Source organism: Prinia subflava, chromosome 11 (genome assembly GCF_021018805.1).
Source record: "Prinia subflava isolate CZ2003 ecotype Zambia chromosome 11, Cam_Psub_1.2, whole genome shotgun sequence".
NCBI lineage: Eukaryota > Metazoa > Chordata > Aves > Passeriformes > Cisticolidae > Prinia > Prinia subflava.
In genome coordinates, this window is record NC_086257.1 from 19,715,639 (window position 1) to 19,787,727 (window position 72,089).

Genomic DNA, 72,089 nt, shown 5'->3' on the forward strand with positions numbered 1-72,089 from the left:
ACATTTTGTGCCATGAGCTTTTGATCCACATATCCTTGTTGCTGCAATTGCAAGTGTGTGTTATTAAAGCTGACATCAGAATTTATGAGTTCCTGGTGCCAAGTCATGTGCTTTGAAGAATAAAGCATGCATAAGCAAATTAACCAAACCCATAACCTCTCTGGACATGCAAGAATTGTGGTATTTTGCATTGTAGCAAAGCCAGAAGCCAACAAAGTGACTGGTTTCTCTCCCAGAGCTGTGGTGAATTTGATGGCATTGCACAGACTTGGACATATATTAAACAGAGCCATGTTTACTTGTGCTGCATAAGAATCACAAGGGGAAGCAAAATCAATGTTTTCCAAATGGAATAGAGGGGAGCTGTGAGGAAAAGAAATGGTGTTTTCAAGCTTCTTTGAAAGGTAACACAAACAATGCACAGAGTAAAAAAAACCTTTGAAGAAAAAGCACTTGCCAATGTCTTCTTCATTCTGTGTTTAACTTGTTTTGGAGGATTAAGGGATGGTAGATCCCTAGTATTATTTTAAAAGGTGGGGTGTGTCTGTGTTTGAATAAGACTTGGAAATTGATGTTTAGAATTGGAAGCTGCACAGTGCATCTGTACATCTTGACAGCAAGAGAAGACAGTCAGATTTTAGAGGAGCACTGAGATGACACTGAGAGTGCATGATGCAGTGGTGTAATGAAAGAGAGATCAATGCTAAAATGAATGTAACACCACTGAGGAGTACACACAGATCAATACTCTTGTAAGCCATGGAGTATAATCCTGCTATATAGGTCCTGTTAGATAGTACACTCAATTCTAGGGAGACAGGTTTTTCTGCATTTCTCGACTGTACCTCTGACTTATCTATCCTAAAGATAGTTCTTCTTTTGGAATGTAAAAGCTTGAGTCTTTGTCTTCACACCCATGCATGCTAAGGAAAAGATGCAGTGCTATTTGTAAACTCCCAGTCCTCAAAAATGTGGCATATGAAGATAAGGTGGACAGTCAGCAATGAGCTGTGTTTCATCAATTCTTTGAAATATTGTTTTGTTCCTGTCCCCTCTTACTGCCTCCTTGTTTTCTTTCAGGAAAATATTTTAAGCACAATTACTGAAAATGCAGTCTCAAGAGCAAGGGGGAGGTCAGCCTTGCAGCCTTCACTTATGTTCTGCAACAAACTTGCCTTTTTTTTTCCATCTCCTGATATTGAGAGCTTAAAACCATTGCAAAAAGATGATAGAGTTTCTCTCATTTCTTGATGCCTGGATAGCCTTGGAGTCATTGAACCTTCATGGTTTGTCTCTTAAATTTGACAACCCATGTATCCCTGCCTAGGATGTTTGTTAATGTCTGAATGGTATTTTAAAATAATTTTTCTTAGAAAGGAATAGATTGAGGATTGAATGGGAAGATCTTGCACTCTGACTTCCATCTTTGGATCCTGCAGGGTCATAGGAGGCATCAGAAGCACAGGCTGCCGTGTGTCCTTTGGAAACCTGGTACCTAATATGGAGAGAGCAATGGGAATGGCATCCTTTCCCATTTTTGTTCTATCTTCTTTTAAGGCCAGATTTCCTTGAATAGATACAAGCTCTTAGAATGAACAGATCCTTGATTTCATTTCAGCTGCAGATCTGACTGCCATTCTCTGTAGAAAAGGAAATGTATTTCAGCTTCTAATTTTCATCTGTTTTCTACTTTTCCTTAACGCAGGTGAGGTTTTTTTCCCTGTAAATTCCAAAAGAAGTTATGAATTCTTGAATTCTGCTCCTCTGTTTTTAGAATTCACTAGTTTTTACCCATTTCCTTAATGACTTTGTTTTGAATTTCTTTGCAATGGAAAGTGTGCATATTTCTAAAGAATGGAGAAGCTAAAGCAAATAAAGATAAATTAAAAAATACATAATTACAGTGTTGCTTCAGGGAAAAGTTTTGAGGCATAATGTAATAACAATGGCTGGAGATACTATTAGTATTGTGTGTTGATTCTGGATCCCTTGGGACAGTCAAATAATTAAGCTTGTGTTTTCCAGTCCCTTTTGGCTTTAATAGCTATTATGATCATTAAGTGTAACCTGCCATAGACTCTGGTTTCTAAATGCCTTTGTGAGTCCAAGACCAGCTCTGTGCCCCCTCATGAGGGAACTGATTTGATGAGAAATAAAAGTCCCTCAAGACGGTTCTCACTTTTGTTCCAAAGCTCTTTTCCTTCCAAGTACCCACAGCCAGCAACTTTCCACAGCTCTTGCTGAGCTGCAGTTAATCTTCACTCCTTCTGACACTGTGGCAGCTCTAAAATGCCTCTGCACTTGCCTGCACTTATCCTCCTTTTCCCAAGTGTTTGTGACTGACCCCATCCACTGCAGTCCTGGCTGTGTGGGTGCTGAGCTGGAAGACTCAAACTGAATTGTCACCACTGCAAAGGCTGCTCGTAAGGAGATGCTCTTCATGAGGCAGCTCTGGCTTCAGGAAGTGTAATCGGAAAGCCTTCAGCCCTGGTTTCTTCTAGAATATTGCAATCATTTCTTTTGCTTGCATGGCAAAAAGCAAACACTTGTTGCAGGGGTTGTTCCCTGTCACATTAATTGGCAATGCTGGCAGCCAACGCAGCTCCAAGTGAGGGAATTCACTTTCCCTGATGCAGAAAGAAGCATTGCAAAAGCAATACACAAACAGAGCCAGGCACAGCCTTTTGACTGATCTGTCACTCCTTGCTGAACTTGCCTGAAATTTATTGCCAGTTAGACAGCATTTCCCTCTGTTTACTGATTTGATTGAAAGGATGATTTATCAAGGCTCAGCATCACATTGAGTGCTGCTCTCTGCTCCGAAGGGTAATGAGTTGTAGACACATCTCATTCTCCTTCCCCACGTGGCTGTGAGGGTGCTGGAGGAGGTGAGAGTCTGCTGGCTCTGGTGTGACACACAGACAGCTCTGCTGGCTCCAGGACCTGCTCCCTCCCCCTTCCCACGGGACAGGACGTGCTGTGTTTGGCAGGAGGATTCAGGGACCTGCACAAAGACATACAAGGAGCAGCTGTGGCAGAGAGGGAGTGGGAAATGACAGTGGGAAAGACAAAGACAGTGGTTAGAAAAGGGTTAGAAATACCAGAAAGTGAAATGACAGCTTTCTGTTGTCCCTGCTGTTGTCCCTGCTGTCTCTGGGTGCTGTTGAGCATTGCTCTGGTTCACTGCTGTGGCACAGTCCCATCACACTGGGAACCAACACCTTCTCTCTGAGTGGATATTTGCTTTGGTTATGGGGAGTTTTCCTTAAGCAGCTCTGCTATTTGTTTCAATCACTACAAAACCCATTGTCTCACCTTAATTTACAGAGTCATAACTAGCAGTATTTCTTTTCAGCATAAAGAGTGCATTGGAACAAATACCACTATTTATCAACTGTAATGCAGTTCTTTATAAAGGTCTTACGTGAGCAAAGAATAAAAATGCAATGATAGTCTCACAATAAATACCCTAAATCCTTTATTGCCTATTTATGGTGTAATCTCTCTACAGCTGTACAATATATGACTGTTTAGAAAAAGATCTAGAATACAGTTATATGGTTTATTTACCAGGAGATGGCAATGGTGATCTACTGCAATATTAACTTGTATACAAGGCCCACATAAGTCTTCCACAACATCACAAACTTCAGTATGAATGAAACCAAAGTATTCCAATACTGCTTTTGCCTCCCTTATTTCTTACTTATTTCAGTTGCTGTTATTCATTGTATTTTTTTCCTCTCATTTTTTGATTGAAAGTGATGTCACTACATTTTTTAAAGATTTCTAAATACAATTCCCTTGGTATTCTAGAAAACAGAATATTGTTTAAAAACAGAGCAGCCAATACCATTGAATAAGATATGCCACGCGTCAGAAAAAAATCAAATGATTGATGAAAGTAAAAGCTTAAAAATGCATTTAGCTTTACAGTATCAAAATGGAACTTGAGCAGTTAATGAAAAATAAATTATAGGTTATGCTACTGAAAAGCAGGCTATAATTTTCTATTAAGCTGCTTGAAGTATGATTTTAAAGTATGCAGATGCCAACATTTTTATATAATTTGAAATTAACTGAGGTCTGCAATGTTGTCTGAGTTGTCACCCTAACCTGTAGTAAGGCCCTCATCATTCTTGGGAATTAGTGCAGCACTGATCTTCACGTGAAGATCACTGCCATAAACACTGAAAATAAAAGTTTGGCTTCTTATGGGATTGCTTTATGTTCCTTTATATCATGCTCCACATGATTTCTGCTCTCTACAGAGCTTGCACAAGCTGAACAGTAGGTTTTTGCATGTTTATTGGGTATTTGGCAGATTTCAAACTGAAGTGATTGCAGTTGGGTCTCACTGCTTTCCTCATCTCCATCCCTGTCTGTTTGGAGTGCTCCAGGGACACTGCTGGATATCTAAACCTGCTCTGGAGCAGACCTGGACCAATTATAGCAGTGACCATCTTTCACCAGGGAACTACTCCCGAGGTTGGCTTTTCTTCTGTTATTCTGAAATTCACAGGCCATGCCTTAAACAATCGCTGTGGGGCTCTCTGTTGGGAGAGTTATCCACCCTCAAATTAAACAAGTGCTTTAACTGAGTTTGCTGTTTGCAACATCAAATACCAGCATTATTGCCTTTCCATTGCTCCTATTTTCATGTTGCTACAAAAGCCAGCCAGGACTTTAGATGTGTGAGGCTGTAAGAGGAGCATGGAGTAGGTAAGGAGTACTTATCTGTAACAACAGATGATAAAGAGGGAAAAACTCCCTTCTTTTACTCATGTGAAAGTCTTGATTTTCTACTGGTTTTTACTGTTTCAATTGCACTTAATTTTCTAAAGTTCTTCTTCATTACAGTGTCTACCTTCCTACAATATCTTTCCTTCCTCTGCTCTGCACTAAGTGATACTCAATCAAACCTTATCTCTACAAGGGAGAAAAAGCAAATTTAGAGCTTTAGAAAAAGCAGGTATTTCACTTAAGGCTGCCCTCTCCACACCTTCATATCAGGCAACTTTTGTGTTGGGATCTGCCTGCCCAGCACTCACGATGTAGGGGAAGAGCTGGCTCCACCTTATCAGTAACAGGAGACCCTACGTCCACAAAAGCAATCACACACTTCACACCCTCAATATCTTTCCACTCCACAGACCCTACAGGGTACAACAGGAAGACAGAGGTAAGAAAGACTTTTGTCAGTCTTTTTTCCAATAAGGAAATCAATCTGTGGAGCAAAATGAATTGGCTGAGTGAGAGCAGCAGAAGAAATAGCGAGTAGGGTTTAGAGTCTGTTGGCTGCTGGTGCCTTGCTGTATCAACCAAGGAAATTTTCTGTTTCCCTCTCACATTTTTGTACGTCTTTACAGTCCTCTACACAACAGCACAAAGCCAATCGATACACTCAGTGCTGGAGTCCTCCCTGTGCACCAGGACAGCCACAGGAGTCTGCTTGTGGAGAGGTTCTCCAGCAGCTCTGATCTAGCAGGGCTGGGAATCACCCTGGCAGTGTTCATACCTCTTCAAAGGACAAATTTTGAGAAAGGGCAAAATGATGTTCACACTGACAGCTGCTCACACAAAATCCCTTGTCTCCTCTGCTGGGTCTCTTGCTGTGGATACCCACGTTCATGTCAGCTGTGTGCAGGGAGGAACTATGGGTTTCCCTTCTCCTATCACTTATTTATCTCCCTTGTCTTATGAGCTTAGATCGTGCTTACATTCTAGTACAGACTAGAGATACAAATGTCATCTTGAAAGGAATTAGCTCAGCCATCTCTACTTTGCTAAAATCTGTCCTGTAAACATGCCAGACTGCAGGCTCTTGAGAGTGGGACTGTTTACAGCCTTGTTTTTACACTGTTTAGTACAACAGGGCCAAAGAAGTGATGCTTTGGGTGCCCCTGGAGCTCCGATAATTTTCACAGTGACCCAGAGGGAGAAGAAAGGCCAGAATCGGGGGTGAATGGTTCATAATGGGTCAAGAGAAGTTTAAATTTCTGAATTATAAAGTTGTAAAAATGATTCAAAGGGAACTAAGGGCATACTCAGCCCACTCTTTGATAGTACAATACATAAAAACCAGATTTTGTAGGAGTATAATAAAAGATTGTATAGGAGTATAATAAAACCCAGACACAAGTCTGAAAAATTCATTAGTTTCTGCCATGACTAAAATAAGCACTGTCTAGGAAAACTACTTTGCAATGGTAATGAAAAGCAAGTGGAAAAGCAAGTGTTAGCACCAGTGCTGCAATGTGAAATAATTTCTGTATACTCAGATCTGTCATTGTGAACAATGTTGTTGATTATAAACCACATCAAATTCCCAGTCCCCCTAGACATGTGTTTTATTTTGTAGTTTTTTTAGTAATTATGAAATCAACAGACTACTATCAAGTTTTACCACAATTAAGCTAAATATATACTTAAATGATATAACATAGTTGGTAATTGCAATATCTCTCTGACTTCCTTCCAAGGAACAGTCGGCATCGTTCCTGCAGCATTTTCAGGGGTGGTTGCTAATGATAACGATAATGCTGAGCTCTCTCATAATTTTATACTTTCAAAGGTACTTGAATCCAATTTAGAATCAAGATTTGACCTGTGCAGCCTCAATCCTTGTGAGCTGATAAGACAAGTCTCCTAGACTGAGTGGATTTTATGTCCTCCTCATTGTGTGGGGGTTTGATGGAAGAGAGGGTGACACAGACTTACGGCACCGTGAGCGCTTGGCTGGGAACAGCTCTGGATCCAGTCACTCGTGAGATAGTGCTCACCCATACAGCCATCTCCATGCCATTGTGCTGGAGACCTTTGGGCCCCAGGAAATAAAAATGCTTGTCTGAGGTCCCCAGTGAGGGAACAGCTGTGGGCTAAAATATTTCATGCAATTGCCGAAGGGTCTGGCCGAGTTGTGGTGTCGGTGATGGGGCTGGGAGGCAGGAGGTTTGTTCCAGTACTTTTCTCAAAGTTTGTCAGATGCATAAATAGCTCCAGACACTGCTCAGTATTCTCCACCTTGGGACTCTTGCTACTTTGGCAGTTTTGTCTTCCTGTAGCTGATCATTGCTGCCATTCTGGCCACCAGAACTGAGTGTGTGCTCCAAATTTATGTTTACAGATAATGGAATCCTTTTTGGAAGAAAAGACAAGGCAAGTTTGTTTGTACTTCTACCATTAACTTAACATATATTTGTTCAGAAAGATAAAAACTCAATGAAATTGATGATCTCGGAGGTCTTTTCTGACCTTTTTGATTCTAAAATGATTCTTATTCCTAGTTTTAAATATCCTGTCTCCATCTAACCTTGCTTACTATAAGTTTGTCTGGAAGATAGTTTTCTGTCTAACTGAATAATGCCTTTTTAATAATTTGGTTTAATAATTGACATTTTTTTCAGGTCACTGAAAGGCAAAGGTCAGACAAAGCAAAGACAGATCACATCTACTTCAAATGCTGTTTGCCCAACTCTAATTAGAAATTGTGATTGGTATGGCATAAAGAAACTATTATGACCATATATTAAACCGTGTTTCTTTACTGAATTAGATAGATTAGACAAGTAAATTAGTTTATATAAAAGAATGTAAATTTTTTTAAATTTCTTGGTTTACAAGTGTAATGAGATGAATTTTAGTGAATGTTAATTAATATGCAAGTTGATATGTTTTGGAATGTGTGATAACATGTTCAGATTCCTTCTAGAATATGAAATGGTCATCACAATTTTAAAAGCAGCTCTCATGTGTGCAGAACCATTGGGGAAAAACTTGTTAGAAGTTCACTAAAAGAAAAAGAACTGTTTCATCTACATCTTTTAAACAACAGTAAGGAAAAGCTAAAACATTTAATCTTTCCCCCTTTTTTAATGCCTCCTGAAGCACAGCATCCTCCTATCTATTTCTCAGTTGTTGGATATAGAGAGTACATTTGCCTTTTGCTTTTTCCTGCTAAAATCAGCCAGTGTAGTTAGGTTGTGGGTGTAATCACCTGGAGATGTAGTATGGTAAATATAGCATTTGGAAGCCTTTTGTTTTCTCTTTTCTTTAGAAAACAGTGAGACAGCTGCTCTTAAGGCTGTCTTCATGAAACTGTCCACTGGATGACTATGTCAAAGAAATGAAGAATGAACAGAGAGTAAAGGTAAGTACAAGAAAAAGTGAATTTCTAGCCATATGCAGAGCTACGTCTGTCACAGTGAATGTGTATTTTTCATTACCTACATGAGATAAAGATTTCTCAGCTCAGCTGCATGAAAGGGATTGTTTTATGTGCATTGAAAGATATCTATTTCTATTGGATTTTCTGATTAGCCTGTTATGTTCCCTGGGTGATTAGTTCTGAACACCTTTCCATATTGAGAGCTCATCCTTCACACCCTGTGTAAGTCCCAGAACCTCTCCCCTGATCAGCTCATTTTTTGCCAATTACTGGCAGGCACAGTCCAAGCTGAAGCTCAGAGTTTTTGTGTCTCAACCACTACAAAACTTCAGGGCAAACATAGCCTAGTTTTTAAACCATTTGTAGCAACACTGAGTTCAACAGAGGTTAACTTCCTTGTTTTTTCAGTTCTCTGAATGAGTTTTGCAGCCTGAACTGTGTGATCTGTTCTTCTGAAGACAGACTGCTGCCATTGCCAGGGTGACTGTTCTACAGGAAATCTGGCTGTACCCCTGTTTATATATATATATAGATAGATATATACCCTATACCAGGGACACACTGCTACCCAGGGATGGTCTGTGGGATTGGGAGTGCAAATTCCCATCATTGTGATTGTGAAGATTTAATCAGTTTTGGTGGATGCCTTACATGGGCCTGTCTGAAACTATTTTTGTGCTATACTTCCAGAAAACCTCCACCCAGGTCCAGTTCTTTTTTCTCTCTGCTTATCTCACTTTCCATTGTCATGAAATGACAGCAGTAGCCCAGGCACTATTTCACACAGCTTGATAGACTGGACAGATAATACTGTTGAAGAAAAATCTTAATGTGTTTCATCTGTAGTAGAAATTATTCAGGTAGTCAGGGACTAGGACTTTGAAATCTTTCTCTGTTGGACATAAGTATATATTAACTAATTCTGCTAGTGCAAGAAAATATGTATAGGCCCTCATTTCTTTGTCATAAGACTGTGCTTTGCTTTTTGTGGAGAACCCAACCAGAGTGAGCTGGGACTGCTCGAGGCAAACTAACCAAGTTTGTGCTGTGCTGTCCCTCATGGGAATGTTTCTCTCAAGAACCAAATTCTCTTCTATCCAGTTATTTTACAATAGAGATTACTCTGAGTAAGTAGCAAGTAAACAAAGTGAACCTCTTTCACTATCCTGCATGATAAATAGGTTCCAATATATCTGTAAAGTTAAATGGTATTATCAGGGTAAACAGAAAATGGTTTATATTTTACAGGCACAGAGACAAGCATTTCTGTTGAGTTTATTTTCGACTTCCTTGGGAAGATTAAGCTAGCTGGAGAGTCTTCAGAAGCATTGAGTCACTCACTCAGAGGGGCTTTCTGCCTGTTATCTTCTGTATTAAGATATTGGCTTGGGCTTCAAGAGCCTCCACAGCATTTTCTGCTCTGCCTTCCTCAGAGCAGCAGCTTCCAACCCAAAGAGTCCCCATTCAGTGAGAGCAGAGGCTGGGCTTGTCATAGCCAAAACAAGGGTCTTGATTGTCCCACATGTGTAGTTCCTGTCTTCTTCCCAGGAGTTTTTTAGAAACAGTAAAATAAAAAGCGTTGAAGAAAGAGAATCTCAGTGGGAATGGTCCAGATGCTTCAGTTTTCTGACAGCTTAACCAGCTGTAGCTGCCAATGTGTGGGGTAAGTCAGTAAAAGGCCACCCTTACCTGCTCTTATGGCAGCTGGGAGGAGTCAGGTGCAGCTTTTGAAAAACAAAAAGGACCAAATGGGTCCAAAGCATTTAGCATGGGCATACAACAGTGAAATAAAGGGAATCCCAAAAGGAAACCCTTTTTGTCACACAAACACTGAGCAAACAAATCTGGCAAGGCTGAGGGTCCGGCTCCCCGGGCTGAGCATCACAACACCACACCATGGGTGATGTCCAGAGGCAGCAGTGGGGCTGTCAGACACTGCTACTGTCATCACCCTGTTACTGAAAATACCCGGGAATTTCACTAATTTACAGAAACTGCCATGAATGTCTTCATCCACAGGCACAGAGAACACAACTCTTTTACCATACAATAGTGGAAGCTAATCCCTGCAAGGTCATTACTTTCACCACTTCCCTTGTAATCCCCCTCATACACATACAGGATAAGGCTCTGAAGCCTAATCTTTACAGTGCTGAAAATGAGACTTTTATGCAAACTGATAAAAGTTCTTTGTTTGATTTATCTGTAAACCAAAATAGTCTAGTAGTTTGCCTTGAAGTTAAAAGAAAAAAACATACTCTGTCAAATCCTGTGTATTCCCTTTTATGTATTTTGTCATTTCCCCTCTATTAACTCTGTCCTAAGGTTGAAAAGAAGTGTGCACTCCAGCTTCCATTTACATACTGTACTTTAGCTTTGACTTTTTTTTTTTTTTTCACAACCTGTTAAATTTATTGACTATAAGCCCCTTGAGCTATTGAAGAGTATGCTGCTTACATTAGATATCTTTTGAAAGATGTTACTGGTAGCCTGTTTTAATGTGTTTGCTCTCTCCAGATACAATTTGTCTTACATATTCATTGGTTTTTAGTGCCAAGACCAGTTTCTTCATTGTGGTTCTTGTTTGGAAGTCTTGCACAGATATTAAGGTTTAGTAATTTTTCAGTGCTGCTCAAGGGATCTGAGTGTCAAATGAAATAATGAGAGGGAATTTGGGCATTGAAAACCCTTAAGCAGCTGGCTTTGGAGATCTTGATAAAAAAAAAAAAAAAAGGAAATAACTCAAGAAGGCATGAAAGACACTTTGGGACATCTAGAATGTTTTATATGTAGAAATAGAGCTGGCCAAAAAGTAGTACTTTCCATTCACTGAAAATTATATTTCATTTTAATTTCAAGATTTCATATAGCCTAAAAGTCAGAGAAAATTTCATTTCCAAAATGCTAGCACATGGAGCTGGGAAAACAGAATATGTTCCCCTGCATACTGCAGCTGCTTTTCCTAGGGATGGACCTGACTGGAATACTGATTTCATTAAGCAAGGGCTCTGGGTGGGAAGGATCTCTTTTCAGATTAGTCAGGGCTTTCAGATGCTCAGTTTCACAGGAAAGAGTCCAGAATCCTTGTGAGGGGATCTCAAGGCCCCAGACCTCTCCTGTGAGGCTGGTGTGGAGTTTGGGGAATGTGATGCTGTGTATTCTGTGGTTCTGGTTCTCACTGATAGGAGCCCCATTCCTCCTCCATGCCCTGATGCAGATGTGAGCTTTGGAATATCATTTATTCCACAGAACAGCATTTGCACCTTGGCTGTTCATGCTAAATTGGAGTCTGACCAGGTAGGACACCCACAGCAGCATGGATTTCACAGCACAAAGCAGAGACAGCTGGACTGGGATTTTCAGACTTATGCTAAGTATCCTGCCTAGTCAGCTTAAACATTAGCTGTAACATATTTAAATTGGTAGCCAGCACCCCAAAATCTGTTGTGCCTCTGGGACAGAGCTTGCACTTCCCTTCAGATCACCTGCATCCTGCTCTGTGTGCAATTGCCTGTGTTGGATCCTGAGGCAGATCTCTGCTGTGGTGTGCTTTTATTTCTAGGAAACCATACCAAAAGCCAAGCTCCCTCTCTCTGGGGAAGCCGTGGGAGCAGCCCTGAAGCTCCAGGCACTGACCTGTGCCTCCAGGGATGTACAGGTGAGTTCTCTGTGCACTGCAGTCCCTGTTCCACACTCTCACCAGCTCAGGCCAAGCTTCCAGTTCTTCCATCCTGATGCTCGTACCTTCCAAATCTATTTTTGTGAGGAACATTTATGGCCCCAAGAAGTACGGAAAAGGAAAGGTAATTCAGTGAATGCTTCACATGGAAAACTCTAATTGTATTTTGGCTTTCAGTGAAAAAAGGGGGGGAGGTCATGGTGTCCCCATCCCCAGTTGTTGGTTTAGACCCTCTGTGGCCACATCATTGTGGGGGTGATCTCTCCCTTTCAGGAAAAGCAGGAGAGCCTAAAATATTTCCATGTCATTGTTCCATTGTACCTAAAAGCCTTCACAGGCACAGATATTGCAGCTGTTAATGAAATAAATGTAGTTTAAGTTACATTTACTCTGTAGTGGGAGTATGTGTTGTGGAAGAGGGATATATTTTGGTTTATAGTATACATGTCAAGTAAATGCAATTGTCTATTTCTGAAGCTTTATAGCCCCTATCATCATAATTAACTTAAGTGAAACTGTATTTAGCTTGCATGTGACTTCAATTTGCTGCAAAGTAAATCACCAAATAAATCAATAATTTACAACCTAACGAACAGTGCAGAGTTTTCCAAAATAAAAAATAAACAAACAAACAAGCCATTATGCCTGAGCTTTTCTGAATGCAGCACTGCTCCTTGCCTCTCTTCTCTGAGAGAAATGTGACAATTTCCAACACCAGACATTTTCACTCAAGCAAGCAGGAATCATGTAAAACCAAACAAATAATGACATGAAACAAAGCTTTGATTAGGAGCCTGTGAATAATGATCCTTTTCACATATTCAATGTCTAGGCTGTTCAACATATTTTACATTTAGAATATATCAAGCAAGTTGCCCTGGTTAGAATTTGGTATCAAGAGAAACACATTTTATTAGACAGGGAGCGTGTCAGGGCTTGGTGCCAATGAGTTATGTTACAAACACATCCAACACCCACGTTTGGAGAAGTGCAAGAGTGAACATGTTTCTTATGTTCCTCTTTCCTGCTCTGCTTTCCTACAAAATCATAAGAGGCAATTGGAAGTTATCTCTTGGTTCCTGCATAGAAAAAAAAAAGGTGAAAGAAATTTTCCATGGCATAAAGAAATCACAGGTTTACATTGTTGAAAATTGCTGTTGGGCTTGGATGCTTTTGTACAAGTCATTGCTATGGAGACTGTATTAATTGTCTGCTTTTCTCATGTGGGGAGAGGTAATACTCAGTGAACTCAAAAGGTGGAGGAAAATAATTTTGATATGTGTTAAATTAGTTGGTGTTTTGTGTTGCCAGGAATGTAGCAGGGACCAAAAGCACAACAAAAGTCTGAAACTTGGGGATATTTAGAATAAAGAAAGCATCAATGGGTGAATTATTTAAAATGAGTTTGGGACCAGGGGCTGTTAATCCCAATTTCAGAAAGGAATAAAACTCCCTCATGTTTCGATTCACAGCATGGGCCACATATTTTCCTGATGAATACTGGAAAGGTATTTTAACTGTACTCATCTAATTCCACATTTTTCATGGAGATTTGGCCCCTTGCTCAAGAAGTTCTAGTTTTGGCTAGCAATGGAGAATAGCTATTAGAAGAGATGACCCTCTACCCTGGTGTGTCCCTTCTTTGGAGGAAGGGTTTAATGCAGCTTCTGCATGTTACTGGTTTTTGTGTAATTCTCAACATATTTGCTGCAAAAAACTACTTAGCCTACATCTGTGGTACTATTACATTTATCTTGAGGTCACGTGGTATTATAATGATCTTTTAGGATATAAATATTTTACGGAAGATCAATGCAAAATTACATTGATATGTATGTCCATAAGCAATGAAAAATATCCTTTAGAGTATGGCACCTTTTAATTGTTTTCTGCACTATATGAAGAGCGTGAAGGAAAATTGTGACTGCATTCAACCCCCTGAGGTCAGAAGTAGGAATATAATTATATATCAGAAGCAGAGAATTTTAAAGGTTAAAATTACATTGTATTTCCATAGATAGATATGTTTGTTTTTCATTTACTAAAATGACTTTCTTGTCTCTCAACACATTGGGAAAGAAATTATTTTTTGCATTTGTTTTGGGATGAATGGATATAATCCCAAATCTTTTATTTGCATCAGTGTGCAATGTGCCATTTTCTCAAATGAGGGCTGGGTGTATTTGCAGAGCAGACACAGAAGTGTGTCTGATTACCTCACCATGTCTTTGTACCCAGCATAGATGGAGGCATATTAGAACTCATCAGCAGGAGGGGGTTTTGTTTTCTTCCCAGCCAAAGCATCGAAGAATCCCAGAGCCCAATTTTAGCTATTCAGGCTGAAAATAGACCGATTTTTTTCTTCCCGATTCCAGTAAATACTTGTGTATTACTTATAGTGAGATTCTTTCAGGAGAGATGCTGGGAGCTGTAAACACCCATGCTGAAGATAATGCTCAGTAACCAGTCTCAGGCCTTTGATGCAGCTGAAAGATCTGCTGAGCAGGGCTGTGAGAAAATAGCAGTGTTTGCAAAAGCCCAGGTATGGATACAGGTGTACAGGTAAAAGAGCCTATTTGCCAATAACTTTCTGTTTGGAGACCTACAGTTCATTCCCAGTGTGTGCCAGCACAGCTCCACCTGCAGACAAAACACCTCAAATATGAGCAAGGTGAATGATGGCTAATTAATTAGGCTGGATGTCTCAGAGCATTAAAGTTTGGTGTTCCTTATCCCTCCTGGGGTGCAGGTATCTGATACTGAGAGATTTGCTTCCTGACTCTGCACTTTTAATTCCTGTTGTGTACATGATGCTAAGCCGTGTCCTTGATTGCCCAGAGCAAAGAGTTTGAAGAAAGTCAAAGGAGACAGCTGGAGCCACCTTAGTGCTGGCAGCAGGCAGTGTGCTCTGAAAGCTCCATAAAATGAGATTTGGGTGCTTGTAGTATTTGGTGCTCTGCTGCCATGTACCAGCCCCTCAGTAACCAGGACCTGGGCAGGAGGTTGTGACTGGGTTCTGCTGATGGTTATGAGCAGCTTGATATTCTCAGGATTTTATATCATAAGTCTGTTCCCTGGAGAAATTGTGCATGTGTTTAATTAAAAAGTGATCTCTCAACACTTCCCAAGGCCTTGTTTTCTATTGCAGAGGTATTGTCCATGGTAATAGCTGCTATTATCTGTCACAATTCACTGAAATCCTTGTTTCCAGTGGAAACACACTGGTCCAGACAGCATTTTGGCAGTAAACATTAATTTCCTTTGGCATGTGGTGTGTTAAGGCCAGAGAGAAACAGGGATGGGAAAATAAATGAGACCTCAGTGGCTAAGGTTGCTCTTCTGGAAAGCCAAGATGTGAGTCAAAACTTTGGTTGGGAACAGAGCAGGGATCATTGAATCAGAGAACTGTAGAATCACAGAATGCTTTGGGGTGGAAGGGACCTTTCAAGGTCATCTAGTTCAACTCCCTGCAATGAGCAGGGGCACCTTCCCCTCCATCAGGTGGCTAGAGCCCCATCCAAGCTGCTTTGCATGTTTCCAGCAATGGGGCAACCACCACCTCTCTGGGCAACCTGTTCCAAGGTTTCACCACCCGCATTTTGAGGTGAGGATGTGAGACTCCAGCTCCTGCCCTCTGGTCATCTTCCTTTCCAGTGGAACCTGGCCATGTTAGGGTTGGTACTATGTCATGCTTCTTTTTGTTGGTTGGTTGGCTGATTTTTGAGTTAAATTTTTCTTTTCTTTAGCTGTTGTCAGCTTCTGGATACAGATGAGGAGTATTTTGTATCTTTAATAACTGTTGAAAGCTGAAATTCTGCTGCCTTGCTGAGGCAACCTCACTGACCAGAAACCTGCCTATTTTATGTGTCATTTCTGTAGTGTAATGGGTATTTCTGTATGACACATACAACATTTGTTGCTATGTTCTTGCAGCTGTGTGCAGCTCCTGTTTGACATATGTTTCCACGGAATTAGTTAAACTGTACAGCCACCAGATTCTCTGTTTCTGCTCAGTGTAGCAGGGAAGGTAAAGGTTATCCCCACCATAGGACACGGGGAGGAGTGGTCACTCCTCCAAGCTGCTTCTGGAGCTGCACTGATGGTGTTTGGTGAAGCAAATCTGCTGCAAATTACAGCCTGTGCTTATAGATCAATTTATGCTCCTGCCTGCTGCCAGCAATGTGCTGTGCACCAATGGAGCTAACTTGGTAAACATGCACTCTAGCAACTGAAAATAACCAAGTGTTGTTGAAAGGAATAATTAATTAATGTTTGTAAAGCACTTAGAAACTGAAAAGCACCTTATTAGTGCTAAGAGTTCAGGGGCCTGGCTTTCTCATCAGAAGGTAAAGTCCTCGTCTTTGCTAGTCTTTAACTGAGCAAAACATTAAGGGTATAAAGCCTTTGTGCCTAATGTCCTCAGTCAGGTGTTTTTGTGCCTGGCAGTCATTAGGATGCAGTAAGTAAACAAGAAGAAAGTATAAATGGCCTGAATCAGCTCGTTTCCACTGATGCCAGCAGAATCAAGCTGATTTACATTAGCTGAAGATCAGCAACGGAGAGTCCAAAGCACAGCTCCTCTTCTTGATGTGGGGCTCAGCCAGAGCCAGCCACTGGTTCATGCTCTGCAGCTCCTGCCTTTGTGAGCCCAGCTGCCAGGAAGGAGCACAAAACTATATCAGGGCATGGGGTTCCTTGTGCAGTGAGGTGGAGAAATTGGACGGCTCAGATTTGCTCCCTGGGGCAGGCAGCATGTAAATGAACAGGCTCTTTGTGGAGAGAAGAAATCCTATTTATCAGCTGTGCCATGCAGGGCTGAAAGGGGACACCCATGGCTGACCCTGCTCCAGAGCTCAGGAACGTGGAGAATAAGAATCTGCCTTTACTTCAGAAGTGCCTCTAAACAACCCCAAATCTCCCTGATGCAGAAGTCACTGATGGAAGGGTGGATTTACTCAGAAGGGTGAGAGGGATAAGAGCCACCCAGAACAGAACCATCTGGGGAGATGTGGGTGTTCCTGGGAATTGAGACAGCCCCAGCAGCGCTGAGCTCCTGCTCAGGGCCAACCTTCTCTGCAGCCATCCAAGGGCTGCTCTGCTCCTCCAGGAAGGTGCAGTCCACAGTCAGCATTCCTATCTGCCTGAGAGGGTGCTCATCTGTACTTCACTCTCTGTAAATAGTACCTATTTACAGATCAGAAGCTGTGGGAGCAGGAAAAGGAGAGAGGGGAAAGAATCTTATGGAACACAGGGAAATGCAGGAAAGGGTTTAAGACTAATTGGCCAGAGAGCACAGGGAAAAGCACTCACCTGTCCATCACAGAACATGTATTTAAGATTTTTGTATCCCTTTACCACACAAGTTTCCTTTCTTCAGCCAGAAATTTTCAGGCTAAATTTGATTTTATTGGATATCTGTTCCATATTTATGAATATCCAGGACCTCTGTCACTCACACTGAACTTCCAGGTGAATGAAAAACCCAATAATGTGCCCGTTTATGGTGCAGTATGAGCAGTATGTCCACATATGCATCACAATAGTCACTGGCAGGAGTGCTGGGAGAGGGAATTCAGTCTTTGATCACTTGGGTGTTTCTTCTCACAGGAGACCAGGAGCCCCTTTTATTTCTTCTGGATTAATTGGCAGAGTAAGAAAGGTTACCTGCCAAGAAAATCCAATCATTCAGCCCTTGCTGGTCTTGAATAAAGCTCCATGGTTGCTAAAGGGTTGCTGTTAGAGAGAATCCAAATAAGCCACCAGGACAACAGATATTCTGTTTTTTCAATCTCTGCACCAGCCCAGGGCAGAGTGTTTGGCTCACTTCAGCTGCAGTGCTGGAACACAGTGTGCCAGAATACCCCTCCATGATGTTTTTGGAAGAGCTAAGCATTACTAGATTGCTTAATAGTTATCTTTGTGATTAGCCATCTGTTATAGATCCATTTATTGGATCTGAGAGGGGACAGAACTCTTGCATATCCCGCTCGCTCCTCACTTTGCTTGAGCTCACCCTAGGGAGCTTTGTGCAAAACCCATAAACAACCAGAAAAAAATTGCTTCTTTTAAAGAGGAAAAAATTGTGGTGGCCCTATGAATAGTAAAAGTCATAATAATTTGTCTTCATCAAGAGCACAGGCTTAGGAGCACTGGATAATTTTTTTTCTGGAGGTTGGAACAAGAGGTTGAGAGTTCTCTCAGAGGTCCAAGCAAGATTCTGGAGCTGCTCCCAGTAACCCCCTGCCCCACACATCCGTAGCTAGGGAAGGGAAAATTGGTGTCAAATGCTTTCATACCCTGTGTCTCTTGCCAGCCAAAGTATCCAAGAAGAAATTATCTAAGAAATTTAAGGGAGCCAAAGGCTTTATTTCTGTAGATCTCTGAATCCAGAGATGGAGCGGTTTGGGTGAAACCCCCGAAGACTCCAGCACAGGTAGGATGACCCAACAGAAAGTTCCACAGATGTCAAGGCAGAAGGTGAGTGTGTGATAATTAATTCCTTCTCCTGGATTGTGTGCTGCTAATTGACTTGGCAGCAGCACCATCACTGTGACTCTTTGGCTCATGGGTTTTAGGCCAGAAGCAACAACGATGATGGTTCTGGTCCTACTGTCTGCACTGCAAAGCCCACAGAACCTCACCCAGAGCTTTCTCCACCAGCCCCTAAATTCTGCTTAAATTAACATTTTAATCGAAAAATCAATGCTTATCAAAAAGCTGTGCAATAGAAAATGCATCTGGTGCATGGGTAAGTAGATCTAAAGGTAATTGTTTTTTCAAATTTGCAGCTTGGTTTTGGTATTGTATTTACTTTGATATTTCCACATGATTCTATTTCTTTTTTTGTCTAAATGAACCCCAGAAAAATTAGGAAAACAGACAAAAAAATTATGTTCTTGTTTTTTTCTGGAGTTAGTTATACATAGAGATTACAGTAATCTTCTTACTATACTATATTAGTAATTATTATCATAATTAGTATAGTAACATATTAATTATTAATTACTATATTAGTAATATCTTTAATGGATCATTGAAAATTTTTTCTTTTTTCTATCATCTCTTTTCACTCTTTTCATTACCAAAAGCCCACAAAAACCAAACCAAAACCAAATAGGACAGAAAAAAAACCAAACAAACAAAAAAAAAGGAAGACGTGGCAGACAAAATCCATAATTCATCAGAGGAATTAAAAAATATGCAGGATGTTCCTGAACACATTTAATGAGACAGAAAAAATACTGGCATTCCTACAGTCCTGGAAAAATATATGGGGTTTTTTTGTTTGTTTATGATCCCAACTGTTCCCTCCAATACATCTCTCTCCTCTTCTTGTTCCTAATATTCCCCTGGAGTCTGATTTCTCTGATTTGTAGAGCACGTGAGGATTGTTCAGGTAGCTCACATCAGTGACAACCCAGTGACACAGAGTAGGCAGGGAGTAACTCTGCTTTCCTGCAAGAGCTGAATTTGTCCCCTTTTCCAGACAAATATCAACAAGTCAGCAGAACTCTCCCACACGGAGTATTCTGAGACAAAACACTCTCTGCTCCTCTGGGTATCCTTTTATCCCACAAAATAATTTCATTGATGTAAACAGGAGCTAAAGTACCCAAAAATGAGACAAAATATGTCACACCTTTGGTCATTGAGCAAATATTTTTCCTGTGAAGGAGAAAGTGTCAAAATATCCATTGGCTGTACCTGAATAAACGTCTTGCTGAGGTAAGTGATGCTGTCTATGGAATAGCTACAAGGTACTTGAGATATATTTATGGAACTTGCAAGAAAAACTCCTAAAAACATGAGAATTTTTAAGTTGATCAGAGGTATTGTCATGGGTTGACATTAGACAAAATGCCAATGCACCCATGAGGGTATATTTTACCTAATGAACTGCTGTGAGATGTGGTCAAGAACAGAGCAGAGCAGGCCTACTTCTTGAAACAGACAGACAATTTATTATATTACATAACAATGGACAATAGAAAAGGAAAGAAAAACCCAACCACCCAAAAGCAGAAGAGAAAACCTCCCAAAAACACTGCTTCTCCTCCCCCCAATTCCATTCCATACATGCTCACTCAGTTGACTCTGGCACATTACCTTCATCTACTTGCTTAATCCCTCAACAACCCTGGGTTCCTAATCCAAACCATCATCCTTTAAAATTCAGACAATCCACATTCCATCCAGGACGAGAGGAGTCTCTCTCGCACCACAGACCATCCCCCCACAGGAAACACAGGTCCACCATCCCGTGTTCCCACGTCACCCATGGCACTGCCTGGAAGGGTCTGCCAGGGTGACACCCTCCTTTCCATGTCCGGCACTCTCACTGCCGTCCATGGACCTGCACTGCAACAGGGCTCTTTTTAAGGATGTTTTGGCCAAGTACCAAAAACCAGCCATCTTCTCATTTTGGGACTCAGGTCCCCCCCATTTACCCCTGGGGCCGGGGGCTCCACGAAGCAGGCCAGAACGTCTCTGGGTTTGAGCCAAATACATCCACCCAAACACAGTCTTATTTATAGTCAGGAGGGTCCAGGGTCCGTCTATGGCTATCATTATGCAAGAAAAGTCCAGCTTCATAAGCCACTCCTCTTCATTCCGGCCATCGAAGGGGCTTCTTTTCATCTCACATTACCCTCTCGGTCCCAGGCTGTCCTCTCTCTTCTAAAACCACCAACTATGAGAATACAGCGTCCAGGGATAACTCTCTTCTGCCTTAGAAAGAGTTAAAAGCTTTATCTCCCACCACCAAGGTCAGGCACAGGCGATCGCAGACACTGCAGCTCTCACAAGCAGCTCCAGCTCGGCACCTTCTCTCTGTGGGGGGAGGAGAGAGACGGGACCGGGGGGGGGAAGGGGGGGGGAACGGGATGGGACAGGGAGGGGGACGGAAGGCACCTCCAAAGTTCTCCCTCCACCCCTCCATTCTAGATGGAAGCTGGACCAGCTCCACTCCAGCTCCCTCTGTTCCCCACCCCAAGGCCCACCTTGCTAAGCCAGGCCCACCTTGCTCCCCTCCCCCACCCGGCCTAACCAGGCCCGGACAGGGGAGAGGAGAAGACGCTCCCTCTCCGAAAGCAGAGCAGGAAAGAGAGAGTCCTGCTGGGAAATCCGGCTTTTAACCCCTCGTGTCCTCAGAGGCGTGTCCACCCTCTTAGTGGCCAGCAAAGGTGCCAATAGTCAAATCTAAAGACTGACTGGTTTGACCACTACTTCCAAAAAAAACTCACTTCCCTTCAAACCACGACAGGTATTCTCAGTGCATGAAATGGAACAGTTTAGCTCTCAAGCAGTTATGATACAGGTATCCAGGTGAGCCAGTAGTCACAAGGATGTTATTTACTTGTTATGTCATGATCATATCAGGTGTCTGTCTCATCTATAAACAGAATATTAACCACTGTGCTCTTTCAGAAACTGGGAGAAAACATGGTGAATTCCCAAAGGTGCAAGTGGACTTGTTTGTGTTTATAAATAAGCCATCAAGCTGATGTGATTAAACAGTTACCTCATCAGTGTCTTGGCCCTTCTTTTCTCCATCTGGTAGGCAGGCAGATTAAATATATTCCATGTGTTTTTCCTCTACAAAATGAGCTGCATTAGTATTTCTTGTCACTATGAGGTGGTACCAACCATACCAAATATATTGATTTATGTTAAACAATGAGGACTTACCAGTAACACAATGACATGCCACCCAAAGCACAGTATTTTATTAAAGGAGATGGCAGTAAACCATAATTTTTATTTAAAAAAGCTCAATTACAGACTTTAGAGAAAATTAAATTTGTCATTGAGCCTCAGTGTTTTGAAGCTACCAGTTGATTCCTGGAAGTGACTTTGAAATGAGTTTTGGGAAATCATTTTAGTATTGACTTGGGCCATAATGGTTGGCTGTTGCTTTTTTGTATAAGACTGATTAAATTATCCTGAACAAGCTCCAAGTCCGTGTCCTTCTCTGAGGCCAATTGTGAATACGACCATAATGCACTCTCTAAAACACATTTCAGAAAGTAAATAATCTCTAAACCTGGAAGAACATCACTGCACTCTTCCAAGAATAAGAAAATTTGCTAGATTTCCTCTAGAGACTACAATAGGAGATGATTTTTGACTAGGTCTTAAAGAAAGAACTAGCTAAGAAATAAGTGTATATTATGAGCTTCAGTTTTATTATTGTGTAATAAGAACAGCCAGTTGTTCTACTGATTTCAGCCTTTATCTCCCCTCTGAAATGTAGTTATTCCTTCATACATCAGTAAACTCAAGTGAAATCAGGGCCAGGTTATAGCAGGTTCTATACAAGCACATAGGAATGAATAATCTTAATCTAAAAAAGGTTTGAAAATTAATGCCAAATATGCAAAGATACGACTTATCCACAGCTGCTGAGTGTACCTTGTCTGGAGACAGGAGAGGAATCCAGGCCTTTGAAGACTCAAGACCTGTCCAGTGAGCTCTGCTCCCGAAACATTGGCTGGTCTGAGTTTTTATCACATCTAAGGTATGTACTTCAGAAGTCAAAATTAAATGAGAGTAGGATTCATCACCAAGAAAACCCCAAGAGGTGACTGGAGCGTGGTTGCCCAAAAGCCAGGAATGAGAGACAGCAAGTAACAGCAAAAGAATAGGAGCAAGAGGAAGAAAACAGCAGAAGTTTTGTGAAGAATTTACCCTGTCCAGCTGCACAGAAAGGTTTTGAACGGTAACAGGAGATTTGCAGGCAAGATTCAAGAAAAACAACAGTTTGTGGGGTACAACCTTCCAAAGAACAGCCTGCTGCACCTCCCAAATATTCTGAGTTCCCATCTGAGATGGAGGAGGCTATTTGGGGAACAAAGCTCTTCTAAGGAAATGTGGTTCAATAAGGGTGAGGATTTCTAGGGAGCACAGCCCCAGGGTACTGCTAGGAAGGATTCCTTTTTGCCTGGCTTTAGTTTCCATGCCAGACCTGGGGCTTTAGGTCATAAGGTCTGGGCAAGCCTTGGTTGAGAGGCAGATGAGGTTGGCTTGCAAAGGTTGAGATCTTCTGCTCTTCCTGTTCTTAAGTGTCTGTAACTCCTGCTGACAGGAGTAATCCCAGTCCTCAGAGGTCTTGAGTGAGCAGGAAACCTGCAGGGAGCAGGTCAAGCTGGGGCTGGAAGAGCGAGTAACTGCAGCATTCTGTAATTACTTCCACAAACGCTCTCTTTCCAGGGCTCTGGTTCAAGGCAAAAATATTTGGGTAAAGCTCATGGGGGGGAGTTGTCAAACGTCTCAGGCATTCCCTACTCTTCTTTTGATCTTTGGGTTAGAAAGGAAACTGGTTTGCCCCTTGAAGTCATCAAACACAGGGGATGATTTAGTTTAGTGGATGGGGAAAGAAGAGGCAGCCCCTGTCAGATTTTCTTGTTGATATTTTTTTTATTTATTTGAGTTTCAGTCTTAGGTAGAGAGAAAAATCTTCTAATTTGCTGCCTTGAATTTGAGCTGTATTAGAGGTTTTTCCTTATTTTTTTCCCCCTTTGCTTCTGGTTTCTTTGAGCTTCAGAAAAGACAAGAAGTTTTCTACTGCTAAATGTACTGGCTCATTTTGTATTAATTTGAATACCTTACTGATAAAGTGAATTTACTGCTGCCCCACAAAATAGATATGAATGGTACATCTTGCATTTGCTTTCTTAATGAAATGTTAAATAGAACTTGCTAGAAATGGAATCTCAGCTACAGCAATAATTAATATTTCAGTCTGTTTAAAATAACATTTTAATTATCTTCACTAATTCTAGGAATTGCAGAATATTGCTTCAGGCATTACAGTGTTATTGTAGATGCTTTGCTTAAGTACCTAAATTCACATTATTTGTTAATATTCGTCTTCAGCAGGGTGACATTCAAGCTGTGGGTGATATTTACAAATTTTTTAAACCGCAAAAATGGAGAAAATACAAAATAAAGGAAATAGAAGCAGTCAATTGAACTGTCAGTTTATCTGCCACTATCTCACATCACATGATTTGAATGGCCCTACAGGGAAGATCTAAAAAAGGAGAGCTTTTTTAGCTGATGTCCCAGGGGTTTGGGGTTGAAGCAGGTGGACACACGGGGAGAATCCTGGAGATACAACACTGAAGCTCCAGCTGGCCAAGGGGAAGAAAATAGACATCATGAAAACATTTGGCCAAATAGCACCATAACAGAGGCTTAAATGAAGCCTACACATGGTGCTGGACAGAGCTGAGAACAGAATTTGCTTTAGTCACTGTGTTTTTTCCCATCTTTTCACAGGGCAGGAGCGGGAATGGCAAGCAGGCTGCACCAGGGCCAAGAAGGTGACTTTGGAAAAAGTTCAAAATGAGTGAATATTCATTACAGCAAAAGCAGCTCTTGCTGCTTCAGGTGAGGCATGGGCAGCCCCAGTGGCAGTGCTGAGGGGGGTTTTGTTCCCAAAACAGCCTCGTTTGCTTTGCCTGTGTCCCGTGAGAGGCTGTCACTGTGTGTGTGCCTGGGAGGGCTGGTAACTGTGAGCAGCTCTGACACCCCAGTGCTGCTTTATCTGATTCAACAGCAGATCTCTGATTCAGTACCTGAAAGGTGTGAAAGGAATATTTTTCCCATTCTTCTTGGCCTCACTTTCTCTCTTGCTGAATTAGCCACTTGAACAAGACCAAGTGATGTGTTTTCCATAGGGAAAGCTTTGAAACGAAGCAGGATTGTTGTACCTTGTTCAAAGCTTCCTTTCAGGAGAAACTTCACTAACACAGGGAGGCTTCCAAGACATTTGTTCCCCAAACTGTTTTTGTGAGAGAAGAGTTTATTGTTTCTTTGATTGTTTAACATTTATTGTGTTTTTTTTTTTATTTAAAAAATCTGCTTTCCTTTTTAATATGTGCTTTGCCCACAAATATTGCGATGAAGAAACCCAGTATTATGGTCAGGTCTACCCTACAGGGGTCCAGGGAGGAATGACAGATGCTTCAATGACATTCTTTGTGTGTATTTTTTTGGTTACTAGGAGTCATTTCAATAGAGACACTGTAATGTTCAGCATGCTTTGCTCACAGCCTGTGCCTGCCATGGGAGATCATCCAGCTCTGTTACTGTGGGAGACAACAGAGAAGCAAAAAGAAGTAAGAGAAGGAAAGAGGATAAATGTAGGCAAGGAAAGCTCAGAGGAGGCATTTCTGGTTCTTTAAGGGATTTTTACTCCTTTAAGGGATTTCCAGTCCTCCATCTGCAGAAAATTTTCATCCACATCCAAACTGAGCAGAAATTCCTTTCAGGAAATTCCATCACTACCCCCAGCAGCTGAAATCAAATCAGCAGCATGGGCCAGGCTGTACCAGGGACTGGGATCAGACATTAAATACTGCACAATATTTAATCCCCTTACACTGAGGAGGGACCCACAGAAAGCTGAATATTAGGCTGAATACCTTGTATTTTAATACTTCTGGTGGTGTCCTGGTAATGAAGGTAGTAAATAGCTCAGGCAGGGTAAAATATCAGCATGTGCAGCATAAATACTGCTTGGACCTCTCTCTTGTGGCAAGGGGCATGTAAGTGACAGAAGTTTAATTTCTGGTTAAACTATAGCTTAAAGAAGCAGGAAGTGTCTTTCAAAAGGCAGCTCTGAATGTATCCTGTGTTTTTATTCTCTTTTGCCATGTAGTCATTCAACCTCTTCCCATAACTTCCCATTATTTAATTTCCCTAGGCAAAAATCTGTGATCCTAGCCAGAGTCACTCCCTGGTATTCTCTTTCCTCTTCAGAATTTTTGTATTTTCTGGACAACTGCTTCCCAGTCTTTCCTTTTCCTATCAACAACATGTCACTTGCTTGAAGTTAATGCTCAGCAAAAGCAAGATTGCAAAGAGTCATTCTGTATTTAAATGATGTGTTTGAAAAGGTTAATTCACAAAGAAGTTGGTGTTAGTCAGCCCAAACAGGCATTGTATAAACCACTGAGACACCCAGGAAAGGGTTTTCAAAAATTCCACCAGAAGGCAGGGATATTTCCAGAGAAATAGTGCTTAGGTTGTCAATCCCAGAGCTTTTCATTGAGATCAAAATTCCTAAATGCAATTTCTGTCTTTTGAATACCTTCTGCCTTAGCACTCAGTGGTTATGGCAGCTACTAAAGCAGATGTGTGCTTAATATTTTGCTCCAAAATCCACCTTAAATATCTAATTATGAGAGCCCATAGGAATTACGCATTTTAATTTGCTTAGATCTAAAGATGAATACCATTTACATTTCCACCACTGAGAATACAAGTTTTCCAGTCCTTAGTCAATGCCACTGTTAAATATACAAACCAGACATGTTTGAAAAATGGAAGAAAGCTCCCACTTTAGAATCTTAGCTCAAGCATATTTTTTTTTCAAACCTAGTACTTACTGCTTGTCTTTATTAACTGTGACTGAAAATTCCTTAAAATATATCAGCAGAGATGCTTAGTGCTGTTATCAGCATCTAAAAGCTCTTAACCTAAATTGTGCACCAGAAGTGTGGGAAAGAACAGCTGGAGAGAATTTAGTGGAGCTTGTTGTTTAAGGGTGGATGCAATCTTAATTCTGGTGTCATGCCCTCAGTACGGAGAGAGATTTTGCAGGTTGAGTCATACAAGAGAAAGAACAGCCTTTGTTTTACTTTTGTGGCAAGTGTCAAACCTGGTGAATAATGTAGATAATTTTTTGGACATTTGAAATGGAGAATAATGTATGATTAATGTAATTTCCACTGTTTTCCTTCCTTGTTGCTCTGCACAAGTACTGTGGTGTTTCTCAGAAGTAGAAAACGATACAGAACAATGTCTTGGGCAAGGACTGGGTTACAGTTTTTATCTTGCACTTGTGACTGTTTGGTTTTAAACTGGTTTTATATATCTGCTAAGCAAGATAAACTGATCACAATCTTCAGCCTTGTGGGGTTGGCTTGTCCTCAGCTGCATCTTAAGATATTTAATGGAGTATAGATTAAAAATGTACTCTCACTATCAAAATTGTAATTATTCCCATCTCTCTTCTCTCTCTTTCTTTTAGAAACAAACAAGCAAAAGCTGCAACTTATTCTGTCTTTATGCAGAAATGTTTGTTAAACCTCCTGTTGCTCTTGATGCTTCTCAACCCCTGCCAGTTTACCCACAGCTTTTGTTTAGGTTTTTGGTTTGTTTTGGGTTTTTTTTCAAGATACTTTAGTCCTGAGTGATGTTCTCTGGCTGAGACTTTTATCAGTGCCAAGCACCAAAGAATAATAACCTGCCATGTTTATACATGCCAGTGGTTTTCCCAAACAGGCAGATGAGATTTGCACTCCTGCCACAGACCTGCACTGTTCACAGGCACCTCAGCTCTGCTCTTCTCTTGTGACCCTGAACAGGACATGCCACCTGCCCAATGTCATCTTGTTGAATCTTGACCACCTTTCCAATTTATAAAGATCATTTTGAATCTTAATTCTGGCTTCAAGAATGTTGTTACCCTTGATGGTTTAATGTACACTGTAAATTTTACATGAGCACAGTCTTCCATCATTTAAGTTAATGAAAACACTGACAGCCCTCTGTCTGAAATACCTACTTACCTTTAGATAAAGTATTAAATCTTCCAGGAAAGTGCATTTTCAAACATTTTGGTAGTATTGTGGATTAGTGCTTGTAGATATTTTTTCACCTTGATTTAATCTAAGCTGGGTAGCTTTCTCAAGGTAAATAGAGATGCTCCCTTCTGCATCTATCTCTAAACAGTTATTTGATCAAACAACATATTGAGGTTTTAGTGGATTTTTTTTCCTTCAGGTGCTCAGGAATAAAATATTTTAATGTAATCTCTGATTATTTTTGTTCCACAGTCTCCTGTCTGATTCCTTTGCCATGGTTGCAGCAAATAAGATGGAGGGCTTGAGGGTTTTACTGTTGTGCCGCCTCAGGTGATTGAAGATATGAACAAAAAAATTTCCAAGTGTCTGTATAACCACACACAGAATAGGCTTAATGCATTCATTCAGGCTGGTTTTCTGAGAATTAATTTACATTTTATATATTTGAGAGTCTCACATGGAAAGATATTTTTATGATGATTTTTAATACAGTAATTTGATGAGATCATAAGGATTTACTTCGGAAGGATTTATAATTCATTTCTGCATATAAAGAAGTTGTGTGTAAAGAAGGTAATTTCACAAGTGTGAAATTTACATTTATTTGTTCGCTATAATGTTTCATGAAGGAGACAGAGGAATAGGTGCAATTAAAGAGCCATAGGATATCTTCTGGTCTCTTCTTACCCTGTCTTGTGACTGCTAATAAAAAAATTTCAGTGGAAATTCTGTGAAGAGATTCAGAGTCCATGAGAGAAAGAGAAAGAGTCCATGTCTCTTTAAGAAGCAATAATTTAATTATGAACAAATCCTGGATTCCCTACACTGCGTTAAGCTTCCTCTTGTCCTTTCCATGTTAATTTATATTCTGCCCTGTCCTAGATACAAGATCTTTTCCCCAAACTGCCTTCAATAATACAGAACATTGTTCGAGGGAAGATTTTGCTTCTTTTTTTCCATTGAATGTGTGATGAAAATGTTGAATATCCCTCAAGCAAATGCATTTTAAGGAAAATCTTGTGGGGGTCGGAGGAACAAGCACTGAAACCGCTGCTGAGTCTCTTCCTCCTCGTGTCAGGTGTCCTCAGGAACCCAGAAACTCTTGTTGAAGGTAAACCTGCTTCACTGCTGAACCACATCTGTCTGGGGCATCATCAGAAGAACTCCTGACAAATCTTTGGGGGAAGGACAAGATAATTAAGGAGCTGACTTTGGGATATGAGCTGTTAACTTGTGCACGGAGCTCAGGGGAGCAGGAGACTTGTAAATGTCACCGTCAAACCAGATATTTATTAGTTGGAGCTGGCACACTCCAACTTCCCAGTAAGTGGTGAGAAAATATTCCCCGTCACTTGAGACTTTAAAAACTGCAGCAGATTGAACATGGCCTGAAAAAAATGTTCTCTTGAGCTGCATGTTCTTATAGCAAGGAGGGGAGGGATGAGATGAGCAGTTTTGGTCATTCCCTCCTGATTCTGCCCTACTTTCCTGTCACCCCTTCCAAGAGACTACTGGTTGTTTCTACAACCAAAATTGTTTCCAGGGTGCTATAGAGTAAGTGGGAAACTTGACTTATACAGTAATGAGTACTGGCCAGAGAGCAAAATAATGGGAACATTTAAAAAAAAAAATAATATTGACTTTTCTCTCCTCCTTGCTTACCAGCTGCAGACTGTGCCATGAGAGAAACCAATCACAGACTCATTCCCAAACTGTCCAGATGAAAAAGACCTGGAGGCTACTTTGCTTATTGCCATAACTCTCTGGAATTGCTTCCTGCCATATATCTGAGTACTATATTCAGGCTAATTTGCCATAACTTTCCACTAGAAACCTATTCCATACCCTGATAAATCTCATCTCCAGCTCTTCCCGCAACTCCTATCCAGAAGAACTCAGTTCATGCTTTCATTTGTCCATTTTCATTCTGAATCAGAGATGCTGCCTGAAATATTTAAAGGCTAAGGACCTCAGCAGGCACTGGAGAATGCTGTCGATGCTTTCTCTGTCATTTTCTTTGCTCTGTGGAGGATCTAGCATTGTAATAAAAATTCCAGACAGGCAAGAAAAATGATCCTTATTACTGGACAATCTGCTACCCTTATCTCCTGCAGATCAAGACCTTTTTACCTATAGCTTGGGAAAGTATTATTTAAAAAGTCTGAAAGGAGAAGTGCCTTCTTACATAGTTGGCTCTACCATGCTGAATTAAAGAAATATCTTTAGAAAATATAGAGGACAACTTGACTTTTAAAATAACCTTTCAGCTATGCAGATATTCTCCTGGGCCAAGAGAATGTTGAAATGGTTCAGGCTTCATTCTGCAGTGCAGAACCCAGCACACACTGGGGTACCCCACTTTCTGTGGGGTCATTTCATCACTGAATGTGAATTCATCACTGAATTTCATCACTGAATGGCTGTGGGGTAGTTTGTGTAAGGCTGGTGTGGCTGTGTTTGCACAATCATGACCTCAGAGGAGACAGTCCCAGCTGGAGGGCAGCACACCAAAAATCACAGCACATCCTCACCAAAATCATTCTCCTGGTGCTCAGCATTCCCAGGGGTTCTAGATATCACCATATCATCCCTTTGTGACTCAGAAATGTTCATAGCTGATTCTGTAAATGCTCATTTATCTGTTTCACCTTGTGCATGACACCTCACTTAGCCCACACTGAAACTAATGGAAAGTTTTTCTGTCCTTTAGAGGGGAACTGAATCAAACTTAGCTGGAAGATAAAATGAAGTTCAGATTCAAAGATACTGAGGATAAGAGCATAAAATTCCTTGGTTAGAAGATAGTTTGAAATATCTTCTTCCATTGAAGCAGTAATTTTGTATTGAAATAAAAATATTTTTCCATTCTCATCCAGATCTTTGAGCTCTTCATCAGCTTATTTTCAAATAATGTAGCTTTAACGTAGGTACTGAATCCTGCTTTTACATCTTTTAGCAAGAATCATTGTAAGTGTCACTAAAATATAAAGAAAGCCCTATTTCTCTGAGCTTGTGGTGATGAAGGTGTGCTGTTTTGGAAAAAATAGCACTTTTTTTTCTGTGTATATTATCACTTTTGAGCCCCCTCCTGGTTCTCTCTCTTTGTTTCACACTAGGATGGTATTAGTAGCCTGAAGCAATCTCTTTGTGCCCTTTCAATCAGAAACACTTCTTGATTTGTGTACTTACATAGCACAGGCCGAGCCGAAGTGAGAATTTATTTCCTGAAGAAAACAGATTTAATGTGAAAGGTGATCCTCAGAAGTTTCACAGCTCCAGTTGCCTTGGATAAGCACCAAGAGCAGCAGCTGCTGCTCCAATGAGCCTCCCATGTGTGTGAGAGCTGCAGACCATGGGCAGGGTGGGGAGTGCTCTGTGCACAGACCCCTCTCTTCAAGGACAATGCACTTATTAGAAGTACAAAAAGAGGATTAATGTGAAAAACATTAAACCCAGGCTTTCAGTTCCTCATTCTGCATTGCACTGTGGTTCAGAAATCTGCCCAGCAGAGCCTTCAGATCCTGCCCCTCGCTAATTTATCCTCCCTCTACCCACCTTTAACTTTGCAATCCTCTGGCTCTCTTTCTAAACTTGATTGTGTTTGTAAAAATAAAACGACAAAATAAAAGAAATAAAAAAAACAACATTAGCTAAATATTCACCATCTTTTAGACCACTAAGAGAAACACAGCAATGAGTGGTTATTGGAAATTTAAGACTCTTTATGCATTTGTTCTTAAATTAATGAGTGCAGAAATAGAGGGAGGACAGAGTTAGAAAGTCACGTATTGTTTGGAGTGCTGAGAGCTGCCTGAAAGGATGCTGTACAGAGAATATCCTCCAACATGAAAAAGAGACCCACAGGCAAACATCTATTAGCTGAAGTAATCTCCAGCGAAGAGGACTTATCTGTGAAATAACTTTTGGAGACCTTGGGTAACTCAACACCTCAACCTCTGCTCATCAAGCTACTAGATCAGAGGAGAAATGTTCATAAACCCTTTTCAAGTGCAATAACATATGGAATATGGTGAACAAAGGATGGGTTAGTGTGTGACCTAATGATGAGACGAACAAAGGAGGGGAAAAACATTGCACCACCTTTCTGCAAGTTCCATTTATCCATGAAATAAAAATTGCACTCTTATTTGCATTTCCATTACACAGAATTGCTATCTTCTGGCTTACCAGCACAATGGTACTGTTTTATTTATTTAAACTGGATGGTTTGCTTTCCAGGGTATGACCAGTTGGGAGAAAAATAGGATTCAATAATGTGAACATTTCACAGTAAATAAATTGCATTAATACAACAATATAAAAGCTGTGCTCAGCAGTTTCTCTAGGACAAGGTCTGTTCCAGAGCTATGCATGCAGCTTTCTAAACACTTGGAGAACTGTAAAGGTTACATCTTGTTTGTGACCTAATACAAAAGTATATAGAATTTCTGCCTAGGATTCTGCAAACTCACATCTCCACATTTAAAATGTTACAAGTTTAATTGCCTGCTTTCAAGCAGAACATTTCTGCATCTCTATTCTTTTGCTTATATTCACTACTGCAGGTTGCTCTGTAAAATCTTGCAGCGACTCATTCTTGAGGGAATGAAAACATTGAGTTTTTACCCTTAGTTTGAAGGGTAGTAAAATCAAAATGAAAACGAAAACACTTGCCTGCTTTTAATGCTCCCAGTCATCCTTTTTCTCCTTGACTACTTTGTAACAACTGCAATCTTTCTATTTCTGATCCAACATGAAGGAAAAAGAAAAGCCTCTTGAAAATATAGTACTTGAATATGGATAAGCACATATTTTTCTTCAGAAATTACTTAACTGTTCATATGTTCATAAAAGCACCTCAAACATTCAAGTTAAAAAAAAAACCCAAACCATTGAGTTTGTATCTCTTTATATTATTCATTGCAATGGGGTAGTTCAGGATGGTGCAATCAAACTTTTAAACTCATTATGAACTTAGGTACATAAAATGTTACAGTGATATATAGGTATAACAGAGCTTTATTATGATGCATTTGTGTTGAACTTTTTTTATAGATAATACTTATACTGATTGAAATAGTAAAATAATTAATATTTAAGTCAAGTCACTTCTGACTATTTTGGAGAATATATTTCTACACACCTCCATAAACATCTGGAGCATGAAGACATAACCAAAATCTGTGGCAGAAAGAGCTGGCAATCAGTCTTATATTTTGTCTCTCAATAAAAATAAAAAGCACTCATACATTCCACACCTCTCATTTCTACAGTGCACACACACTGAAATATTCTCTTTATCTTTCTTTGGAGATAAATTTTACATGGTGTATACACCCAAGGTGAAATAAATGAATAAATTGAATGAAAAATACTGTAGCTATATTTGTATTTATCTTTAGCAAGACAACTACTGCCTGCATCCTCTGCTGATGACAATTAGTATGAAAGAATAGAAATTATAGCAAACAAAAAACTTCTCACACATTATGCATGAGCATTAAGCTGATTTTTCTCTAACATTCCACAACATCCTCACAGCAGTCAGAAAGCTTGAAATGATTCAGCATAACAAAGACCTAAATTCTAATTTTTCTTTCCGTGCTACTGGTGAATTATAACCTTAAAAAATGGGATTTTATTAGTGCCACTATTTGATACTCATAAAAAACCCTGAGGAATTTACATCTCCAGTTTTAATTATATATGATCTTTAATTCTATTTTTGTGCATAAAAAGAGAAGCTTTGCTTCACCTGTTCTGCAAGGGTGAAATGCAGTTTCCTCATGTTCTTGTCTTCAAACTCCACTGAAGTCAAAGCAGAATGGATGTTTGAGCAGAGCCTTCAGCTGGGTAATGGCTCTGCTTCCATTAATGCAATTGTGCTCAGTATCCTCAGGTGTGCATCTGGCCTCCAGTTTTTGAGGTTTTTTTGAGGTTTTGTTCTTTTTTTCAAGAAGTAGCTACAAGACAGCAAAGGTTAAAGCATTCACTTTGAAAATCTGACACTTTCTGCAACAAACACTTTTTTCCCAGTCTCAATAACCTCCTGCCTGATGATTCTTCTGCTGACAGTAAACTAAATATTGAACAGCCATCCAAGGGATTTGGCCCTTCACTTCTGAGCTTTTCAAAGAAACTGATTAAATGTCTAATTACTTGAATAATCAAGGCAATGAAAATTTGATCACTAACATCAAAGATAAAGCCATAATTCAAGAGCTGAGGTATATGCTTAATATTGCATTACTCATAACACAAAGAAAGTTATAATTTCCATGAAAATGTGTTTGTTAAAGGTTTTTTGGAACAGTGGAATGGAGAAATATTGGGTATTAATCTATAAATATTTATTTAATTATCGAAAACTTGCCCTTGTGTCATTTGCCAAGCTGTAGGATAAAAGAAATCATGGTCAATTATAAGGACAATTGCCTCAAACTTGGACACACTTCACAATGTCAATAATGGTCTGAAGTCCAACCAGACACTGTGAATAATATTAGTTTTTACACACAAAAAAAAATATTATTATTATTATTATATTTCTTATTAGTATTGTTTATAATAATCCAGGCATGGAGGCTGGATTATATGTTTAGTGTCAATGAAGTAATTTTGTTTATATTTCTGAGGGAGATGCACTGAAAAGTGACAATGGAACATTATCATTGCCACTCCCTGGTACTTTCTCTTTGCCTTTCTCTTCCCATCCTAAAGAAAAGCCAGTTTAGTCCTAATTTCCCTTTTCCCACATCATCCCTCAAGGTTCTGCACCACAGCTATCACTGATAATTAAAAATACACTCTGACTTTGATGTGACCTAATGCTCAAGCTGGAACCAGCCAGGAAACAAAGCAGCCATTTCTATTTTAATATTTAAAACACACCTTAAGCAGTTTGGAGATCTTCCATCAAGAGCAGTTGCTGCCTGGAGAGCCAGTGTCAGCTTCAAGAAGCCCTGTGCATTTACCTGCCATGACAGGTTGTTCCTATCAAGGTGCCTACAAGATTTAATTATCTGCTTGCAGATAATTAAAACTATTAACTACTCTCTATCGAGACATAGGAAGCTGCAAATGCAGAAAGGCCACTTAATTGGACCTGGGCTGATTGAGGGATGTGAGTTTGGCCCTTTCCTCCCTTCTGCAGTCCCTGGAACAAATCCTGATTTCAAGAGCCCAAACTGGCTCACTCAGGTGTGTCCAGGGGTTCAGGCCTGGCTTTGCCACCCACCCCCCTTTACTGAGGCAGAGCAGTGAGTGTAAAACTGCACAGAGAGAGCCCAGCAACCTGCTGAGAGCTCTAAATCCCCTTCCCAATCCCTCTTTTCACACATTTCATCACTTTCTCCTTCATTTTGCTGTGTGTGTTCCCACTGAACAGATCTCAAGTCATGCCTCTCCCACTCAAATTTCATCTTCTTTGTTAGTTAGATCATGAGTACACCGAGCATGACTCTGAGCTTCATTTAGTCACAGAAATGTTATGTATTTTCAGCAATCTAGCTGAAGGTTTTCTGCTGGGAATGTCCCCCCTGTGCAGTGCTCAGGTGTCTGGGTGACAGCCAATGCTCTTTAGTGGACTGCAGACATCCTGTTATTAATCTGAGTAACTGCTCACCACTCACAATCTCAAGAACCCCATCACTTCTGCTGCACTGCAACAATATTTGGGCTTTTGGCTGTCTGAAATGCATGTAGCAATATTTCACATGTCGTACTAGCCCAGATTCTCAGGTAGAAAACACATCTAGGCAGCTGCAGTTAAGCAGTAAAAAAAAAAACCCCAACCCCAACCCCAAAAATTTTGTGTTTAAAAATGACTTGTGTTCATTTTGAATAAATTTTAATGGAAATGAAAATTTATTTTTCATGAATTGAGAAGTCTTGAGAAGATAAATCTTCCCAAACCTTCCAAAAATTTACAGCTGGACAAAGAAAGCGAGGTCATTTCCTCATTGCCCTTAGGCTCAGTAGGACAGTGGGCTGTGGCAGTGTCATTTGGCCACCAAACCTGTCCCAAAATGGATGAGAAAGAAAGAGAAAGGCCAGCTGTGTTATGCTGACCATATTGTCAGTTAAAAGAACAAAATACTGTATGGGTTTCATCTCAATTATCAGATCTATAGTGAATAAATGATCCAAGTGAAAGGCTAAGGAGATTAAAGGAGTTTTGTTTACCCAAAGAGCTCTCCAATTCTTTGATAGCAGAATTCTTCAATAGTAGAATTCTTCATTGTTAAAAAACCCACACCTTAATCTGAGGAACAATAGCACAAATTGCAGATATTCACTAGCAGAGACAAAACTTACTTTAAAAAAGGCAACACAACTACTATTATAATTTCTGCTGTTAAGAAATAATTTCAAATTGCACTTGTGCCTGAACCTCCACTTGAAGATCAAAGACCAACTTTAATTAGAAATTATCTCTTACGAAAAAGATAAGAATTCTAAGGAATGCCCCAAATAAAAATGGGCATTGAGACAAAATATGTGTACAGCCACCTGCTCTAGAGGAGCAGGAGCAACCCTAGAGCTTCTCACAGAGCTGCTGCTACTCTTTTATCATGCCATACCTTAAAAGCAGCCTTCTTTCCTGTCTGTGCCAGCTCTTCCCCAGCAGGAGCTCAGCAGGAATCCTCAGGTGTGATCCAGCAGCTGCCCTGGGACATCTCAGTGCCAGAAATCCTCTGCTGATGGGAGAGAGGGCACTGGTGGGGAGAGGAGTGGCAAAGCACAGCATCAACACACCCCACAAAAAACCTAACCAAAGAATTCATGCATTCACATGAGACAAAAAAAGAAAGCAAAGGTAGTTTAGAGATAGCTTGGATAAAACATAAGGCAGGAAAAGTAGTCAGGAGATATTTTAAGGCCCTGTTTGCATAGGAAATACTCAGAAGGGGAATACAAAGAACTGTGAAACGTGGTGTAAATAGGAGGGATCAAATCAAGGGAATCTAAAAAAAATGTATCTGACAGCAAGGTTGTGTGGCTGCTTCACTGTGATTTTGGGAGGGAAACACTCCAAGCTGCTTCACTGGATAGAGTAAAACACAAAACGAGGTGGGCAAAAGCAGAAGGAAAGGTCCTGCAAGGTGCAGCAGTCAGAGGTAGAGCATGAGAGCATTTCCATCCCTTTAGTACCCATTCCCTGTTTCACTGTGATTCTTTGTTTTCCCCTCTGGAACCACTCACCTCCCACCACAAAGTGATCCCAAGCCATGGGGCAGATGTCCACAGACCTGCTTGGGACACTGATGCCACTGTAACTTCCCTGTCTGTGCCATTTGTGCCCAAAGTCCTGCCTCTGGAAAGAGCCAGCCACTGGGGTTAGGTCCTGCAAGAAATAGCCAGAAATTAACTGTTCTATAAGGTATAAAAATATCATCCAGTCCTGAGAATGTGTGATAATTTCCCTAGTCTATTTTCATAATTGCATGGAAAATATTCTTGAACATTTCACACAGATTATTAGAGAACATCTAATTTATGCTGCCTTAAAATACCTTTACCAGACTCTTCAAAATGACAAACACCTGTCTTATCATTCACACCAAGAATGGGTTTCCATCAGACCATAATAACAAAATGATAGTTTGGGAGGTTCTGAAAGAAGACGGGAGTAGTAAAAATCATCACAGAATTCATTTTTTAACATCCCAATATCACTGCTGCTTAATAAGACTGAGGTTTTGAGAATGAAATTAAAATGTAAATCCCTAGAAGAGACTTTCAGAAGCCTAACATGCAATTATTGGGTTAAAAAAAAAAAATCAGCTTTAAGGTTTTAAATGTCTCTATCAATAGAAAGGCAAGGAGAGGATGTAAGCACACACTATTAGAAACAAGAGCACCTCAGCATTGGAGATGTTTAGGGGATAGAATTCTCTGACAACGTTCAAGGTCCAAAATTGTTCCACCCAGCACAACAGTTTAATAAAAAGACCTCAAATTAGACGAATTTTTGGTGCAACCAGATTTTTCATGAAAGTATGGAAGGAAACTCCTCTCTGAGAGGGAGAAGCTGCCTGGGAGCCACCAAGGTTCAAAGCCTTTTCCAGCCTTTCCCTTTTGTGGAGGACAGTCTAGATGCTTGGTGAACCCTGATTCAGACCTGTTTCCAGATGCAGGGATGTTTTCCATGAGGTTTTTGGAAGTGGATGTTTCTGGGAAGTGGGGTGGTTTATCTCAACAGCAGACTGCCTTGTCTGGTGAGGTCTGACTAGCCCATTTCTGCTTCATTCCTGTAGGAGGTTGCTTAACAATGGTGATTATTTTTATTTTTAGAAGTTCATATTTAAAAAACAAACAAAAAAACCCCATAAACAAATAAAAAACCCAAACCAAGCTTCTACTTAAAAAAAAAAAAAAAAAGAAAAGAAAAAAAAAAAAGGAAAGAAATGGCATAGCTGAAAGCAAATGGTCAGTTGTGTAGAAAATGGGAAGAATTCTCTGATGGGGCCTCAGAAGTGTGTGTACCATGGCATGGGAAGAGATGCAGGCACTGAGGCTCGAGTGTAGCAGGACACAGAGCTCCTGCAGCAGCAGCAGTTTGTGTTTTACAGCAAAAGCCAGGCAGGAGCCACAGCTGCTTGCATTGATGCCTCAGCGTTGTGCTCAGCCTGGGCTGCCAGGCTCGTTCAGAGCAATCTGGGTGTTCCTGGTAGGTCCAGAGGTGCAAATTGCAGCAAAAAGCTCAGTTTGTAGAGGTGAAAAGCTATTTCTACCCCAAATCTCTCTTCCTGTGCTGGGCCATGAGCACCTGCTCAGCAAGTGAACTCCTGCAGAGTTCACTGATGTCTCCAGGCTTTGGATCACATTTGTGCAGTTGATAAGCAGAAATTTGATCTCTAGACACACCTCGGTTCAAAGTACACAGATACTGCAAGGTGAGATGCCATCGTTTCAATTACTTTTCTTCAATTGGGTGTGTGTAAGAGGAAGAGCAAATAAAATAGACAAAACTGCTGTTATTCAGAAGACACCCTGAGAAACAGGGAGACAGGGAAAAATTAAATGTGACAGTGACTCCCTGGAGGGCTTTGTGAGAGTTAGGGAGGCTTTTTTTTAACCCTGGCACATCTGAAACTGAGAATCTGAGGCAACAAAGGAATACCAGTAGTTCAACAGCAGGTAATTTTATTCTTAATTCATCTGAGAAATGGTCTGGAGAACTATTTAAAGCACAGTGGAACATTATACAAATAATACTTCCTTGGACAACAAAAGGAAAAGTGAGGCATGCCTAATGTGTGAGAGGAAATTGCTGGAGAATCTCAGATAATGCTGTAGCCTTTTGTTGATTTTTCTTAATAGTGAATACAATTGTAGAATGTGTCTATGGGCTATGAATAGATGCTGTGAATAAAATTCAGGTACCCTGCTAGTCAATTTTTCTCACTAATAAATACACATCCCAGAAAACATTCACCTGTGTAGCAAGCAGCATTTAATCCATGTGCTTTGCACAATTGATGGAATTTCAGTGGGGATTCATTAGAGACTCCCTTAAAGGTGTGTCTGGCATTGCTGGCTGTCCCTGGGCAGCTGAGGATCAGTCAGAGGAGGGGTGGAGGCAGAGCCCAGCTGGCAAACATGTGCTAAAATAGAAGTGTCAGGAATCCCTGATCAGAATTCCACAGCTGGACACCCCTGCCAAGGAGTTCTCTCTCACCCTGGAAAACTGAATGTGGAGCAGAATCTCACAAGTTTTGGTGTCTCCAAAATAAAAGGGGAAGCAGATCCTGTTTAACTTGATAAACAATATTTAGTGACTGTCAGTGACATTCTTACTGAATATTTATCTATTAACACCACATAGAACTGACTTCAGATGGCAGAGACACATTTGGTTCAGTTGATAGTCTAAGTAATGCTTCTGCTTAGTTGTCATTGTGCTTGAGGCCTGTCACTCCTCCCAAAAATAGCTGGAGATTTGGGTGTTGTGTGGTCCCAAGTAAAAGGGGAAACACACTGATCTTTCTTAACATGACTGTGAATTTATTTAATTGTGTTGGATTCAACTATTTTCATGTCCTCTCTAGATGAGCTACTGCTTAATCTGAGCTGAAATCTAAGAAACCAGAAGTGTGAGACGAGGCTAAAAATCGTTTTTGAGGAATCTGGCCAAAAAGAGCACCCTGCCTTGGTTTAGCAAAGTCACATCTGGAGAACTGTCCTTATCTGAGCTTTGCCAGGAGGTGAGATGGAGCAGCTGCTGAATGATGCTTCTTGGAAAACCACACAACTATTTCAAATAGAATTGCTACTAGTTGGCATCTTAAGATAATGAAAGTATTGTGGAATAGCTTTTCTTAAATATTTTCTGTTTATAATCTTTGTTTTCCTAAGGTCCTTCCTTTTTTCTGATAGTCACAAGTATAGAGAGGCCCTCAGAAAAAATCTGCATGTGTCACCTGACTTCAGTGGGTTCCTGACAACTGGAATGAGTTAAATTTCCAGCCTGGTGATTTCGAGCATGAGAAGATCCATGTCAGGTCTGCTTTGGGCCATTTAGCCACTCTCCAGTAGGGAAAAATTACAAGGATAAGACTTTGCAACTGAGGTAGAAATTACACCAATTAAGTCCTCAATGGAGATATTTCCTTCCATCAGTTCTGCTGCTAGAGTTTTAACCTCAAATATATCTGTGTCTCACAGCCATGAATTTGACTAGTTGTTTTACTAACCAGTTTAACCAAACTGATCATTTAGCTGGATGTTAGAAAATGACTGTGATTGTTTGGAACCTGTAACCTGAACAGCCCATTTGCTGTCCTTTTGTTCTTCTGTTTCGAGACACAGTGAGCAATTCCTTTCTCTTAATTTCTTTATTTATAATTGCACAGACCTGTGCCATATCACCCCATGTCGTTTGTTTCCCAGCCTTAGGCTTGCTTGGTGTTTTCTTTAACAAAGGAGCTATTCAATATATTTGCTCATCCTTCTCCCTGACTGCAGTTCTTTTATTTTCTCTTTCCAGATGAGAAAAGATCTAAATAAATACTACCCAGAGACCTCTTACTTTCTTTGAAGACTGCAGTGATCTTTTTAACAGTGCTGCGTAAAAATGACATATGTGAAATACAATGAAATTTGTGGAGACTTCCAAGACTGAAGATTAAGTAAATATGATTTTACTCTCTGTACTAAATCTGCTGATGAAGAAGCTAAATTCTGATCAGCAGCAGTTACAGTAACTAGCTTGCTGCTTTTCCCATGCTGAGGATAAGTCTGCCTTGGAGATGCCATTCCTTGATATCTTTTTGCCATGACAGATGTTTAAGCTGATACTTCCTTAGATGACAAGACTGAAAATAGACTTAACATCATCTGATGGAAACCCCCCAGCATCAGTAGAACCAGCACAGACCTCGAGCCCTTTATCTTGCCTCTCAGACAGTACTTTGGCAGCCCTATATATGATAATGTAAGAATAATTGCTTATTACATCTCTGCTGTAGCATACAAGCATTGTGTAATTCAGCATTAATGTCTGACAACCCAGCTGTCATCTTTCCAGAAATACTTGTTCTCTAACTACTGTAGCTGCTGCTGCTTCTACTCCAAACCAAGGGAAGAGATTTTGCTCTGGGGCATTTTGACAGGGTGATATCTTTTGAAAAGACAGATGTTTGTGTTGCAACTGTCTGCTGGTTTTAAGGCTCATGCACATGTTTCAGTAAATAAGTGCTAAATTACTTGCCAGGCTCTGAGTTAAAGTGGACTTCTAGAGAAATATGCAGGTGAAACCCAAAAGGAAGATGAGCATGCTCACAAAAAAAAAAGTTTCAAATCACTTCTGAAACAACACAAAAAGCCAAGAATCTCTGGCTTGAAGGCTTATGAATGTGAAAAGACTCTTAGAATTTATAAAATAGATGGTGGTGTCATTTTCTGCCCTCCTCCATTTCAATTCCCAAGAGAAATACTCCAAGGGGAGGGCAAATAATTCCTCCCCTTATACAGGATTTTATTATTTGAAGCAATGTGTAGGGCCTTATTGACCCAACTTCGATTTGCAAGCTGCTGATGAAATTAATTTGGCCTTTGGTGTAACCACAATTAACTTCTCCAGAAGGGAGGTGATTCCATGTCTTGCAGTAAAAAAGTCTTTTTGGAAGGAGCAGCCTGGAGCCTTTGTGTGGTTTGAGGCTTCAGCACACTCAAGGCAGCTGAAGCGGTTCCCTGCCCTGGGTGGAATTTCACCCTGGCAGATAAATTATGGAAATCCTCTCACATCAGAATGACTGATTATTATCTGATATGGGAGTTTAATTCCTCATTCACATTCCCCATAATGGACCAAACAAAGACCTGGAAATGACATTGATTGAGCAGAGTTTAATATTCTTTAGAAAGCCTGGTTAACCTGCCACTGCTACATGAGTATGTGTTGTGTCTCTGTGTACTTGTATTAATAAATGGAAGTAGGATAACCTACTTGATCTTTAAAACAACCTACAAGGAAATACATGAAACACTCCCCTCTGGTAATCTGCAACTGCTTACTGAATGAAGGGTGGGGAGGAAGAAAGAGAAAAGAAAAAGAGGGATCACACTTTTTTAAAGTATTCTGAAACAGTCTTCTGCTATTAACTTACCAGAATGCCAATCTGAGGACTCTGATCCTGGAAATTTGCTCAGTAGGATCACTTCAGGTCACTCTGGGATCACAGATAAGCAAACATAGGACAAATAATTCAGAAAATTTGTATGAGATGTGGGGAGCAGTTAAATGTACAGTACAAAGTAAAAAGTACAAGTACGATGCCTTTTGTATAAATAAATAAATATAGATGTATGTATATTTATGTATGCACATACACACAAAACCCTTATGAAACCTCAAACCTGCAGGCTGTTCTGTACAGAGATTTATCATACATAAACTAGCTCCTAGGCCATAAAAAGACCACTTTGCAAGTTAGAACCTAACAGTATTTCTTCTTATGCCAACTTGCCCACCCTGTTCCACTAACCACATGTCTAATTTTATTTTGGACATTATGAAAATAGAATTAATGAAAAAACCTTAGCTGTATGATACAAGAGCTCTGATCCTCCCTGATATTTCCTGCCCTGTTAGGAGCTGGAGAGGGCCATGGGTGCTCATTTATTCCAGAGGCTGGAAGAAAATTTTGGTGGAACAATTCTGATTTTCTATGCCAAAATTAGATTTTTCCATATGAAGTTTATATTTCCTCTCCCCTTTTCCTTTCTTGGATCACACTCCTCCCACTGCACCTCATGCCCCAGCTGGAACACCTGAAGCCAAGGCTCAGGTGCTCCCTTGGAGACTCCAGCAAACACCACCTCCTGTGAAGGTGCCACACACTTCTCAATTCTGCTTTAGTTTTTTGTAATTTTTGTGACACACCTTTGCCAGGAAGCAAGGCCAGAGCAGCAGGTTCTTAGCAGGGCAGCAGAGTAGTTATCAGTGGATCAAATTTTTACTTCCTTCTCCTTCCTCCAGGTGTTCAGAGCAGTATGAAAAGCTGCAAGTATTCCCTGGGGAGAAAAGAAAATAAAAAAAAAAAAAAAAAAAAAAAAGAAAAAAAAAGAAGAAAAAAATTATTTTACATTAAAACACTTTGATTTCTCTTTTTGTTAAAAATAATCATATTTAAAAATGTCTTGTATGTTTTTTCAGCGCTCATACTAGTTTAAACTATAAAAAAAAAAATGAAGTAAAATATAAAGTAGCAGTGTGTTCAAGGATTTGCTGACAACTGGAGAGGTTTGAACGTGCACCCTCCTGCTTTTGTCAGGAAAACATTGGCCTGCAGCCCCTGCAGGGTTGCAGAGATTTGAGATAATCTTCCAGGAGATGTGTGCTTGCTTTTGCACATGTGTTCTACTTTCAGAACAGGCTGCAGCAGGTGATGTGCTTGCTCTCCACTCCCCTCCTCCCTTCATCTCTGAGGATTTGGCTCCCTCAGTGGCTCTCTGGTGGTGCACTGAGGGAATGTGCCCTAGAAATGACAAGCACGAGGTGACCTGTCCTAAGCAGCAGCCCTGTGCAGGTTTTGCATGTGCAGGGGGCTGTAAAAGGACCAGCTCAGAGCAGAGGCAGGGCCAGGCTGGGCTCTGGGGAACCTGATTTAGTGGGTGAGACCCTGCCTACAGCAGGGGCTTGGAATGAGGTGATCCTGAATGTCCCCTGCAAGCCAAACCCCTCTGTGCTCTGTGAAGAACAAAGCAGGAGCACACAGAGCTCAGACTCCTTCACACTGCAGTGCAGAGGGGACACAGAATTTCACTGCTGGGTAGGGAATTCCAGCTGCTCCAGGTGCTCTCAGAGGCAGCCCCACAACTCCTCCTCAGGGGTTTGCTGTGCTAGAAGTGCATTTGTAGTGCTCTCCATCCCTTCTCCATCCCTTCTCATCCCCTCTCCATCCCTTCTCATCCCCTCTCCATCCCTTCTCATCCCTTCTCCATCACCTCTCCATCCCTTCTCCATCCCTTCTGTCCCTTCTCATCTCTTCTCCATCCCTTCTATCCCTTCTCCATCCCTTCTTGTCCCTTTTTATCCCTTCTCCATCACTTCTCATCCCTTCTCCCCCTTCTCCATCACTTCTCATCCCTTCTCCCCCTTCTCCATCACTTCTATCCCTTCTCCAGGGTGTCCCACAGCTCCTTCAGGGATGATGACTGACAGTGCCTCAACAGCCATTCTTAATTATTTTCCAGCTTTGACAATTAGTAACCAATAAACCCTATATAATCAAACGGGATTCCAGGCCCATGGTTTAAACTCCATTTACTGTACTTTGGTAACTGCAATTTTTTTTCTTTTCCTTCCCCTGAAGGCACCCTCTTCCTTGAATTCTGGGAGGTGAAGATTAGGCTGACAGATGGTATTGGCAGGAGAATGATTATGAGTTTTAAAAACCTTGATATTTTGGCTTAGTACACCATTTTTCATGCAAATACTGACATGGATATTAGCATCCAATTAAGAAAGTATAAAACCGTGCCATTCTGTTACAGTTTACATTACAATCATTTAATGTTTCATTAAAAATACTAAGAAGGACTGCTCTGAAAGGGATAAAAATCAATGATCTATATATCACTTCTGCTGCTTTGCTCTTCTGGCACAATGTGGCAGTGAATATGGGCTATAAATGTCTTTAAATTATTCTGTTACTCTGAGTTGCTTTCTCCACTTTTTGTGTTTTGTCTCTGTCAAAGGATTGATTCATATCAGGACACACTCCCTGGTGTTAAGGGAGTGTTAGCAAGGTAAAGTATCAACTCTTCTGTGTGTTTTTATAGAGTATTTACAATTTATTTCAATAGGTTAGGTTCATAATTTGTTATTTGGACAAGGACTGTCAGTGCAATCTAAACACCAAAACCAACTGATTGTCCCCAGACAAATGATTTAAATGTCCTTTGTTTACTGTTTAGTTTTGGCTTTTGGGACAAAATGTGTTTTCTTGGCACTTCCACTGAATAATAACACACTCTGTTATTAGAAGTAATTCTCTTACTTGTTTAACATCATCACATCCACATCACTTTTAAAAAATAAGGAAGAAATGTAAGGAAATTTCCCAGCCTCACACTGCTGTAAGGCAATATATGAAATAACCTATCTTTATTATTAAAACCTCAAAATAATTAATTTCATAGGAATACTTTTCTCTGCAGTCACTATTACCTAGTTAACTTAAAATTACAATAAAATTTGGAATGTCTTTAAAAAGTTTTCTAATTAAATGTTTTGAAAATTTTGAAACATGTTCCAAAGTGGCAGTGGGTCAAGAAAATCCAATATACTATGCTTATTTTCATAAATGTCAGGGATTTAATATGCTAGATTTTGTTATTTTAACCAAGAAAGATGCAGTTTTGTCCAAGTATATGTACATTAGTTTACCTCATTCTCACAGACAATGAAAAGGTATAAATCTCCTACTTGTCATCTTTTATCAGTGAACAAAATACAACAACAAAAATTATTAAAATCTCATTTTAAATTCTGGTTAAATTCTGGTTTTGTGAGAAACTTTAAAAACTTTGTGCAGCCACATTATTTAGCCAACCAGTTAAGTGTCACATCATGAGTTGTACATGCTGTAAAGAGAGACAATAAAATAACACAGCTGAACCCTCTCGTCACAGACTGACCTTCAGCTCACAGGACCCTCAGCTTGGGGACACTCACCTGGACAGGTGTCACTGACCCAAACAGCTTGAGCAGCTTAAAAAGCATTTGAGACTAAGAAACCTGTGACTATCCTCCTTCCTGTTTTATTTTTTCCTTTTTATTAGAAGTGGAGATGCACCCCAGTTTTGTGCCTCCTGCAGCCCAGCTCCTGCAAAGCAACTGCTGAATCCAGGAGGGCTGGCAAACCTGGATGGCTCAGCCTGGGAAAAAGGGAGTGGAGCTCTGGGTGCTGAAAATCAAACAGCTCTGCCAGCCAAAACCTGCACCAGAAACAGCAACAGCTGCCTGCAAGTGCTGCCTGCGGATTGTCTTTATTTGGAGACATCAAAACCTCCAGGGACAATTCATCACTTTTCTAATCCTATTAGCAGTAATGGAAAAAATGCCAAGTCATTCCCCACCAATCTCCCTCAGCTCTCTTTACATTCTTAAAGCACCCAAGATTAGGGTACAACCTGAGTCAAAGAACACTGACTGAAAAAACCCAGCCCTGTGCTAGACAGGCTTTGCCAAATTGTTTTAAAGGACAACAGAACACCAGAGTTGAGTTTTTCAATTGGAGATGCTGAGGGTTATTTGTTTTATTTTGTTTGCACGTGGTTTGGCAGCAAGACTGCTTCACCATAACTCCTAGCAGCCATTGTCTCTGATATCAAAATTATTTGTAAATGCTTTAAGGTTTGAAACACTGCCACAATAACCAGCAGCCTGGCTGATTTTGCAAATTCCTCTTGTAAGATTTTCAGAATAATGGTCATTTTTATGGTGGGTATAAAGGGTAGAAAACAGTTTAATTTCATAAAATGGCTAGAAGCTAATGCTAACAAATTCAGATTCAAAGGAGTATATCACAGATAGGCAGCCAGCAGGACAGTTTACCTAGGGAAGCAATGGACACTTACACACATAAAATCCCTATTGGTCATTTCATTCAAAGAGCAAATATTTTAGACCTTTTCTTCCAAAAAGTCAAAATATCATCATCTGAAAAACATGAAAAATCAGATCCTTTTTTCCTAAGTGAAATATTTTTACATCTTTTCACAACACTGTTCCAGGTTTTTTACCAGTTCCCACAGTTGGAGGTACTGTGGGACATTCCAAGAGCCGTGTGGGAATGGAGTGTGGACGAGGCAAAACAACCCCAGCTGTCTGCTCTGTAAAAAATAAAGGATTTGGGGATTCATGAAACGACATTTAGGACCTCCTGTGGTTTTTGTTCTTCAAACACAAGGCAGCAGTTTTACAATATCACTTTTTACCAAGTGGCCTGTTCTTTCTGCTGGGATTCAGCCATACAGGACACAGGCTGGGCTGTTCCTCAGCCTGGGGATAAGGATGTGATGAAAACTCAAATTCCATGGATCAGCCCAGTGCCAAGAGAGACAGGTGAGCAAAATGGGAAAACTTCCAGGGTCCCTTCACAGATGTGCCTGCCATTTATCTCACACTGCATTCTGGTAAACAAAATTCGAGGGAGAGCACATTAGGGACCAACCAGACTAATGATCTGCAGAGATCCTTGTGTTAACGTTATCTCTTTATACTAAAAGTATGCTTTTAGCTAAATGTCTCTGCAGTTCCCTTCCTGGGCACCTAAATGAATAAAAGGGTGCTAATGGCACTTTCATTATTTTAGGGACATGTTTGCACCTTAACAAAAGAGCTCTTGTGGGGCACAAAAGACCGAGATGCAAGAGCTTAAACTAATAGGGAAATGTTTTGTGGATCATTTTTGAAATGAAAATATAAACTGCTATCATCTCCATCTTGAAGCAAAAACCCAAAAATGGTAATGAGATTTATAAAACAGCGGTCAAACTTCATCCCCTCATTGTATCAAAAAGTCTGTTTCCACAAGTTTTCAGGAAGGAACCTGCAGGAATGTTTCTTGGATGATCAGGAACTGAGGAATTTGTTTCCATACATGAAATCATGGTTTCCTGTTGTGACAAATATCATCTCTTAAAATTTCAAGTACATACAGATACCAGCAACCTTGAGCCACCAGTCTATTTAAAAATTTGGGGCTCTCTGAACTTAGCAATTTAAAAGGTATGCATTTTTAAGAAAAACTTAAATTAAGTTTATCATTTGTAATACATTAAATTTACTTATGAATTATAGAGTGGTCAGGTTCTGGTCTCATATTCTTTTGGACTGTTTTCAGTGCAGTGTCCATCAAGATGCAGCTTCTCAAGGCTAACAAAGGAACACAGGAAAATTTCTCCCTTCAGATGATCCTTCTTAATTTGGCATTTGGTGACTGGAAAAAAAATCCCTTACAAAATAAAGAAAATGATGAAATCTGAAGTCAAAATTTAAAGTATGCAAAACACTGAAATATGCCAGCATTTGATCTAAGGATCCCACAGAATTAGCATAGTGAGCATATGTTCATGTTCAAAGATAACAGACATTTTTGATAACCCTCCCTAAACTTAGCTCATCTGTGATTTACATATTTAAATGTTTCTTTTCTTTTTTTTCTTTTTTTTTTGGAATGAACTAAATCAGGGTCACCTTCAGCATTCGTACAGAAATATACACAAATATACACACAGCTTTCATTTATATCAATGTTTAACTACAAATATTGCACCTCAATTTTTAAACAGTAAATCTGTATCAAATTGCTCATTTTCTTATCCAGTAATTTTTGTAATTTAGAATTACATTTTCTCTCTCTTTATGTGTGCCAAAACTCTGGTTGTAGAAATGATACTTGAATCTCATTCCTCCACACCTGAGCTGCTAATTTGTTGGATTGGTTTTCTGTCTTCTCAGCAATCTTCTCTTATAAACTCCTTAGTAAACTCCTACTGGTCTGCAGCAATCTAGCTGCTTTAAAGATTTTATCAGACCTTCTATATTTCCAGAAAAAAAAAGTTGGAACTCATAATTCTAGCATAAGGCATTTCTAATAAACATTTCTGACTAGCTTAGTACTAGCAATGATAAAGTTCCTTTGATGTGGACAGACAAAGAGGGTGATCCAACACATAAATCTCATCATTCCATAGGTAAACACCTAAAAAACCCCAATCATAAAATTATCTCAAAACGTTGTGAAAACATCTTGAAATTGCAGATGTTACCTTTTTTTTTTCCTTTTTATATATGGTACTTGTGGGAATCATGGCACTCATGGGAATGACACAGGAACGCTCACAATGTTACCTGAAAAGAGTAGATTTTAAGTCATGCCTTCCCAAGCAGCTGTGTGGTTTGCTGTGAGCAGTTCCCAGGGCCTGATGTAACATCTCAGCTGTGACCATTTCTGTCTGATTTTTGGCTGAAACACAAAGCTGTATTTCCAAGCTGGCCTTTGCTGCAGACACATTTCCATCCAGAACAAGCTGATCCTTCTGGTTTACTCACCTCCAAACAGCAGTCTGGAACTGGGGCCTGGCAGGACTGTGTATGGATCTAAATCTTTGGAATTGATGGGAAAAGTATCTTCTCCTTTTTTTTTTTTTCTTTTTTCTTTTTGCCAAGTGAGTTCTGATTAGGTTACAAAGTCAAAATTATCCATTAAAATACAACAAATACTCTAATTAGCATGGATAGATCCCACAGCATTTGTATGAGAAAAAGCTGGACATCTAACGAAGTAAATTCTGGAGCTGTGCTTGTGTTCCACATGTAATTACCCTCCACAGGCCAGGGAAGCTGGCCAAGGGCACTGCTGTAGCTTTTTACAGCAGGTTATGTACTTACATTTTATATATGAATATCTAAAGATACTTGGGGCACTACTGGAGAAGCAAACTGCATTAGCTGCTGTGCCAGTGGATATTCAGCTTCCAAAGCTTTAAACAATGTTTTCTCTTTATTGGGAAGTTTTAAAAGCCCTGCATCCATTTCCACACTTTGGCTACACCACTAAAAACCCCAAAATACAGCACAGAGTGTTGGAGAGCTTGCATTACCTCTGCTATCACTCATGCTCTCTGTGGAAGAAATCCCCCAGGCCATTTGTCAGTGTTGTGAAGCTCCCAGAGCCAGTGCAGCCAGCCTGGCATCCCTTGTGCCAAGTGCTGGGTGCCCCTGCCCTCCTGGAGGGGCTTGGGGCACTGCATCAGCTCATTACAGGCTTGGAGAAGCATTTTCAGGATTTTTGCTGTTTCCACCCTCAGTCCCTTGCAGTTCCACACTGCCAGCACTGAACAGGGATTAATTTGATTCTTTCCCACTATGAATATTAGCAAATATACCACACCACATCCAAGTGTTGTGATGCTCACTGCACCTTCTGTACGTGCAGTAAGTGAGCTTTCAGATTCAAGCAACCCCTCTGAGCTTCTCCACCCCTCCAGCTCCTCCCTGCCCCACTAGCAGAGCTCTGTCCCTGCAGTTCCTCACCTCAGCCCCCACCTGCCTCCAGTGCCACCTTCCCTGCCACCTCCCTGGTTTCCCAAAAACGTGGGACTCACAGGGATGCTCCAGGGTGAGAGCAGAGGAGCCATCCCCGGGCAGCAGCAGTGGGAGCCAGGCTCTCCTTGACAGCTCACCCAGGGAAAGCCACTCCAGCTGGAAAGAGAGGGACAAGGGGAGACACAGGGGCTGGAAAAGCAGAAGGTTTCAGTTTCCTGGGAAGGGGCATGTGCAGGTTCCAGATAAGAATCACTGAGTTATTAAGCTTGGAGAAGACCTCTAAGGTCATCAAGTCCAGTTATCAACCTTACAGGACCAGGTCCACCATGAAACCATTTGCCTAAGCACCTCATCCATGCATTTTTTGAACATTTATTATGTGGCACAGCTGCCAGAGAGGGAAATATTTCACATCAGGGTATACAGAACAATGTTTGACATTCAGAGCTCTACAGCCCATGGTTTCAGAAGACAACATCATTAAAACCATAAATGAATGCTATACATTATAGGAGTGTCCCCAGTGAGACTGGCCCAAAGGACTACACTGAGAATGGGTCAAAATTTAGCCTGGATAATGACCTTCTGCTGCTAGCAATCTATTGTATGGCACAGGAACACAGCACATAAAGTTACAGATTTTTCTTTTCTATAATCACAAAAGCAATAAAAAGGGATATTACCAAGTTTCTGGTGTTCATAAAAATGAAAAACAGAATTTTAAAAACAAAGACCTATATTTGAGTTCCAATTTTTTTCAGGCAAGATTCAGATCTCAGAAGCGTAAAACAACCAAAAAATTATCTCCCAACAAAAAGAACTGCCTTTCATTGTTCCCCTTTTCACTTAGGGCCAGAAGCCTGCTGATGTTTCATTCATCTGCATCGAATTAAGTTCAGGTGGGAGGCTGGGTTTGTTTTCTCCTAGGAAAGCTGACCTGGTTATTGAACATATATCTATGGTAAAAAACCCTAAAATATAACTTCCTTGGTGCTGCTGGTTTTCCCCCAGATTGCACAGTTCTGCCTTCCCAGGGTATCAAAATCTGCTTATATGGGAACCTCAAGTGGAAATGTAAAATTAAAGAAAAACCTTTGTCTCATTCCCCTGTTGTGAACACTCATTTAATTATTGTTTAACCTGATAAATAAGCAAATATTCATTGAATATCTAGTCATTAAATTGCCAAATAATTACGTATTGGGCTAATTAATTTAGTTGCCTTCAATCTACCAGTCTTCATTTCTCTGCAAGAACATATCACAATCTTCATCCTTTACCTACTAAATATTAGACATTTTGATGCTTGTCTGGTGCCACCCTATGTTCAGTGTAGAGTTTTATTGCAGAAGGATGAAATGGGGCTTGCAAATACAAAATCTCCCGGGTTGCCCTTGGGTAAGTATAACACTTAAATGCAAGAGTTGTTATAATGAATCTGATAATTACATCATACACAAAAGGCCACGTGGAGGATGGTGCAGGAGTGCACCAGAGCTGTGTTTTAGCTGCAAGGGCAGTGAGAGGTTAACTCTTGCTAAATTCAGAGGCAGACTTGCCACAGCGATGAACAGGCAGCTTCTCTCCTGACACACTCACTCTATAAACACCAACAGTTGGACTGACTTCAAAGTTGGCTCTCTTAAGCCTTAAATATATGTTTATGCAAGCAGCTACCGTTTCCTGCACTAGGTGGGAAATGCTGCAAATGTTAGTTGAAAAAACAGCAAAAGCTCTCACAGTTGCACCAGCAACAGACACATTTTTCAGCAGGCGTTTGATGGAGCTTTCAACTCTCATTGGTGCTGTATTTCCATGTTTTGAGGTTCCAGCAAAGTGATCAAAATATGTATATTACCTTACTGAAAAACAAGACAAAACAAAGGGAAAAAAAATTAAAAGAAAATACTAAACACGTTGAATAGTTCGCATTTGCTGCAAATTACGATTCATGATATTCCTCCCTTTGTTTTGTTCATTTTCTGGCTTCTGAAAAGTAGGCATGCTGCTGCCTCAGTAATATTTACAGCACATGGCAAAACTGATTTCTCTGTGATCAAAATCCCTCATTTTTTACTTCCCTACTTATTCTTAAACACAATATTGCTCTCAGTTAGGCTGCATAATAAAAGCATGTCTAATAACAGAGGCTTCTTGTTTGTGTTCTTCTCATCACTGACACTTAGAGAATTATTTTACAATGGCATAATGGGGTTCACAGAACATTTTCAATAACAGTAGATGGTCACAATTTCACTCCTACCTAGTATTTCTACTGCATTATACATTAATTATGCCTTAATTAGAAAATTATATCAACTGGAGTAACAGACTGTGTGCTGCTTTTTCCTGGGACAGAGCTGATTTTCCTCAGAGAGCTGACGTGGATTTGGATTTCTGCTGGAAAGTGTTGATAGCACAGAGGTGTTTTGGTTATGGCTGAGCAGCACTTGCACTGTCAGGGCCTTTTCTGCTCCTCACCCCCTCCAGCAGCAAGGGGGGCACAGGGATTTGGGAGAGGACACAGCTGGGACATAGGTGTCCCATAGGTGATGGTGTTGTGCCCAGCTGGGGGAGAAGCAGCAAGAGGACACATCCAGAGGGATGGTCACACTCAGGGATGATGGAGCCTGGCTTTCCTGGGGATGGCTGAACGCCTGCCTGGACATGGGAAGTGGGGAATGAATTCCACCTTTTGCTTTGCACTGTGTGCTATTATTCTCCTGCTAAACTGTCTTTATCTCAACCCACGTGTTTTCTCCCTGTTACTGCTCTGATTCTCTCCTCAATCCTCCCGGGGAGCAGTGAGCAGCAGATCTGTGAAACTGAGCTGCTGGCTGGGCGTGAACCGTGACACCGTGAGAGAGGGATCCTTCCTGGAAACACAGCGTGAGCACCTCCATCTGTGAAAGGGGCAGGATCAATATTTAATTACTTCACGAGGGGTTGGGAGAGCTGCTGTGCCACTGACCAGCCAAAGAGAGCAAACCCTGCTCTTATTTAAGACGTGTCAACAGCTCAGTATGAAGGTGTGACTTGTGCAGCCAAGCCTGTGAGACACCTCCCCTGGGAGCAGAGGCTCAGCAGTGACACTTTGGTGTGGCCTTGCACAGCCTGAGGAGAGGTGTGAACACGAGGCACGGGCGTGGTGTTAAACCCCACTCCTCCTGCACTGCACTGGAGGTGCCACCAGCTACCCAAGGCTTCTGTTGTAACTCCATTCTGCTGGCAGGACTCACCCCGAAACAAATTTCTGGAATAATTCCAGATATGTCACAGAGTAATGCACATAAGAATTGGAAACAAAGCATTTCCTGGGCTGCATGGTTTATACACTGCTTTGTGTCCATAAACTAAGTGAATTATTTCTTACGTGCTAAAAATGTCCAGTGTGTCTTAGATGCCGTACACACAGCAGAGTAAGACATTATTTGAAGCAAAATAAAAAATATTTATACTTATTACATTTATATACATTTTGAATTTCTTCTCTTCCTTCTTTGAAATTGTGGTTTATATTTGCAGTTGAAACATTATGCTAAATTCTCCTTGGCACACAAACTCATATCCTTTTACAAGTCAGTTGGCTGCCTTATAGTGCATCACTGTATTGGAAAATCACAGCTGGTGAGAACTGGCACATCATGGAAAAATACAGAGCATTTTACAGATATTTTAAATTCTGAAGTGGGCAGTTGGGGAAAAACAGTGGAGAACCCTTGTCAAGCAAAAACTGCATACCCAGAAACTCCTCTGTGCCAAGAAACTCTGGTAACTCAGGAATGCTGCCTGCAGATAATTATCAATTTCATTATAACTTTAAACCCCCACAAATCAGTGTGAAATCCAGTCAGATCTGAAGGAAGGCCTCACCTTGGCATGCAGTGATCATCCTCCTGCCCCTTATTCATATCCTGTGAGAACTTCAAGGCACTTCCATGTGTGGCACACTCAGGGCACAATCCAGGAGCACTGGTGGGCAGTGACCTCTTGTCTCAGTGCATCTCAGAACAGATGGAATTTGCAGCATTTCACATCCAACAGGAGATACGGTGCAGTTACCTGTGTATGAAAAACCTGAAATGAGTGACAAAGCAAAATATCAGCCAAAGTCTGGTCAGAGGCATAAAAACTGGAACAAAGAAGGAAGGCATCTGGTATGAATTGTAAGAAATCAATATTCTCTAGTGCTGTTTCTTAGTGACAATTAGCAGTTGAGTTCTGCTTGGAAGAGAGGTCAGAAAATCAAAAGCCTGGCAGGAAAAGGGAGAAATGTTTGCTGTCAGTACCTCTAGTCCTGTCCTTCACAGCCAGCACTACCAACACCAGAAGGTCAAAGTCTTGACTCTGGCAATGCAGTCTAGAAAGGCTGATCTGGTTCCATCTATCTAAAAACTATTATGAGGCCAAAGGCTCAATAAATGGATCATTTCTGGAGAAGACATCTTCATTCACACAACACCCAATGGTCACTGCAGATCCACACAAGGACACCTTGTCGTTGTGATGCCTGGAATTCAGCCTCCTTCCCCACTAAACTAAGCTTTGAAACCACCAAGATTTACTACGATGCCTCAATGAATTTTTGGCAGAGTTTATTTTAAAAAGAGGTCCCTGACATTGCTAAGCAGTAAAGCAAAGCTTCATTACTGTTAAAGGTAAACTGCTGTGTGCCCAGGTGGCCAAGAACATCCCAGGTCATAAGTCAATCACCTTTGGGCCAAGTAATGACCTCCAAAGAAACAAAATCCCTGACAGAGCTCACGGCAGCTTTTCACAGCCACCAGGATCAGGACACTGGTGTCTGTAAGGTGTTTAGGTGCAGTCATGTTCTGTCCTGTTGGACAGAGCATTTTATTATGGAAAGCCTTTCCTTCAACAGAAAAGGCCCTGAAAATAGAAACGTGCATGTGGACCATTTGTTTTAAAACAATTAATCATAATTGATCCTTACACAATGAATAGTAAATAAGAGTAGTTATTAATAATGAATAATAAGACTGAATTATAATGGTGTGTTTATTAGGCTATCAATAATTAACAGGGATTTGCCATTTATTGTAAATACTGTTTCTCTTTCTGTTGCAGCTTTGGATGGCACAATTTATATGGTAATTTTATATGAAACAGCACCAATTACAGCATGGCTATTACAATAGAGTAGAAACACATGATGACTTTATCAGTTTTGTTAACTTTTTCATTTTATTCACTTTCAGCACAGCCTGCAATGTAAATATGATCTAGAGAAGGGAATAAAGAAGTTTTGTGCAAGTGTAATAACTATGGTTGGTAATTTAACTTCCCCCAGGCAATCACATGGCAGAAATAAATACAATGGGGGAAAAATGAAGGCAGACATGGGGAGGAAAAAAACGGTATTAGGGTTTCTTAACTAAAAATTCCACTAGTTAAAATAAAAGTTTGTATTTTTAATAACTGGATTACTTGAAGAGAATTGCCACTATGCTGTCCACAGCATTTAACAGAGCCTTGAAAATGTCGGGAAACACAACCCATCTTTAAAAATATTTTAAAACAATTCCACAATCCTGTCAGAATCTGCAGCTTTGATATTAATAATCAGTGTTTTCAGAACTGTCTTAGATGAACCTGGGTGGCACACAGATGGCAAGTAATTTACATGATAAAAAGGAGAACTGGCCCATCTCTGGATCCCCAGGGGTGCTGTGACCCATTAGCAGAGGAAAGACGACCTTTACTGAATAATAATTGAGGACTATTACTAAGATAATTACAAAACCAATTGACTGCCAGAAGGCCTAGACCTTGGCTCTGCAATTTATATAGCAACTGCTGGTTATCTGTACAGAAAAAAAAGACAGGCTTAGGGTTCACAAACACCATAACCTCAACATCTGCCTGCCATCTAAAGATAATGATCTGGTATTAATTAATTGGAACAGTACAGTCATTGCAGAGGTAAACTGCATCACAAATCAGACACTTAACATAACCTGAAGTTATCATGTTTCCATCCAGCCTGTATTGACAGGAAGAATGCTCCCAGGTAAATTAAACTGTTGCAGGTCACAACATGAAAATGAATTAAGTTAATTCTCTTTAACAGGGAACATGATTGCGACTCTGTGCTGGATGCTGTACCAGTTAACATGATAAAAGCTTTTTAAAAAATGGTTTGAAACGTGCTCCTATTGAATAATTTCACAGTGCACACACCTGCAACTGCTTTTTCAGTTTCCCTCCTCTGCAGGAAGGAGGAGACAGAAGTTATTGGCCTTCTCTAATTTCCAAAAGAGGGATTTCAGGGAACAAAACTATTAAAGTGTGTCTGTGCTGAGATGCCATCAATTCTCTGTAGGGAAAATCCTGGGCAACACTAAAAATCCGTGTAAGATTCTCCTGGGCTTCTCCCATGTCTTCTAGAGGCATATGAGGTATAAAAAATACAGTCAACACACCATATGTGTCGCTGATTGGATTTCCAAAATTATCCTTCCTTACATGTGAAGGATATTTCGAAGCAGCTTTCAAAAGCAGAAGGATTTCACAACTTAATGCCAAGTTTCACCCCTGGGAACTGATATTTAGGAATGCAGAACATCAGAAATACCTGGAACACGAAAAAAATCATAGCTAGCCCTCCTCCTTATGATGGAAACAGCTGAAATTACTGTGACAAATGCTTTGGATAAAATGTTCTTTCACCTAAAACCTACTTCTTGATTTTTAACTCTGCTATGAGTCCCATAGTTGGGATTCTTTGAGGACTCTTCACTAAAAGGAGTGTTACAGGTAGTCATTCTTCAAGGGAGATAATTTAAATCACAGCATGAAATTTATATAAAATTCAATTCACATTTGAGACCTATCGTAAAAAAAGAGCTGCCAACACTGACAGAATGCTTGTTCTGCATGACAGAAATGCTAATAGAGACAATTTCATACCCAAGAAGTACCTATATAATAGCATGTGGTGGAAAAAGGAGATAATGCACTCAATTTACAATGAGATCTGTGACTCAGGATTCAAAATAATGAAGAGTTTAAAAATTAGCTGCACTCTCAGGTGAACCATCTACCATCAAATTCAAACACCTAAGACAACTGGGACCTGAGGACACTTGCTCTGAACTTTAGGAGTCTCACCAGCTGGCAGGTCACACCCACAGGATGGATTAGTTTGGGATTGAAGGTTTAGATTAGTCAGGATTGATTGATTGAATTTTTAATTTTTTTTTTTTTAACAGCTCTACTTTTCAAGGGAAATGTTTTGGGGGAAGTAAAGCACTGCAGGATTTCTGTGGGAGTTCCCTCTTCTTCTTCACTTTGTCCTGACTGGGTCAAAATCTGGATCAGGAGCAGTGAGTTAGGGCTGATAGCAGCACTGACCAAGAGAACTTCCTTACAGACAGCCAGGATTTGGGAAAAGCCAATTGTCAAAGATCTATCCATGTTCAAGGTTGGAGTAACCAAAGCAGGGCATCCGCAAGACCTGCCATCAGAACTTATCCTGGTATAATAATTTTGTTTGTTGACAAAGACCCTGGCTTAGAAGACAGCATAATTTTATTAAAACTCTTTGACAATTTATTCCTGTGAGCACTCCACAGTCAGTAATTCATTATATTTTTTCCTACCAACCTGATGCAAATAAAATCTGAAAAAATAGTGAATATATGAATAGATTAATATATCCTCTAGGAGAAAGGACATCAGTGGCAATCAGAAGGCAGAAGATAAGTGATAAATGAAGATAATAGGAAATAAAGGTCTCGATGGGACAAAGTGAATCAAACCAAAAAGTGTTTGAAAGAGTGGAATCATATTCTGGTAGGAAGAGCTGATGGAGGAAAATGCAGCAAGGCATAAGAAGGAAGAAGGAGGATTAGGGCAGAGTAGGTGCACACATTTTTGTATTAATTCAGCATTGCAATGGCAGCTGACACTCCTCAGAAAATAATCCTCTGAGTTCCTTGACAGGGCATTTTGGGCCCAGGCAGTATCTGGCTTAACCTCACCTCTGCAATGTGTCTGAACACTGTCACACACCCAGCTCTGTGCAACTTCTGACTTGCTCAGGGAGAAGAGAGAAAATTTAAATCAATAGATGCACTGTGTCCTTGGAATCAAGAAAGCCTCCTGCTCTGGGATTGGAACTACTGCAAATGTCTGGTGGCACTTTCTGGCCAGTGACTCGTGGGGAATCTGTCCACAGACTGACACTGAAGTCAGTCCATTCCCTGTGGGATACGTATTGGTGCTGTAATTCATCCTAGAAAGGTTTGGGTTTTTAACATTTCCTGTCACTCACCCTATTGCCATCAATAACCCCTGTGTTATATCATGTTTTCAAGCAGTTTTTCCTCAAAAGGCTTAAGCTGTAGGACGGCCCTTATGCAGCTTTTGACTGTTGTAATTGTAGTAGATCAAGAACTGTAGAGATCAAGAATTGGATGCTGTTCTGTCATCCTTGACTGGGCTCCTGGTGCTAATCAGGAGTTGGAAATTGCACATTCAGATGGATTTAGAGACATATAGTATGTGACAATTCAGCAAGCAGTAAAGAGCATTGTTTTGAATTCTTAAAGGTTAGTGATGCAAGCTGCAGTGACTAAAGATTTTTGAGCCTTGAAAGAAAACCAATTAGGTGTAGGAAACAAACACATTGCAGTAATGTAATCTATATTTTCATACATTTAAGGCCAGGAGAAGAGATTAGTTCATCTACACCGAGTTTTTGTTTCAGATACTTATATTCCATCCAATTACCTCTGATATTGAGCCCCCCATTACTTGTGTTCAGGCAAAAAATGACTTTCAGAAAGTATATAGACTGCATTTGAAACTCTCCAGAGATGAGGTCTACCATTTTCTACAGCAAAGTAGCCTGCCCCAAAGTTTAATTACCATCTCTGTGAAACAGAGAGAAAAAAGCAACAGTGAGTTCTTTATTTCTAATTTGAAATCGCCCTGCTTTAGCTCCCAGCTACTGGTTCTTGCTGTATGTTTCTTTGGTAGATTAAAGAATCCTGTATTATTTCATGTTTTCTTCACAGAAAGGTGTTTATACAGGCTTAACTTTCTTTTTTTATAAGCTCAACAGAAATCTCCCACTGGAATGCATTTTCTCTGCCCTCCAAAACCTTCTTGTACCTCTACTTTGTACATATCCTTTTTTTTTTCCTGCAGCACAGATAGCAGGAACATTCCCCATATTCTGCTATTCATCTGTAACAGTTAGAGACTTTAATATCACCATACTACTTTAAATTCTGTTTTTATCCATAACCTTAAAAGAATTTTTACCATAATGAAAACTGAGCAAATTTTGCCATTGAAATAATGAGGGAAAAGAGATGAGGCATTAAATGCAAGCCAATGTACTGAAGGAAACAAAAATAATAGGTCAGATTTAGAGCCCAATGGGTCAACCTGCAGAGCAAGCTGCATAAGCAACCCACACATTACAATTTTTTTCCATAGAACTGGAAAAAAGCATTGCCTCCTTACAAGAAAAACATGCCTACATTTTCAGCAAATCATATCTTGGAAAGATCTAGAAAGGGAGGAGGAGAAAGATAATTCAGTTTAACATATTATGGCTATGATAGAGCCTTGGTTTTGCACTAGGTATTATGGCAATAATGGTATCTTTCTAATATCCCAAGAGCTGAAGGGATGACAAAATAAATCCCCTGTTTCTCAACAAAAATTCAGACTTTGAAGGTGGTCACAGCACTGACAATCAATTATCATTTCCTAAGACTCTTTAGAAACATGAACACTTCAGCTTTTCCTGCCATAAATGGTTAAAATACAAAATTACTGGGAGGAAAGGTGGGGAATTCATAGAAGCTGAACAAATTCTGAAGCTTATGAAATCACACCTTAATTTTAATGGAATACAATCAATTAAATAAACATCATAGAAACATAACAGATAATGCAGTTTACAAATCTTGTTAGCTATGAATGTGCTACACATTTGTTAAGATGACCTTGCTTTGTGTGACACAAACTGGGCACCAGATGGACAGCTGCCTGAGGGAATTATTTTTTCTGCCAAAGTACCAATATTCAAGTCAATTTTCATACTTACTTTCTTTTGTTCTCTTTCTTATGGGTTTGGACTAGCATAAGTTCTTTGTTATCTTTCATAATCGCTTTTCTCCTTGGGCATCCTTATGCTTATTGGTTTGTTATATTGGTCTCTATCTGTGCAATGATCTGTGTTTCTGTGATTTCCATGGATTTATTATTCTTACAAGAATCAGCTTTAGTTCTGCAACTGTCATGCTTCATTTCTGTTAGAAATCTTAAATATCTATATATATTTCTTATGGATTATGAGTCACAGTCCACAATTACAATTCTGAACTTATAAAAAATGAAGTGATGTGTGACATACAAACAGGACACATAAAACATTTTTAAAAGATCCTTAGTCTACTTTTATAACCTACAACTGCACTTCTAGCTAAGCACAGCTGCCAGCCAAAGACTTAAATGCTTGGGGTTTTTATCCCTCACATGGCCAACAGCACAACTGAGGGCAAACAAGTATCTCCTCAAATCTGATTCAGATTAAACAAACAAACAAACAAAAGAATTAGGGATCACTTCAGGCTTATTCAGAATACAATCAAAGTTCAAACAAAATGCCAACAAAGCCAGTCTGCTGTGAGGTGCTTTATTTGGGGGAAAATCACTTTCTGCACATCCAAGGACACAGAGTCTACATGAGTGCAGCCCAATTATCTTTTATAAACTGTGTAAAGCTGAGGGTAAGGAAATGAAAATTTTAGGAATAGTCCAGATACGGTATGAAATATGCTTTTCATTTAGGATAATAAAATGATGTTCACAAAAAATCCACAGAAAAAGATGGCTGAGAAAGCAACAGAAGGTGTAGACATGCCAAGAAATGTGCAAATTTAGTTTGTTCATTTGTTCAGGTGTACAGTAAGAGGAAAGCTGATCACTGTGCCAGCCCTGGGGCACCTGCCTCGTTCTTCTCAAGGTAATTTGGAATCCTGTTTCTATGAAGAAACTGTGACTCACTGTTTCATTGGAATTTTTATGCTTTTGCTGTATAAAAATACGGATTTCAGTGATTGTTCATACAACAGTCTGAGCTTTTTGAAATCAATCTTTTCTTATAATATCCAATAACAGCTTTCCCCAGCAGGCATATTTAATTTTACCAAATCCCACATCAGCTAAAGCTCATTTCTTTCCACATACAAAGCCCAAGAAAGACAAATTTCTTACTTTATGTTCTGATTTGTGTATTGAGACCATAACTCATTTTTGACCAAAGAAACAAAGCCAGCAGTCCCTTTTCTTTTTTCATTAAATTGACCCCAAAACTTCCTAAGCACTGTAAGAGCCAGTCAATAAAACCTGAACAGTTAATTTGTATTAAGAGCTGAGAGAAAAGTATGTATATCACCAATAAAAAGCATTTGCAAGCTCATAATGTGCTGCTCAGACATTTGCAGAGCATTTGGGTGCTGAGATGAAATTCTGCACCTTTTCAGGGACAGCTCTCCCACATGCACTCATTTTTCCGGGGAGCAAAATACAAATTCACACAGTGCTGGACCTAATGAGGCCGAGTAACCTGCACACAGCAGCTGGAGAGCTATGAGTGAGCCATAAAACTGAGGAATCACTGAAAATTGAAGTTTGTCTTGAGGCAGTAGCTGAGGCAGATATAACCCTGTGCCATTGTGCATCCCAGGTGCTGCAGGAACAGAAGGAATCCCCCAGCATCATCTCACAGTGCAATGGTTTCCCATCTCTTTCTGCTTTCCCTGCCTTCTGCACCACTGCTCAGCCCCAGGGAAAGGCTGATCAAGCAGGAGCTGCCTTTTCCCCAGGAGAATCCCAATTTTAAACCTACACAGACAGTCTGTGCTCAGCTCATGGCAAAACCGCAGGGAGCAATACATTTGGCAACCATAAGAAACAAAAATTAGAAATTTTTTTTTGCCTTTCAGATTGTCTGTGTTGGATCAGACTGCATTGTTGGTTAGCATTTGGTTTTGTAGGAAAGCAGCTGGAAGGTAGTTAATATTGACTGATTTTTTTGCAGTAACTTCTCATTTCACAGTCTCTGAGCACGAAATCAAGCCATTCCACACAATAAAAGATCTGATGATAAAACCCACTTAAAACAACCTTCTGTCTGTTGAAGCAATTGTTGAAGTTAATTAAAATAAAGCACCCAGCTTTTGACAGAACAAGCTGGTGGCCTCTCAAATTTTGGTTCTAGAGTGCACTAGCAGCAGATTCCAGAGGCTGGCTCTGCTGCTGGGATGCAGCAGTCTCTCACATCAAGATGAGGGATAAAGCACCAGGCTTGATGCTCTTATAATGGGATTTAACATGAAAGGAAAGCTCTCAGGTACCCCTGGTTGCTACGAAACCATTGACATTTTCTGTTGGAAAGTAATTTGTCCTTAGTATAGTACTAAATTAGAAAGCAGGTAAATGGTATGTGTGCAATAGTGAGGACTCTAATTGCTTTTGAATGGAAGGTAACACCACCTGAGCAGACCAAAATCTTAATGTTGCCTCTCCCCCAGCCCAACAGCAGCAGGGACTCTGAGATGGCCACCCTGGCCCAGGAGATTCCTGTGCAGCAGAGCTCATTCCTGACATCCACATCTTTATCCACCAGATGAGAACCTGGCCCAGAAATTATTAAACACCTTCATGTGAATTATGCAGTAGCCAAACAAAGATTTCAATAAATTCCCAAGCACCCAGCTGGGTGAGATTGTGAGGTTTCTCAGAAATGTAATTAAGGTTGGAAAAAGAAAAGTTAAGGTTGGAAAAGGCCTTTAGGATCATTGAGCCCAGTCAGTGTCCCAGCACTGCTGGGTTCAGCACTGCACCAATGCCCAGCAGGAAAGGAGAAGGTGGCAGGAAAATAAGAGCAAGAAGCTGAGCAGACTCTGTGGCTCAGACAGGCCTGATTCCAGGGGAGGCTGAGGAAACCTCACCCCAAGAGCACCCCAAAGTTGCTACCATCAGCACAAAAATGGCCCTCAAAAAGAATCTGGAGATTCCAGCAAGAGTGCAATCGCTCTGCTAACAAAAACATTTCATTTTCACGTTCCTCTCTCATAGGCTAATAACTTCCACTAAAATCAGCAGCACAAGTCACAGGCCTGAGTGCAAGAATGATCCTTTCCCCAGTTAGTTATTGGCTGCCTGGGTCTGAGAGCAAAACCAGGTTATAAAGGAAATCAGGATAAACACACAGATACCAAGATTTCCTCTGAGCAGCAGGGCAGCGTGTTTGGACATTAAGAACTACAGCTCTGAAGATTATCATTGGGTCATAAATATAACAGAACAGCATTATTTTGAAAGTTTTCTTGGGTTTATATGAATAATAACACAGAATGTTCTTTTGTATTTCTTTCCTTTGTGCATTGAATTTGGTGTGTATTACCTCCACATGAATAATGCAATCTAACAAAATTGATGGCACAGTTCTTTTGTTAAAGCAGTTATGAAATGAGAAAACAAAACCTACAAGGAAAAGTTATGAAAAAAACAACATTTCTCCCAGAATAAAAAGACGAAGTTGCCTGACCGTTTACATTTGTCTCCTGTGTCATGAATATTAGATCAGATTCTTTTTATTAATCCATTGATAGTTCCGTAAGGCAGCTCATTTTTGATAAACTCTGCCAGGGCTGCTGTAAATACAAAAAAGATTTATGAATTAATTTTCATACGTAAATGACAAAATCTTTTGATCCATTTGAAATATGTGCCTCGCAGTTAAAACAGATATATGTGCATGCATACATATGTATTAATTTAACATTCAGATCAGCTTGTTCTTTCAGAACACAGCTTAATGTCAACTCTGTTTTTCTGGAGGAAAAAACAGCAAACTAAAAAGGTAATTGACATTGAGGGTGTACTAAAAATGAAAGATATGGACAATCTGTGATCTGGGAATTGTGCTGGACTAAAGGTGTAGTGGGTTTTATTTCAAAAGCATTTTTGTTTTCAAGTACCAGCGAGTTGTGCAGCCAGTATGCTGTAAAAACACAGATATCTGCAGCTCATTACTATTATTACTTGAAATGTCTTTATAGATACAAGGCCAAGTCATGAACCTATTAGGCTAAAAATAGCACAGAAAGCATAAGTTCTAAGTCAGTCTGCAATTGAAGTGTACATGTGGTTCACCACAGCTCTGAATATCTGCAGAAAGGCAAAAATACCTCTGAGCTCCACGCTTCTGTCAGCAGCAAATCAGAGTGGTCCAGCCCCTCCATTTCCTTCCTTTTCCACTGAGACAGGGGTGTGCTGGCCCTGCCAGGACTGTCACTGCCTGCATGTGCTGAAAAGGCAGTGAGCTGAAATCAAATTTTTCTTCATTTCCCCTGTACCACAGCAGTGATTTGTGTACCAGGGTGTCCATGCTGCCACTCCAGAAGTGTGGCATCCTTCTCTTTGCATTGTTGAGGCATTTTACAAAGGAAAATCAGAATCATTCTTTTGTTTCTACAGATGGGAAAGGTACAAAAGCATGGAGTGACTTGCTCCAGAAGGATGGATGTCTTGTCTTTTTCATGGATCATTAGTTAATATAATACAACACAAGCTTGCTTAGCCTCTTGACATGAACATTTTTAGGTTCTACAAGTGAAAGATAGAATTAACTGGCTCATTGCTAGACAGAAAATGAGGCAGAGATGATACCCAAGAGGCTCAGTTCTGAATCACCTTTTTTTAATCACTGTCTGGCACTTGGTTGTGTGCTCTGTTTATGGTGTGCTATTTGTGTAAACTCCCTGGAGAGGAGGCTTTTAATTGTGGTACCATCCACGGGAACTACTGATTAATTCATAAGAAGCACAGAGTAAAAAATATGCAATATCCTGTGAGAAGAAATAAAACAGACTGAACTTCATCTGCTGTGTGCTTCATGCTCATTGTCTGGGACAGGAATAACTTCCAAAAGCTCAGAGAGCAATTTGGCCACCCTTGCTGGTCTGTAGTGTGTCCTCACATTCTCTACACCAGGATACATTTTGTGCTGTGAATTATTCTGCTCTGACATTGTTTTGACATAGTTTTAACATACCTGTAACCTGTGGCTTGGTGTAGGGGGGTCAGGCCAGAGGCCAGCAGGGAAATGGGATTTGTAATTCTAAAGGATCTTGTTCCATCATAGGAAATTGCCTCTCAAAGCTCCTGCTTAGCAGCCTGCAGTCGTGTACTGGGAAGCTGAATAATAGCTGAGAGTGATGTAAACCAGCTTGGTCTGCACTAAATCTGGGGTTACACTTGATGCAGTAACTCTGCACTGTTTTAAATAACAGTGCTATGTCCTAGAGAAGATCAGAAATATCCCTGCACATGAGGAGAAAGTAATAGATACAGTTAATGAAAACACTTAAAAAGAAAGTCAACACAAAAACTGGTAGATGAGGTAGAGATTTTTGCATTCCAATAAGAAGCTTAGATACAGTAATTAAAACATTCTTTTCTACGTGTACAGTATATTTTATATCAGCTGTGTCCTGAAGCCAGACTACAAGTCTATCAATAAAAGCATTTGTCATGTATTTACAAAATACACCCCCCAAGCTTATTTGGATTACATGAATCCTTTTAAGGCTGTACAGAAATGTGGCATGTGTAGGCAGACATATTGACAATCCATGTCCAGGAGCATTAAAAATAAATAAGCAAGGGAGAAGATAAGTACAGAGAAGGATTTTGTACGTCCAAGTTAATGCAGCATGTCAGGGAGCTGATCTGTCCTCCACCCTCCCACAGATTGAACCATACATTATTTCTTACTACTAACACAGACAAGTATTTCATTATGACTCTTCATTATAGTCTCAGAGAGACTTTGCCAACTGTGCACCACACTCTTCTGCTCTGAAATATATTGGCTTAAAATCCTTTAGTTGTAAAGCATGCTTATTGACACTATATTTCTTCTGTTTATTTACCTCATTACTCACTTATGGTGCTCTTCTCATGTTAGTCTGACTTTGTATTGACAATTTTACAGTTAAATTGTACAAGCCATTCCTGTCAAGACCTGTTCTTGTAGTTGGTTGCAAAAACTGAGTAAGAAACTCTTAGTTCAAATCAAAATATTCCATAATGCAAAAGACACTAAAAGTCTGCAGAGTATCTGTCAGCTTAATTGCTAGCCAAGATGGCGAGGCTTGCAAAGTCCTAACCCTCTTTAAACAGACATAAATAGGGAAAAAAATTAAATACATACAATAAATAATGAAATACACATTGATAAATGTTATTTTGTGTTACCAGAAAAAAAATGACAGTTTATGAGGGGAAAAAAAGCGAATAAATAGGAAAGCTATAAGAAATTAAAAATAATTTGAACCAATCTTACTTCCTTATTTTCATAATTAATTATGGTTCATTAATTATAATTAATAACTAATTTCTAATATTTGTGTTGGCAGCTGACCAAGAAATCAGATACATTTTGCTGACGTCAATAAAACCACTTGGGCTAAATTCTGCTTTAGTCCCTGTCAGAATGTGGCCCTCCATCAACTTCAGCAGGGCTCCTACAATCTATTTAGGTGACAAAATTCAGCATGTACAATACCCTTAGGACATTGTATTACCTGCAAGCAGTGTCTGAGAGATGGAGGAGGTGAAAGCAAAGCTCTGCTGAGGTTTGAGCAGGGTGGGATTTCACTGCACCTCACTGCAGGAAGTAGTTTAATTCTGTGTTTCACCAGTGTTAAGCAGTACACAAAAAAGCACACTGGTGAATTACAAAATGCAGCTCTCCTCACAATGCTCACAATGTTATTTTGCTGCTCAAGGAGCTCTAAAAGGAGCACAGAGAGAGAAGGGGGTGGGAGAGCTGGAACACTTCTATTAACCTATTAACTCACAGCCCCCCAGGGCTTGTTCATCACGGTGCCTATCAAAGTGTCACTCTTTTCTATTACCTTCTCCTTCAGAAGATGTCTGTCTATCATTGTCATGCTCTTCCAGCAGGATTATCCATCATTTTGGGTGAAGCCAAATCATTCATTTTCATGGCTGTCGCTGTTAGCGAGCTGGGATGGGGAAAAAAAGTGTTTTTACTCAACAAAAGATAAATGATGGAATTTCACTCTTAATCATTTTCTTTTATTACTTAATCCAAAAGGTTGGGAGGAGGCTCTGCAGTTTATTACACCACCAGTCACAGGCACCATTATATTTCAGGGTGTAGCGATACATCCTGCTTTCCAGCAGCTTATAAAACCAGCCATAAACATTAACTCCAGGCAAGAGTTTGTCACACTGCTCTTGATTCAGAGCAGTGGTTGACTCCTGTGGTTAGCACTGGGATATCCCTTCCAGGGTTTGTTTTTTTTTTGAGTTAGGTTGAGGTAACTGGAAATCACCATGGGTGGGTGTGATGAGCTGCAGCCTTGTGGTGTCCTGCAAGGGATTTCACCAACGCCAGTTCTGCCTAAATGTCAGGCTCAGAGCACCTTGATCTAGGTCATTATGATTTCAATTATGTCTTGCAACAAGCAGGACAACACCAGGCACACCCTTCTTATCAGCAATTTTTTTTAAATTAAATTTTTAAAGAAAATAATCATGTTGTTTAGTCCCATCCGCCTCAGCCATTAAACCAGATGGACAGAATAAGGTGAACCTTCCAGAAGTTTGGACATCATTGTTTTTTCACTGTTCACTGCCCTAACACACATTTCATTATCCACATACCTACTAAAGTTATCAGAAGAATTTATGCTGAAATGTGTAGATATTTCAGAAAATGTATTAAATAAGGCAAATAGCCCAAGTTGCGCCCTATTCCATATTAATGTCCTGCAAAAGTCAGTCTCAAATCTTGATAATGTACAAATTAAGGGACTTGTGTAAAGAAAAATGATGAGTCTCTGCTTTTGGCTTACTCCATGTTGAATAAATCCTCACCAGTTCTCCATTTTTGGAGATGGGGATTTTTTCTCTATTTTTTTAAGGATGTGCATCTTTATATTGACTCCCCAATCACAGGAAACTAAAACCCATTGCCCCTATTCCTTCACAAATAACTACTAAATTTAGATAGTCTGTTCCCTACCTCTGCCTTGGCTGCCTATTATTATTGTTGTTGTTATTATTATTATCATCATTATCATTATTATTATTAAAAGTTTTTGAGACTCATTGACTCTGAGCTAACTTCTGCCATTTTAGATTTGGTAAAAACTGGATGCACGTTCAGAATTTATTAGCCATTGGTATGCAAGGAGCTTCAAACTGATTAAAACTAGTCATGGGCAAAATACTTGGAGTAGTAATTGTGGCTGCTGTAATTATGGGGGGGAAAACTATTATATCAGGGAAGAAAATATCAGAGAATTGTGACAGTCAGGACAAACAGCCTTAGGTCAGTCGTGTGAATGCCTGGCAGCAGCATCCCCTAGTCTTGGTGAATTCCTTCTCCTACCATGTTCTGACTGGAAGACTAATGAAGTAAATGGGGAATCATCTTTTCACTCCACTGGGATTTGGATGAGGCCATGGGGAAGAGGAAGAGATCCTGGATAGTTCCACATGGTGTCTGGTGTAAACTCCCCACATTCCCAGCCAGATGGGCACAGGAAAGCTCCAGAGCTGAGCCCTGTTAGCTCACAAAGCCTCTGGAAAGGCAGAGGGAATTATCTTGAACTCAAAACAGCTCTGCTGCAGCCACAGGGCTCCTGACCAGCTTGGCACTTCAACCAAACAAACATCACATCTGCCTGGTGAAGTGCTCCAACATCTGCCTGAAAAATCCCACGTAAATATACCCATCCCTGTGCAGCTCCCTCACAATCAATGGAACACCCCTCACCATCTCAAATGTGACTGCACTGCAAAAGCCCCTAAATATTTGTACAGAACTAGAGCTCAAGAAATAATTACTTGGCTAAATCTTGATAGTGTGGAGATGATGTCTCATTACTCTGTAGAGTCAATTGCTCAAGTACTACTAAAGACAACACTTGAGAAACATTGAGTGTCTTTTCATAATCACACTCCCAAGAGCTGCATTTGCCAGTGCTGTCCATAAGTGGTTCCAGGATAATTGTGCTAACCTAATAAAACCATATGTCAAATCCCACAGAACACTTGAAAATCAACTGGCACTCTTAAAATGCAAAATTTGGGCTTTTTAAATTAAAACTTGTACTTTTTACCTTCTCAGACTCTCTTCCCTCCCCAAGAATCTGTATATTCAATATGATAGATGTTCATTCCATAGCATCCTCAAAGGATCTGTAAAGGTTCTTATTTTGAAGGTGCTGATTATACAGCCTGTGATCTCAGCATCCTGGTGCTTTCACCTTCCTCTCAGTGGAGGGTAAGGAGGTTTTTCCTACAGATATCCACAGGTACCTGAAGGGATTCATCTTAGGCTTTTGAACTCAATGACCACCATAAATTTTCTGGGAGGAAGACAACTACATCCTCCCTTTCGTAATTACATTTTTAAAATAGATTCTGAGAACATTTGGAATGCTTCCTTTGATTCTTTCAAAATTCCTTACATTTTCCTTGCTTTTGTTTCAGCAATGGCACTCAGTAGATAGATCTCAGTAATACCTACATAGTAAAAAAGTTCACCAAAATTACTATCCAGTTTTTATACTGTCAAGAACAATTAAGCAAAACTCTGCAGGAGTTAGGGTGGATACACCTCCCTTGACTCATCAGGTGAGCCATACCCCTGACAAGCAGCACAAAGTGAAGATTCACCTAAATTCTCCCAAGTCACTGCCAGTCCTGCCTAAAAAAGCATAATTCCCATCTCCAGCTTCAGGCTGACAATCCCAGACACAGAATTCTACCACGAGGCACTAGGATCTGGTCTGCCCTTGGTTAATATAGTAACAACACTCATATGGGTGGGAATTTGCACTCATATGGGTGGGAAGTGGTGCAAAAGGAGTGGAAGCAGTGTGGGATAAAGGCTGGGTGGGTGTCTGTACCCATGCTGGCCCTGTGCAGTCACTCCCAGAGTCTGTGCAGGGGATTTCCCTCAGTTCTGGGTCCAGCCTCTGCACATCCAGAGGCAGCTCAGATCCACCCACCCTCCACACACACCATGTGCGAAAAAAGCCTTTTCCTCTCGACCTTTAGCCTCACATAAAAAAAGAGACTCAGCAGGCTTTCCAGGGATCTAATTTGCTTGCCAGTTAAGTAATAGATGTTGGACTGTACTTGGGATAAATGTCGAGAAATTTCCACCAAAACTTTTCGTAAGATCTGTTGAGGTCTCTTTAAAACGTAGGGGGAAAAAAATCTCAAGGAAAGCTGCCTTGAGTCAGGGGAATGTGTTTGTAGAACACCAAGGACTCACATTTGGAGGACACCAAGTCCACCTTGCAGTGCTATGATCCTACAGCACCTTGAGAAAATCAACTGCTCATCAAAAAGGAATTCCCATCTGCAGCCACAGCAAAACAGGAAAGTGTTACACTCTGATTTACCAGACACGTCCCACATATATGAAGATCACAGATGGTAAAGTTTCAATCAAATATAGGTGTTCTGGGTATTTGCTGCTACAGAGTAAATAAAAATCATATTAAAATAGACAAAAGAAACTGACAAGGAAAGTATTAAACTTAAGCAAACCCAGCAATGATGATAGAAATGGATGTGGATTCTGAATTTCTGGAATAATTCAGTGGTTTCTGTAACCCAGGAAAAAAAAAAAAAGACAGTTCATGAATAGCTTCAAAAGACACCATTTCTATAAAGGAAACTCATGGATTTTTAACTGCAGTTCACAAAAACAAGTCATTCACTCATCTTTTGGAACCGCTGGTTAGAATGAGAGCAGGGATGGATATGGCCAGAAGGGTCTAATTTAAATAATATTTAAAAGAAATCAAGATTTATTTTCCATAGTAGAAGAGGTGTCTTTTCCTTGTGATGCTTCTTGTTCTAAATGCCGACTCAGTCAAGTTCATAAAAAACAACCATCTGAACTAACAAACTTTTTCTTTAATTATGAGTACAAAGTCACTTGTTCACTGTCAGAAATTTAATTACAATTAGAGACACTGAACATCAGTGGAACACAATTTCTGTTTGCTGTTTTAAACAGACATAATGAAGCAGAATCTTCATTTTTCAAATATGCCTCAAACTGAGTTTGTCCCCGATCAAAAACCAGAGAGATTTGATCCCCTCTCTCACCAACCCCCCTCAAGAGGGTTAGAGTAAAAAAAAAAATGAAAATCAGATGAAACATTACTCTGAGCCATCAGCCTCATTCTCTAACACCCTGTAGAGGTGACATGGGGCCATGCACATTCCCCTTTTTGGGTCTGACATCTAAGAATTGACATCCCCATGGATGGGCCTCAGAGAGGGAGAAGGGAATCTTTTCTCCTGGCGTTAATTTTTCAGCTGAGAAGCGGCAATGGGGGCACAGCACCAGCACAAGGAAACTCCTCGTGTTCCTGTAAATGAGAGCAGCAGTGACTGAGCAGGCTGCAGGGGGACTGGGAGGGCACAGTCAGAGCAGTGAGGTGCTGGTCTGGCACCCAGGATGTGGTGTCAGCACACACCCCTGGGCAGCCTCAACCCTCCCTGACAGATCACCCATCCCTGAGCAGGGCCGGCTGGAAAAATCTGCCCCAGGGTGGCACCTTCCCAACAGACTGTGAAAAATCCCAATAAAAATTAAGGGAATGGGAGGGACCTCTGCTTGAATTTTGTTCCTTCAGCTAAAGCAAATTAGAGCTCTTGCTCCCTGCCTTCAAGGGAGTTTTGCTCTTCTGTTTCAAGGTTCCTTTGAGTTAGTCTCAATAGTGGAGTTCTATGAAGAAGGCTCTAAAACACTGCCCTTTATAACTGAAAATATAAAGCCGTGTATTAAATTATTTTCAACAAAATACCCAGCTTAGCATGGTCTTTTCCTTCTCACCCCAGTATTCTACTTTCTTGTCAACAGTATCTGGTTTTCTTTCTTTTATTCTGCTCTAAACTATTTTATTTCTGTGGTGTTTCTATGTAGTAGCGCTAGTTATATTTTATTGTCACACATTTTTACTACGTTGTGTA

The 72,089-nt window shown here is 40.3% G+C and overlaps 3 long non-coding RNA genes across 5 annotated transcripts; 1 reads left to right on the top strand and 2 right to left on the bottom strand.

Annotated features, from left to right (window-relative positions):
- Window positions 1-8,055: 8,055 nt before the first annotated feature.
- LOC134555999 (uncharacterized) lies at window positions 8,056-31,015 on the top strand. Of its 2 annotated transcripts, XR_010081534.1 has the most exons (4): window positions 8,056-8,149; window positions 11,730-11,825; window positions 24,126-24,236; window positions 28,518-31,015. It is a non-coding gene; the product is annotated as an uncharacterized LOC134555999 (long non-coding RNA). The 2 variants fall into 2 exon arrangements; XR_010081535.1 differs by lacking the exons at window positions 8,056-8,149; window positions 11,730-11,825 and adding an exon at window positions 22,105-22,362.
- Window positions 19,785-21,097, bottom strand: LOC134555915 (uncharacterized). The gene is made up of 2 exons (XR_010081526.1): window positions 20,846-21,097; window positions 19,785-20,675 (listed from the first exon to the last, which is right to left on the bottom strand). It is a non-coding gene; the product is annotated as an uncharacterized LOC134555915 (long non-coding RNA).
- Window positions 31,016-32,352: 1,337 nt separating the features above from the next.
- Window positions 32,353-46,013, bottom strand: LOC134556292 (uncharacterized). 2 transcript variants are annotated; one of them, XR_010081639.1, is made up of 6 exons: window positions 45,624-46,013; window positions 42,828-42,958; window positions 42,052-42,114; window positions 36,644-36,785; window positions 36,022-36,138; window positions 32,353-33,402 (listed from the first exon to the last, which is right to left on the bottom strand). It is a non-coding gene; the product is annotated as an uncharacterized LOC134556292 (long non-coding RNA). The 2 variants fall into 2 exon arrangements; XR_010081638.1 differs by having other exon boundaries at window positions 36,022-36,156.
- Window positions 46,014-72,089: the final 26,076 nt, after the last annotated feature.